Consider the following 70,506-nt stretch of genomic DNA (forward strand, 5'->3'; position numbering starts at 1 on the left):
TCTTACAATGCTCCACAGTAGGCTTCCTTAGATTCCTCAAGGAGGAGGTAAAGTATTCGTATCATATTATTCATATCATGAGACTTGGTTACCAATAGCTAGCATGTACATAGCCCTTTAAGGTTTGCCGAGTGCCTTACATATGCATCTCAACCCTGTGTGGTTGGTGCTGTTATTATTCCCATTTAACAGATGAGGAAACTGAGGCAGAAAAAGGTTAAGTGATTTGCCCAGGGTCATACAGTTAAAATGTCTGAGGCAGGATTTGAACTCAGCTCTTCCTGAATCCAAGACCAGCACTCTGTCTACTATACCACCTAGGGTTTGTTTTGTTTTTTTTTCCTATTTTAAAAAAATTATTTATTACAGAGGATGGCTCCCTAGGTATAGGATGGATTGGGGGAGAGGAGGGAAGCAATGTCTTTGGAAATTAAGGTTATAAAAACTGAAAGGAAAAATGTAACACTACATTTATTACCTTAGACAATCAGTACTTAGGGACTCCACTGAAATTCTAAGACATGGTAGATTAATATCTCTTATTAAGTTCAGATTTTTGGTATAATCATTTCTAGGGATAGCTTCAGAAAGTATTTATGGGTGCTATATAGCCTAGCAGGAGTGAGTGAGAGGAGGGATGCCCCCTTTTAAAAACGTGGGGCTTGGAGGAAGTTGAGGCAATTAAGTGAATAAGTTCATGTTTGGTTTTTCAACAATTTAAAAAGAATAATTTTTAAAAATAACATGGGAAAATCTGAAAATAGATTTGTTAAGGCAAGTTTGTACTAGGTTAAAAATGTCTATGTTGATGCTACTTTGTAAATTTTTTTTAATAATTTTTAAATCAGAGGGACAAATGATGTACTTAAAAGAATTAGGGGAAAAGCCATATAACACACAGTATCATTTTACTAGTTAACAAAAATTAACTAATGTAGAATACACGCATGCTTATGCATACTGAATTGTAGAGGCAGATGAGTTAGAAGTGGCCAGGACTGCAGCAGCAGTGTCTGGCTGCTTTCTTTAAGTGAATCACAACACTTTAAGGAAGGGAGGAGGCACATAACAAATTTCTTGATGGTTTGATTTAGTCTGATTGACATACACTGGACATAATGTGTGAGGAAAGGAAGATTTTTATAAAAGTTCACATTTAAAATTATGTGATTTCTGTTGCCCACACTGGACATGCCAATTTTCATCATTTTCTTGATAACTGAAAAAAAAATGACAGGAAAGGAAACCCATAGTGAAGGGAAAGATACATTGGTCTCTTAGTTTGGGGTTGTCCATAAATGCCAATGCACTACCTTTCTCTGTATAACCTAATAAAAGGCACCCAGAACTGATACATTCTGATTGAACCTGAATTTTCTCTTCCTTGTGATTGAATTAAATCTTATTTTAGGTGAACAAAGACCCATTCTTGATTGTTATCCTAACTTATGCATTGCTTCTACTGAGCATAGTTTTCCTTGCCCAGGTTCCTAGGTGATTTGAAATTTTCTGCATAATAATATTGCAAAACAAGGCAACATGGCTGGTGGATTTCTGCCTGTTTATTCCTCCATTCTTTCCCCCTTTTACCACTGTTGCCCACCATGGCAAACGCCTTTCTTACAGCTCTTTCATTCTGCTGCAGTCTGTAATGAGATTGACAGCAGCTCCACTGGCTGTTGTAACAAATAGCTTGTGATAAGTCATCTGGTTACAATTTGCTACACTTGGTGAGGTACAGATGATAGAGCATGGCAGCAGAAATGCTGGTCTCTGCAGATGTGGAGACCATGATATCAGCAACTCAGAGACAATCAGTAGGCACCGTGGGGAGCCACCCCCTAATTTCACATCCCCCTCCATACACATATTTAATTAAAATAATTAGAGCAGCCATCAGTGAATGGTTACAGAGAAGGCTTCTGATCGAAATTAACATGCCCTTGATTCCATGGCATCTCCTGAAATATTGCAGTGCATCTCCCGACATGATCCTGTGTGCCATTTGAATACCAGTTCTGCTTTGGATCTGGTCATGCTCAGCCAATCTGCCAGCCTCACCCCGAGTTTCTAGCAGGGCTTTTTGTCTGGGGGGGAAAATGGTGGTGGTGGTTGTCAGATCAAGTACAGCACCAAAATACAGAACCCTGTCCATGGTATAGACAAATTATGTTGAAGAAAGATCTTATTTAAATGGTTTGTTAATGACAAATCTATTTCCCCTCTTTGCTATTCACTCCAAACCGATTTTTTTTCTCTATCTTATTTCACTTATGCACAGGAGCCTCAATTGAAGACCTTTCTCAGTAGACATTTTGTGGACCCACTGTAAGGGCCATCACCTTTATAGTGTCTTGTATTTTTAGCTTGAATCCAGGGCATACCTTCCACTTATCATCTGATTGCATATTACATAATGTCATTAATCAGGTTCACAGGTGAAACTATGTTATGGGGCAGTTATTTTCAAAGCAATATTGTTAGAATTATTTTAGGATGGTCCCAGACCTATGATCTCATTGGTGTAGGGAACTACACCACGAGGAAATTCCATCTAGTGCAGATTGGAGGTTATTCTGAAATTTGCCTAGAGCACTGACAGCTTAAGTGATTTGCTCAGCAGTGTGCTGTATCAAGGGGAGAATTTTCATTCAAGACTCCCTGTCTCTGAAGCTGGTTTTCTGTTTACTACTGCACACTGCACTATACTACTGTGTAGCCAACAATTAAAATTCAGAATTGGTCTTTATGGATACTTAAGGCCATAAAAGGATTCTAAAGACTAGCTCCCATACATAAATGAGACCTCCAGACAGCATCTGCAGTGACTGAGCGAGCTTAAGAATCCAGAGATATCCTGGAAGTAGGGAGGGGAAAATGGTTAATTTTTCTCCACAAGAATCCTCTAATATAAAGCTTGAGTGAAGTTCTCTGAGATGTTTGGCCACTGTTCTGCTCCCCTTCTTTCTCCTAACTATCCCCCCTCCCTCTCCATTACAATGAGTCTATTATTAGGAATACTCTTTCCACCAACATTTAACAAAACTCTCCCATACTTTAGTAGGTGGTTTCTTAAGTTGCAGCGGCTAAAATAGTGATTATTTTGTGGCCAACTTTTTGGTGGTGAGCCTAAATTCGGTGTGGTCCCTGTACAACAGGCTGACATGGGGCCTTGTGCTTAAAACCTCTCCATCTTGATATAAGTTCTCACCAAGCTTATGCTCTGCAGAATAACCTTTCTCCCAGTAGGCTTAATTTGAATATAGGTATATGGGAGGATAAAATAATATTCGTCCATAGTATGTGCATTTTGTTGTAGTAAAATTTTATTTTATTTAATCCTAATTCATAATATCCACAATATATATTGATGTATTTATTGTTGTCATGAATTTCAAAATGTATAGCTTTCTTGTACAAATTTCCCCAAGTACATAGTGTCACAGTGACTTTCTTAGGTGCCTCACCCATAAATCCATGTTACCAGAAGAGTATTTTTTTTGTAGTTACAGATATGTTGATGCTTGAAGATTTAAAACTGGGGACGGGGATGGGGGGGGCAGAATTGACTCCTTTCCCCAAAAAAACGCTGATTTAGTAAACAACTTGTTTTGTCTCTACCCCAACCATGCAGGCAGACGGCGTAAATCCTCTCCCAAGCCCCTGGTTCTGAGTGAAGCTAGAAAGCAGTTAATGATCTACAGACTACCTCAGGTCCTCCGGCTGCACCTTAAACGATTCAGGTGAGCATCTCGTAGGAGTCACAGGTGTCGATAAGCTGTAGGAATCCCTGCTTTGGGAGGCTTTAGTTAAGCCAAAGTCCTTTTAGGGTTTGAAGAGGGAAAGTGGCCCCTTTGAGATCCTTGGACTCCCTGTGAAGTCCCTGTGAACATCTTATCCATAGTAAGTCTGTGTTGATGCACAGCAGGGGACTTACATATCTGCTCCCTTGGCTCTGTTTAATTGGACTTCCTGCTTTTGGTTTGTCTGCTCAAAGGTTCTCTTATGAGACAGGAACTTTATAGTAGATGACTGAAAAGGCCGGGGTTGGGGGGTGGGGGAGGCGCAGTGCAGGGCAAGGAGAGTGGGGGGGGGATAGAGAGAGGAGGGGACAGGGCACAAAAGAATAACTAAATGAATTGTTTAGGGATTTCTGTCTTCAAAGCATATTCTGAAAAATGATTAGTCTACCCTCAAGATGGGTGTGTTTGAGAAAGAATTTTATAGATGAGGATACATGGGGAAGAAAAGCTAAATGTTCTTCTACAGTATACCTTTGTCTAGAGTTATGCCCATTTCCACTAGTGAAAAGAATTTTGTAGAATACTGATTATACAGGAGCAATGAAAACACTAAACACTGGGCCACATTCCAAGCCATCTCCACCACCACCCCACCACACACATGCACACATACATACACACCATTTTTTTGTAAATATTTATGTCCTTTGCTTCTGATGGAGCCATATGTGTATATATACATCCCTGTTTTAGGTGGTCTGGACGTAATCACCGTGAGAAGATTGGGGTCCATGTCGTCTTTGACCAGGTATTAACCATGGAACCTTACTGCTGCAGGGACACTCTCTCCTCTCTTGACAAAGAGACCTTTGCCTATGACCTCTCTGCAGTGGTGATGCATCACGGGAAAGGGTTTGGCTCAGGACACTACACAGCATATTGCTACAACACAGAGGGAGGTGCGTGTACCTTTTTCCAGGGTGTGGACACCATAATTGTCAGTGTGTTCATAATGTGTGTGCTTTCTTTGCCATTCAGTACTATATAGTAGACCTAATAATGCAAATCTCTAACTCTCTGTAAGAAGAAGGTCAAATCCATTAAAATCTAATGGATAAAGTCAGAAGGTTTCAGTTTCAGCTCTAGTTCTGTCTACTATTTACCTAAGGACCTTTCAGTCTTTCCATCAAAAATGGGGAAATGAAAGTATCATAAGATAGGAATGATAGGCTCATAGAATATCAGAACTAGAAGAGATTAAAGAGATCATCTAGTCCAACCCTCTCATTTTGTAGAACAGGAAACTGAGACACAGAAAGATTAAGTGACTAGCCCAACCAAACTCACATAGGTAGCAAGCAAAGTGTAGAGCCCAGGGTTTGATCACACACCTTCTTAACCTAAGCCTGGTATTCTTTCCACTTTGACATTCTGCTTTGATCTCCCTTTTCATGGTATATACTGTTTCTGAAGGTATTACTAAGTGTATGCTACCTATTAGCTACATAGAGAAAAAGATGAGGAATAATATGTGTTTTTTCTGACTTTTGGCCTTTTACAAGAATGGTCTGGAGAATTATAGAAGCGAAAGTAAAAAGAAAAAAAGTAAATGTTATTTTTCACATAAAACTATTTTAAGTCACCAAATCTGTCAGCCATTTGAATATAAAAACAAATGATTAGGAACCCCAACTCACAAAATTGAATCTCAGCAAATTCTAGTTTTCAGTATTCAACTTAATTCTTGATGAATCTAGCCTATGGATTGTCCAGGACCGTTTGCAAGCTCTTTTTTCTTTCAACCCCTCCTCTCCTGTGATTGACTATTTCACCACCTATAACCTTCTTCAGAGCAGGAAGAGGGATGATGGAAATTAGTCCATTTGGCCCCTTGTGAGCAGCATTGCTATTATTAATTTTGATGGGGGGAAGAAGGTTGACGTTAATGTTTAAAACTTAAATTTTCAAAGTCTCTACTGGTTTTATTCATCTATCCTCAGTAGAAAGATTCAAGAGTTGGCTATCTTCAGAATTCTGCTCCTTCCTTTTATCTTGTGGTCTCAGCTGCTGCTCTGAAAGCAGGAAGATTGGGTAATAATTCTTTTTCTTTCCCTTTGGTTTCCTAGGTTTTTGGGTCCACTGTAACGACTCCAAGCTGAATGTATGTAGTGTCGAGGAAGTGTGCAAAACCCAGGCCTACATCCTTTTTTACACTCAAAGAACAGTGCAGGGCAATGCAGGAATCTCTGAAACCCAACTCCAAGCTCAGGTGCAGTCCAGCAACAGTGATGAGGACAGAAGACTGACATTCCCCTGAAGGGATCACGGGTCACCCAATGACCTCTGGCTTGTTTTTGAAACCATCGGTGTTCATACATCCTTCCTCTTTGTAGGAATTAAGGCTGACTGAAGGAACAGATTTGCCACTCTGGGGTCAAGAGTAGGAGTTGTCAGGCTATTCAGTCCTGTCATGAAAATTTGTAATAACTTTCTTTTCCATGTATTTGGATATTCCCCACTTTCCATAAAATAGAACAAAAGGAACAGCTTCATCAGTCATCATCCTTTATCAACTTCTCCATTACAAAAGGGATCCTGGTATAGGGAGATAGGTGTAAAATGATGGTGTCCAACAAGGAGAGGCTTGTTGTCATCTCCATTATGCCTTTTTCTCCCTCCTAATCAGTGCGAACCAGTACCATAAGCAGGTACAGTCCCAGCTAGTGGGTTATTCCCAGGTGAGGAGTCCTGGACTTGAGCCAACTGCCTTATCAGGCCAGTTACCCAGGGCTTAGGCTAGATAACACATGTCTCAATCCTGGGTAGTTGGGTAGTTTGCAGTGTAAGGATTTGGCTCAGACAGCAGGGGATTTGGATAGATGGGTGCTAGGCATGTGTCAATCCAGAATGAACACTTAGCTGGGGAATAACTTCAATTATTCACTAAAAGGGAAAAAAGAAACCACATGAACAGTGCCCATGGAACACTTTTTTTTTTAATCTTAAAAAAAAAAATGTCATCGTCAACTCTTGAAAAACAAACTGAGATTTTCGTAAGCTATTTTGGGTGGGTAGAGTATAAACCATGATCCCTACATGAAGCAAAGGCAGTAGTCACTTTATAGATGCAAGCAGACTTTCGAAGTGTCCAACCCATTGTGCATTTATGCACCACCTCTGGGCTGCCTATTGCTCCACTTAGCAGCAGAAAGGGCAGTTCCCATAGTAGTGCAACAAAGATCAGTAAAGGCCATCCATTGCACTCCATTCCTTACCTCATTGCTGGGCTAAGTCTTAGAGCTGTAGATCTAAATCATGGACCTAAGATGTGTAAGTCTGTTCTTGGGTCAGCCCTGTATTCCTAGGCTTCCCCAGAAGTCAGATCATTGGGAATAGGGAAGCCCTTCAGTCTGTTGTTTAACTTGAATGGTTTTCACCATGTTCCACAGCCCAGCTCATTGACAGTATAGACATCACAAAGAGCATGGGCCTCCATCATACACTTGAAGATTTTCTATCATCTTGAGGAGTGGCAGTTGCTCAGCAACCTGTTCCCACTATGCAGCTTGCTGCTTCTGGGCCTGGTCAGATCCCTCCCAGACTTCTTGGAATTTCAGGATCACGCAGAACTATACTACCTGTCAGAGAATTAAAAGCTGATGTGACCCAGGTGCTGGTGAAATGTACCTTACTCTTTAAATTGGATCTGTAGCAAAAATTGTAATGAAATTTCACAGGTTGACCTTAAATGCGAATGTACCCTACTTACTAGCCAGCCACCACCGAGCTTACCTTCTGCTTTGGCTGTGGCAACCCTATTGAAAGTCAATTGCAAACCATAACAGCATTGTAGCTGTTGCTGCAGTGAATGAAGCCTCAGCTTATCACTATGAATGCTCATCTTTTGACTGAGTATATCACGTTAATATTTGAATTCAGGTAGAGGTACAGCTGTCATTTGAATGAAGGGAGTTTGGGACGGAGGAAGGTTGGAGGGGAGGGGAAGGGAAGAGGCTGAAGAGAGAGGGTAGATTTAGCCATGCTGATGAATCAGATTTCCCAAGCAGATCTGTAGCATTTGCTATTGACCTTTTTTAAGATGGCCTCTCCCAAATGACCTACCGAACAGCACTGAGACATGGAGACATTACAGACAAAGGATGGCTTACCCTGATAGGGAAGGGAGTAACTATACTTTGAATTAAACTTGCTTTTTCCAACACTGTGAGGTTTCTGTAATATTTAGCTTTTATTTGGAAGCGATAGCGTATAGCATTTTTTATGCTGTTTGGTTTATATTGTCTCCTGCAGGCTTCTTTATATAAGCTTTGCCCAGGGCTCGCTCTCTGCTGTACACTGTTTTAAAGTGTCATAGCTGCCAGGGCCACCAGAGGAGGTTCTGATGTGGAGTTAAGCTCTCGAGGCCCAAACTGTTAATCAACACAATTGGGAACAATGTTTTTCGTGGTGACGGCAAAACCCATTTACCCCAAGAGCTAAGGATAGTAAACCTGTTAAAAGGAAAATAAGAATCGTGCCTCATCTTTCACTGAATCCTATATTTATTATTCTAGAATGGTAGAAATTAAAAGATAGAAAGGACTAATAGAGTACCTACTCCATTCCCCTGGCCAGTCCAGGGGGAAATTGTTTTTAAAAGATAAAAAGCAACACAATGTGATAGGTTAATACAAATACTCAAATTTAATTTTTAAAAAAATAGTTTTATACCAAATAATTATAAGGATTATTAAGCTGATTAAAGAATGTGTAAAGTAAATGCTTAACTTGGCCAAGTACCAATAGATAAAATGATTTAAAAAAAAAAAACCTTTTGAAAAATTAGATGATATAGAAATGTGAGAACTACCACCTTAAGTACCCTGTTTCAGGGCAGGGCAGAGGTTTTAAGAGGCCAAGTCAACACTGGAAGCTAAATGAGAGTAGAATTTGAGCTGAAATTTTGAAAACTAGGGCTTCCTCTCCACTGGGGGAATCAGCCCAAATTTCAAAGCTCAAATGAAAGATGTTAAGAGACGCCCTTTTTAAATTTATGTAAATCTTGGACATAGACAAGTCTTAGTTGCATCTTGCTTTCTAACATGAGAAAAGAAGGTTAAGAACCAAGTAAGACTTGTAAGTAAAGGCCACAAAATCTAATCCAAGTTCTACCAACTGAAATCTGATGGACCCACTTTGCTCCAAAGAGCAAGTGATTCATTAAAATCTCATTCCCCGAACACTTGCCACTTGGCCAGCACATTTACTTTCCACTATGATCTGCTTTCTCAGATGAAGGCATCCTGGCCCCAAAAGGTGTTTTACCTCAAACTAGTCTGACCTTGATATTTTCATTCACCCTGAGGCAAGAACGTGTGCTAACGTATTGTTAATCAACAAATAACCCTTGGGCAGCCAAGAACTGAAGCCCTTAGAGAATAGGAAAGGCCCTTGCCAGCTTAGATTCAGCCCCTCTCTCAGGGTAGGAGACAGTGCCACACTGTAAATTTCCAGATGTCTCTCAAAGTGTCAAAAATAAAATTGGAAACTGTAGAAGTGTTAATGTGTCCTATGGACTCAATAGCAGAATTTATTTTTGTTTTGAATGGCAAGGCTTCTAGAGTCAATGATTGTAAAAAGTTCCCTACTCTGCCTATGCTTAGGTCCAGCCAAGTGCAAGAAAAGACCATGCGATCTGGGGTTGGCTGGCACAACGGGTGCTCTTTGCCCCAACTGGGCTCCCATGTAAGCTGAGGCAGAGGTTTGACAATTGTCACAGAATGAGAACTTTTTTGGGGGGTGGGTGGGAGGAAGGCCAGAGTAGGGGGTTAGGGAGGGGGGAAGGGGAATTCGCTTTATTGATAAAGCTTTGTGAACTAATTTTATACAATTCATGAAATTTGGTGCCTTGTACCCAGTTATGGTATGCATGGGACACGAGATTTAAGGAAAGGATCCCCTTATTTGTCAAGTGACAAGAGAGTTTGTGTGGTTTTTCAAAGACTTTTAGTATTACTTTTTTTTTTTTTAACATTTCATATCTGTGTGGATGCAAGTTGTTCTTACCAGCAGTTCTCAACTTTTGGTGTATTTTATTGTATGTGTCCAAAATCTTTGTATTTGTGATTATTCAAAGGCAGATTCTTCCCCTCCCTTCCTCCTTCACCCAACTTGTCTGTTGCAAATGGTAACTCAGGCCTTTTCCAATCAGGTTGTTAGGACTCACCCCTCCCCAGACACAGCCTATTTTTCTTAGGAGACTTATGTTCATTCTAGTGTGGGAGGATGTGCAGAGCACAAATTTTTAGAAAGGGCCTTTTAGTTTCTAACAATGACAAAGGTGCTGTTAAAAGTTGAGCAGTTAAGAGCAACACAAAATTGGTTCTCCTGAAATGGAGGAAGTGTGGACTGAAGTTCTTTGCACAGAATTCCAAACAGTAGTATAATAAACTCAACAATCCCCCAACATGTGAATGTTACAGTTATCATTTAGGCCCAGCTGTATTATTTAATAGGACAGCTCAACATTCCCTTCCCATTCACCCCCTTCCATCCCCCTATCCCCTCAATCCCTTGGAGAAAAAATCACAAGCAGACCTAGTGTGCTCAGTAAACCCAGCTGGGAGGAAGGTGAAAGAGCCTGATAACCTTCCATTAGGCAGCTTCTGGTCTGTTCATTTAATCCTGACCAGTAGTGGTAACATCGGATATATGAGAGGCATTCCACAAGATCATTTTTAAATACCTCACCATATAAACTCATTTGACAATTTGTATATTGTCAGTTTTGTGAAGGTAATGTCTTAGACAAAACTTCCATAGCAGTTTTCCTGCAAGGGAAGCATCCACACACCCATACAGTGGATGACTTTTGAGGTATTTAAAGTGTTTTTTAAAAGTTTCTAAATACAATCATAGATTTATATCTTAAATGCAGAATTTGCCCTTTAACACAGGCCTTTTGATTTAAACCACCTTGTATAAAGTTATATGAATCACACTTAAAGCTTTACATGCACTATATCTACAACTTAAAGGGTGATATTTTTTTTTTTGCTGCCTCTTATTCTGCTTCCTGTATATTGGATCTAAGAAAACATTTTCCAATTTAATATCCAAGGGGCCACTTTAAAGACAGCATTTTTTAAATAGCATGAATCACAGCCTCTGTAAGACTGAAGGGATTATATTAACATGAGTTATCTGACTTGGGGAAAATATGAGGTATATAGACACCAAATGACAACAGAATCTTAAGTTGACAATTGGGTAGGAAATAGAAACCAGCATTTCCCACAACTGATGGTCGGTTACCAGAAAAGTTCCCTTTTGGAATTTACTGGTTCATTAGTTGTACTGGCACCAAATTCCTAACTTTTTGCAGGCCAAGTTTTATATAAAAACTTTCCCACCTGCTTTGTTGAAAATAAGCCCAAATTCCCCCCAAAAAGTTTCTTAAAGTGTTAATATTAAGGTGCCATTAAGATTAAATTTTAATTCATCTGAATGGAATTGCTTTTATTTTGCAGTGTCTTAAGAACTTTTACTGAATTTTGATTAATACCTCAAACCTAAATTATTCATAGCTATGAATAGATCTGATGTTTTAAATAGGCATTGGTTTTTGTGGGCTATAAATTTTCTTTTATGTGTTGATTGATATTCCTTTAAGACTGGGCCATACTATTGCCTAAAATGCCTACTGTGACTTAAAATATTATCTGTCTTTACCACCGATAGCAGTAGCATCAAACCTGATCTTTGGTCTCATCTGTGTAAGGCTTACTCATTTTAACAATGCTCTGTGGATCTGAGGTCAAAGCATCACTGTCCCCCCAAACTAATCCAGAGAGCCTAATCTTTGTGGTTTGAACTTCTTGCTTAAACTATATCCCTAGATTATCTACTAGACTCATGGTTTCCTATAATTAGATTTTCTGCTGCAAGAGACTTTAGAGATCACATAATCTGACACATTCATTTAACAGGTGAGAAAAATGAGGCCCAGAAAGGAGTTTGCCCAGTATCACAAAAGTAGTAGTAGCAGCAGCAGAGTCTCCTGTTCACAGAAAAGTACTATTCTTTTGGATATTCCTTTGGGGATATGCCTTGCTGGGACCTAGGAAGAAACTTGTATTTATCATCTGTTAGATAACTGGCAGGATTAGGATTCTGACAGTGAAAGAAGGAAAAACTATATTCTACCATCTTGAGGCAAAAATTAAGTTGCTCGAGGGCAGCTTCTAGAACATATCTCACACCACACAACAGATGCTTCATAAAAGTTTGAGCTGAAAGCATCCCCACTTATCCAGCCCATCAGGAGATTCAGTTCTACAAACATTAAACAGCTACTGTTTTCAAAACATTGTGTTAATGTGTTAAATAAAAAGGAAAAAACTTGCCAAAGTGGGTACTAAGAATGTAGCTAGAGCTAAATGCCAATTTCTGCACTAAAGACTCAAACATGTTGGAGCTTCCAAATATGATCTATAACTGGCTAGGTCAGATCTTTAATTGGCTAAGCCTAGCCTCTTCGACCAATCCCTTTTCTCCTCTACAGGGGTCTTTGTAGGGCCTGTATTCTTTTTTGGTAACAACTTAGTCTTTAGTGACCTCACTTGCCCCAGAAACTGAAATTTCTGAAGACAGCAGCTGAGATGGCATCTACACTTTCCATTTTTAAGCAGTGGAAGATTCGCCCTCATTCCCAGGTCTATAAATCAACTCCTTGCATATTGCGTTCATAAAGAACCTTGAGCTCTTCTGTTCTATATACTTCCATATGAGGTTTGGCAGTGTCTTTCTCAAGTGGAATCATTCTCATGCACCTTATTTGGATTACAATAGAGTGACCTTGTTTTCCCGCTGGTCTCTTATGTATAGAACACATGCACTTCTCTGCCCTCACTGTCTCCAGACTTGAACCTGCATTCCAGCAAGTGTCCTGGTGGCAACTCTAAAACTTGCCTAAAGCACTAAAATGCTATGCAACACCAAACTGGCATCCCACCCCCTTGAAATCCTGCTCAAAATGTATGTTCCTCTTAAGCGAGTTTTACCCCACAATTACCAACATCAATTTCTGGTGGTTGCAGTTTGCCTGGTCAGGATTTTTTAAGTTTTGTTTTCCCTTTAAATAAGCAGCTGACAAGTCCCCTTTTACAACCCATGATGGGGGCCTGTTCTGTTCTCTTTTGGATGTGAAAATATGAATCATGTTTTTATGATTTTTGTAAATCTTTACTCTTTTTACACCTTGTTTTTGTAAGCTGAAGTTTCTTATTAAAAGAATAAAATCCCAGGGTCTTTGTTAACTGTCTTTATTTCAAACATTTTAGGAGAAAAAAAAAGTCTTTGTATAACTGAAGAGAACAGCAAATGCCACTTGGAACACACTCCCTGCCTGCTACCTGCCCAACCTGCAAGGATTTGCAAGATATGTACAATATATGGAGCAAAGGCAGTAAACCTCACGCCATGCCTAAGTAGAGACTGAAGCTATGGCTAATCATAAGACTGACCAAGGAAGAAAGATATCTAGCATACAGAAGGGAATGTAGCAAGTCTGAATCAGATTTGTGGTAGCCAGTCAAAGCAGATCTTCTGGTGGTCATGTCATGGTCATAGCTGCAAGTTGGATAGAGCTTCCAAGAAATGCATTCAGATCACGGAAGGCAGTATTAGAAATGAAGTCACTAGTGACATCTGTGGAAAAAATACATTGGACTTGAGTTTTAACTTCCCTGCTTTTCACTTCCCTACACTCAATGGATAGGGAATGTGCATTAAGATGTACAGATATGATAACTCAAGGACTTCCATGTGTCCTGTGCATGCTCCTAATAGCTTGGGTACTTACCAGCTGTGCTACAGGCCTGGCTGGGGTGCCATCAAGTCAATGTCGCTCAGGTTCCTAGCCAGCCAGACACCAGCAGCAAAGAGCCCCAAATTAACAATCAAATTCCTGGAAAGCAAAGAAGCCTTTTAAAATCCTGGCATTGGTAATCTTATTTTTTATGAAGATAAACTCAGGGAAAAGGGCCTAATTCCCCTATTAACACCCAGAGAAAACTTAGTTTCTAGGCAAAGCAATAAAAGTCAGAGGACATTTAAAACTAACCCTTTCCTCCAACTGGCATTTAAGGTGCCAATCAAAAGCACCCTAAAATTCATGGAGAGTGTTATCAAGACATAAGTAAAATGACAACTTTTAAGAACTACTTACTTGCCTCAAAGAACAGGCACTGCCTACCTCCTAAAAAAAACGGGAGGCAGGAAAACAACTCAAAAGCCATTACAGATTCCCAAGTTTTGAATGGGGTTCCCAGAAAAGCTGGGGAGACTGGGCCACTAAAGAGAGGGGGAGGGTGTTAGGGCATACTAGGGTGTTAGGGCATACTAAGAAGTCAGGAAACAGGTTAAAATAAGTGACTAGGGGTTTCGACCTTTATGAACCTCCTCGCCTGCAAGATGTAATAAATAATGCTTTAACCTACGGAACAGGTTTCCCTACAAGTCCTGTGGGAAAAGCCTCATGTAAATGTTAAAGCGTTTATTTGTGTGTGGGCTATTATAATGGCAGTTCCCATTTAAAGAAATTCTCTTGGCCTGCGTGATGTTGGAAACATGGCATTACAGACCTCAAAAGGCCTTCCCAGTTCATCTAGTCCAACTCCCCCTTTATTTTACAGACGAGGAAAACAGGAAAAGCCATAAAAATAGTCGCTTCCTCACGCAGGGGAGGTGACTGGCCCAAGGTGACACCGCGTGTCGGTGGCAGAGCCAGGGCTGCAGCCCGTATCCCCGCGAGTGCCTCTTCCCCGCCCCCCCCCCCCGCACTGCCCACGCCCACGCCGGGGTCGGGCTGGGCTTTGGGGATCTCTCCTGCGGCCACAGGGGAGGGAAGGGGGAGCCACCCTGGCCCCAGCCGAGGAGGCGAGGGCGGCGTCCTCCCGGGGAGAGGGACCCAGTTACCTCCGGAAGTCGTTCCTGTCGGTGGCAAAGCGATAGGCGCCCCGCAGCCATTCCCCGACGCCCTCGGGGGCTCCGGTCCCTCCACCGGAGGCCCCTGCAGGCGACACCGCCTGAGTCGGCACCGAGGACCCGCTCGCAGCCATGGCAATTAGCCCCAACGACTCAGCTCCACATGGGCACGACTCTCCAGCAAGGCTGCTCGGCGCCCCTTGTTTACGTCACCTCCGGCAGGACCGTTTTCCCCTCCCCTCCCCTTCCCCATCAGCTGCAGCCGAGCAGCTCAAGGCCGACAGGGGGCGAGCGTGCACTATGGGCAGGAAACGTGGTTGGGAGAGCTGGGCTCTTCGAGGCTCAGAGCAGGATTGGTCACCCTGCCCAGCTAGTCACATGCAGGGTACCTGGGTCGGACGGCCAGGGTGGAAAGGGGACCCAAGATAGGAATTATCTAGTCCGACGCAAATTTGAGGAGAATAACCACGAAAGAGGCACATGGCCAGTTTTATTTACACCACTGTGTCAGTACACCAGTCAGTCAGTCAACAAGTACTTATTAAGTGCCTACTTTGTGCCTGGCACGGTGCCCTCATTCAAGGTTAATAAATACTTGTCAACTGACTCCCAGGTTTCAGAACTATCCGAGCCTTCACTGAAGATGTGTTTGGCCTGAGTGCAAGCCTAGTATTTGTAGCTCTAGCTGACCTGGCAAACACGGAGCTGGGATAGTCCCAAAAGGCTGGACCTATTGGAAGATGCAGAAAAGCATATACTAGTCAGGAAGATGGGTGTCTTCACCGCACAGCAGCGTCCTACTCCCTCCCTCCCACCCCCAGGACTGGGACCTGAACTGCTGAAATGTCAATGTCCTTGGTGGTTTCCAACCTGCTTCACTGAGGACTCCAGGCTCCATTTTCTAGAGGGGAAAGTCTTCTGTCCAGGACAGAGGCTCAGGTTCACATTTCCTCATCTGCATCTGAGACAGTAGTAAGGGTGAGGTGAGGAGGGCAGAATTCTAGCAGACCCTACACTGTCTTCCTGGGGCTCTGCCCCCAGCATGCAGGAGACTGTCAGGATCAGCAGGGCTCCCGACCCGGGGCTGGGGTAGTGGCTGTCCAAGAAAAAAGCCATCAGGCTCAGAGTCCGAAGAGGAAGAGCAAGTGGGGCAGGGCGCATCCTCCCTTGGATCTGGGGTCCTCAAAGAGCTACTCAGTCTTCTCCCTGTGGGGTTCTTCTCAAGGATCCCAGCATTGTTTAGGAAGCTCTGGGGACTCTCATCTTTCTCAGGACTGTCTCTAAGCTGCTCCATCCTGCTTTCATAGTGGGAACTGGAGGAAACAGCAGTAGGATCATTGCTCTGGGAGGCTGTGAGAGAGGAAACAACAGAAGTCAACTTATCAATTAACAAGCATTTATTAAGCATCACTCTGACCATCCTCAGTCTTTTTGCTGGATCATTGTCCTGCTGCCTTAACAGGAAGCATACAAGGCTACCCCTTTTCAGTTTCCTTTTACATGTTGTCTTTCCTCATCAGAATTTAAGCTCCCCGAGGGCAAGGATTGTCTGTATTTGTATCTGGCATATTTTAAGTGATTAATAAACAATAAACAAATCTGGACTTGACTTACCTATAATCTCTGTTTGGCATTTAAAGCTCTTCAAAAACCTACCTCTCCATTCTTATGTATTCCTCTTAACACAATCTATGGTCCAGACAAACTGGCTTTACTTTTTCTCACCAAGCATAATACTTCATATCCCTGGTCTGTACCTTTGCACCCTGGCTATCCCCACCAAATCTGCAATGCACTCCCTTCTTTTGTCCCTCTCAACAAGCAAGCACCTACTCTGTGCCAGGCACTGTGCTAAGCACTAAGAATACAAAGAACAGCAAAAAAGTTCTTTCCAGGCTCAGCTCAGATGCCACCTTTTATAAAAACCCTTTCCTGATCTCCCAGAGGCTAATGTCTTCTTGCAAAATTATCTTGTATTTATTTTTTATATACTTCTCTCTACAAATATAGTCCTAGATACAATGTAAGTTCCTTAAAATAAGAGACTGTTTCATTTTTTGTTATTGTATCCCTAGTACCCACCACTTCAAAAATGCTGGAGGACTGATGGTTTGGTATTCTGTGTCAAGAGCTAGAGATGGAAAGACGTAGGATCTAGAAACAAAGTCATGGGCTTGGAGTGTGGAAGACCTGAGCTCAAATCCCGTGAACTCTCTCATCTTGCAAGAAAAAAAAAAAACTGAGACCATGAGAGGTTAAGTGACTTGCCATATAAGTAGTAAGTGGATTCTACAAGAAAGGGTCCCCTTTGAGTCCCCCTATTAAGAACCAGTCCCCAACTCATCAAACTCTGAGTCTTGTTCAAGTATCAAATTCCTTCAGTGCTCCTGCCATCCAGCTTCAAGACAGAGGGTGGAAGAGGACAGTCCCTCTTCAGATTACTGAAGGAAAAGACTCTGGGAAGACATGAAAACTGGCAGTCTCCATCATGTCCCTATATCCAGCTTACTACTCTAGAGACTTCAAGTTTTCCCTTAGGTGAGATCTAGGACTCTCTCTCTTGGCTGAGCTGAATTAACTTGCTCCCAATGAGAGAATGCCTTCACTCTGTGTTGTTTGGAATCTATCCTCCTATGTAGACTTGATTTCTGATTTCTGTTATGCTATTATTTCTATAAACGGGTTTCTTTGCTATTTGCTGCATGTTTATCATGAAACTGGGAAAGCCTGGGATACACAATTGGGTATATCCCTTCCCACAAAATAACAAAGCAATCAGAAGTTACATGGAACCTGATCATATCCCCTAGATTATAATATCTAAGAGAACAGATAGATATACTTCTAGCCTGATACTCCTCACTGAGGAAAGCAAAGTGGTAACCTATAGCCCCAACTTCCTGCTTCCCCTCTCTGTAGGAATAAAATGTCCCTTGGAGAAGGGTAAAAGGAGAAGAGGCTGGAGATCTCTCTTTTGCCTCACTTTGAGCCACACAAAGACAGCCCTCTCTACGCATGTGGGACCCATTATTCTCCTTGTTACATGAGGGGGCTCTGTCCATAGGAATATAATTTTTGGTCACATTTTTACAAAATATTGTTGGGTTTGGGAATTGCTTGTCTTCTCAATGGCGGTAAGGTGGGGAGGGAGGAAGGGAGAGAATATGGAACTCAAAGTTTTAATAACAAATATTAAAAATTGTTTTTACATGTAACTGGGGAAAAATAAAATATTAAATAAAAACTTTAAAAAAATTTTAAATAATAAAAATATTATTGGGTTTGGGGGCTAGGTTTTCCCTTTAGAAACTGGGACAAATTATTTTCTGTCCTGTGCTTCAAATGCCAAACAGAGGAATTTACACTGGTCTTTAACATCAAGATTTGAACTAAATTGGGAACCCAGCCAGCATAGTTCACTCCTCTTTCCCCAACACATCCCCCCTTTTTTTGACCCAGTCTGCACCTTCAATGACAATCTCAGACTAATTTGATGACTCTTCTTACTGACCCAGAATAAAACTCTAACAGAGATAGCAGTTAGGACCCCTTAGCAGGTGCTGCCCCTCACCCTACTTTCTTCCTCACTGCCCCCACTTCTGTGGCTACAGGCAGCCCTGTGAGAGTAGAGGGGAGGATGCTTTTCTATTCTGTGTTGAAATGTCCTCCCCTTCTCTCCCCCACAAGGGTCTAGGGAGTGAATGAATATGCAAGTTTTGGGGCAGCATGATGGAAGCTGGGGAAAGAAAAAGGCATAGCTAAGTTTTGGGGGGCCATGACCAAGGATCTCTAACTCCCAGGTCTATAGTTACATTAATTCATGACACTGCTTAGTGTCTCCTTCAATTCTAGGAATGTCTGTCTCCCTCATATGGAAAGAAAGAGAAACTGCTGACTGCACAGTTGAGAGGTGTCTCAGATTCTAACTCTTACACCAGAGGGTAGCGGAATCAAATTAGAATGCTAATGGGAAATACTTAACAAACTAAATAAAAATACAATAGAAGATAATGTTAATATGTGGTTTTCTAAATTGATATTTTTCTGGCAGGGATCCTTATTTATGGTGTAGTGGCCCCCATTTCTATTTGTTTGACACCACTGTGTTAGACCACTAACTTGCCCAAGGTCACGCAGCTAGACATTTTAGTCTCTCTGAGCCCCAACTTCCTCCTCCTTAAACTGAGGAAAACGACAACATGCACTCCCTACCTCCCAAGGTTGCAGAGGGAAAAGAACTTTGTAACACTAACTGGCCTCAGAGGCAGAAAGACCAGTTCAAGACCTTGATAACATACTGACTGTGTGATCCTGGACAAGGCTCTAAGACCAGAAGTGGAGGAGTAGGTGTCAAGCTGAATTGGTCAAGGGAGTTCCCAGCACCCCAGAAATCACTGTTGGGATGGGGATAGCAGAGAAGACTTCTACGTAAGTATGGCTATTATTGTTAGCCTTCCAAAACACATGTGCTGCTCTGCTTGGTCTCAATTCTTCCTAACAAGATGCCCCTCCCAGATTAAGGCCATCACCTCTAAATTAGGGTAGTCAGGTGGGCAGTGGATAGAGCACTGGCCTTGAAATCAGGAAGACTCATCTTTATGAGTTCAAATCTAGCCTCAGACATTTACTAGCTGGGTGACCCTTGGCAACTCACTTAGCCCTGTTTGCTTCAGTTTCTTCATATGTAAAATGAGTTGGAGAAGGATACGGCAAACCACTCCAGTATCTTTTGCCAAGAAAACTCCAAATAGGATCATGATGAGTCACATACACCAAAAATGACAACAGCAAAACCTCTAGATTACCATGCTATTAACTCAAGCCTTGAATGATACCACCTCCCTCAGCGGCCTCCCTCTTCTGATAACAAACCCCTCTCAATGTCTTCCTTCATAGAGGAACAAACTGGACTTTTTGCCTCACCTCACTCAGCATCTACTGCTCTGGTCTCAACTCCACAGAACAAGATGCAAGATGCCCTTCTGTGCTGGGTACTCCCTGCTGTCCCTCCCCTGCTCCCCATTACCACTTCCCTTTCCTGCCCCCTTTTATGTGTGGTCTCCCCCCATTACATTGTAAGCTCCGTGAGGGTGTAGGCTGTCTGTCTTTTTTATTAACTGTATCCCCAGCATTTAGCACAGTACCTGGCATATAGCAGGTGCTTAATAAATGTTTATTAGATTATACTGGATTGAATTGAACTCAGGTCCCAGTCTAGGCTTTTCTAGCTGTCTGCCCCATACCCTTCCCTTTAAGTTGGTTCTCCTCTCTTACCAAGGGTCTCTCCTCCAGGCTGGCTGGGGTCAGGATCAGAGTGAAGGCGACTTTCAAAGCATTTGGAGCAGCAGGGACCACTGCCAGGCAGAGCATACTGCCCAGAGCTAAGAGGTCTTGTACAATCTAAGCAGCAGAAATGATCTTCATGCCAGCGTCTCCCTGCAGCCTCTGTGCACCTGCCAGAGAAGATGAGCTACAGAAGAAGAACAGAAAGATAGATGTGGAGGGGCCTGCTTGAGACTGAGGAAGGTGAGAGGCTTGCAGATTGTAAAAAGTGAAGGCTAGGTTAGGAAGAGGCAGGTGAGGCCCTGGATCAAACACTGGACTGGAAGCTAGGAGACCTGGATACTCAGAAGTGCTCTGCCACTAACCAGCTACTAATCCGACCAAGTCCCTGGGCTTCAATTTCCCAATCTATAAAGTGAAGGTATGGGGCTGCAATGGTTCTAAGGCTTGGCCCTCAGGAGGTCCCCACCTCACCCTGCCCCAACCACCTTCCTTCTGTTCTTCCTCCCCTCCCAAGGGAACCATACTTACTTGGTCACAGGCAGGACAGCGAGGTCTGAGCAACTCCGCATGGTGCCTGCCACAGTACAGGTGCCCCTTGTGGTAGAAATAGATCAGGTCTAGGAGAGCCTGGCTACAGGCCTGACAGGTGAAGCAGCCAGGATGCCAGCAGCAACTCTCCCCTGCTCTAGCTGCAAACACCCCAGGCTCACCTGGTTTCAGATTTGCACCACACTGTAGGATAAGGAACAGTGTCAGGAAAGAACCAAGAGAAATTTCCCATCCTCTCACCTTCCAGCCTCCTGTATGTAGCTTCTAGAACAAATTTTATACCTTTCACTTTAGCCTCCAAAAGGTCATCTCCAAGCCTTCTATTCCTTCCCCTGCCCCTCGGCCTCTGCCATTTCCCTCCAAAGAATGTTTACCTGTTCACACATATGCAAGCACACACACAAACATACATAGGTATACACACTCTAGCCTCTATCATATTCTTTTCTCAAATCCAGCTTCTATCATAACCTTCTTCCACTTTTCTATTCCTCCATGAAGTTTTCTCCCAATTCTATTTCTGGAATGTTCTTGCCCATCCTCCTCCTTACAGCTTCTTTTTAAAAAAAATTTATTCGTTTTGAACTTAAACGCATAAAGACAAAAAAAAATGAACATTTCCATGTATACTGTACAACATAAAAAAGGATTCATATAAAACTAGGAATTTCTATGTTGTACTATTTTTTAACCTATGTAATAAGTACTATACATTTCTTCTTATAATTTTTTTAAGGACCTGATAGCTCATCAATATAGGATACCCTAGATAAGGAACTTTTTCTCCCAAACCGGATCAGAACCTTCACTACAATTTACAGTCTTAGAGCATTGCCTAGGTAGTGACTTGCTCAGGGTCATACAGATGTGGGACAGCTCTTCTTGACTCTGTGGTCAGCTCTCTATCCTCTCTATCCATTCTGACTCTATGAACCCCTCTACACCTCTATAATGCAAAACCAGCCCTTCCATTTGAACCCTGGAGTTGAAGCAGAGATCCACAATGTTAGGAAGTAAGGGTAGATAATAGTGGAGGGTATATAATAGATGGCTGATAATAGTGGCTAAGGTTATAATGATGCCAAGAGAGGTGGGGTTCTGGAGCAGCTCACCTTTTCACACATATGCCCTTCAAACCCAGGAGGCACCAATCGGATGACCCCCTGACCCAGGGCCTGCTGTCTCCGATGGGCACTGAACAGCCGAAGCTGGAATCTCTCTTCTTCCCCAAGCATTGAACAATACCGTTCCTGTCAAAATTCATAATGATTCGTACTGCAGCCGTGTTTGGGGGAGGAGTAAACTTAGACCAAAGAAAAAATGATTGATTGCTAGGAAGGAGGGAGAAAGGTTATAGCGCCTTCTTGCTTGGAAAGGAAAACTGGGAAGAGAAGGCTGGTAGGTGGTCTAATGGGAGAGAGGGAAAGAAAGCAGAGTGCAAGCCTATCTCAATCATACTTCTTCCAGGAAGCTTTCCTTGGTAATTCTCAATAGCACTGATCTCATAGCATCACAGAATGAGAAGTTGAGGTCCCAGTCCACTGATTCACTGGAAGAAGTGAGATGATTTTGTCTAAACTATTTTTCTTTACAATAATTTTTATTATTGCCCCCTCCCCCCCTTGTTTTACCCATTCATTCTGATTTCCCAATTAGCACTGTAAAAACGTCAAGTTCTAGACACACAATGAATACAGGATGAATTGAGATGAACTGCTCCGGAAGAGAGGATAACAAAGAGAGAGAGAGAAAGGAGAAGGGGAGCTAAGCAGTTGGAGCTCACATCACTGTCTTGTGGAGGCAGCTGCTGCAGCAGGGTCCGAATTCGAAGCCAGTCAGGAGAATTGCCAGGATCCACATGGGAGGACTCTAGGTCATGGTGTACAGGCACCTGAAGAGACAAGGAAGACACCTGAAGCAGCTGATGGGAGTTAGAATGCAGCTGGGCTTCTTTCATCACCTCTTCCACTCCATGGGTACCTTTCACTTTTCTCCCCTACAGATTCCTTCTGCATGGAGGAATTCTTTCTATGTTCCTGACTCCCCTTCATCAAAACCCACTTGACTTGACTGATGCCGTAATCATGGGGACATTTGAGGAATACTCTCCATATCCTAAAACATCTGCTCCATTAGGGCCTCAAACTTCACCATTAGAAATTCACTCATTTGTGCTAAATATTGCCCTTTCCATAATCCTCTTTAAAAATGTGACTATTTAGGATTCATGAAATCCCTGATACTATTAGTGGGAATGCTCTAGTAGGCAGTGGTAGGATTCAGCCATGCAGAACCGGTACCTAATTTTAGGTTGAGTTCAGTAAACTGGTTGTTAGTCAGCTGGGTTCCGAGGAGAACCGGAGTTAATTTCTTTGAATCCCACCACAACTAGTAGGTCTGATTTTCTTCCAGAGAGAAGGCTGCATGGGGGAGGTGGGGAGACTTGTATGAGATAGTTTTGACTGAAATTGACTCAACTGGAAATGTCAATTCCCCAAATAGATAGAAGACTTCGCTTGTCTAGGAGTCAGAAGAGGAAAGAAGAGCTCTTATTACCTGAGAAGGTAGGGGATCAATTCCTCCCTCCTCCAGGGTGCAGTAGAATCCTCTGTCCAACAAGCAGGCTGATGTCTCCTGATCCCTGGAAGTGGATTTATCTTGGTGGGAGCAGATTCCAGTGAGCTCAGACAGCACAGAGGTATCTACTCAAGGAAAGGGGTCTGTTACAATTAATCATCATAATAATGATAACTAGCATTTATATAGTGCTTTAAAGTTTGCAAAGCACTTTGCAAATATTATCTCATTCTATCCTCACAACAGCCATGGCAGGTAGGTGCTATTATTATCTCCACTTTACAGATGAGGAAATTGAGGCAGCCAAATGTTAAGTGTCTGAGGCCAGATTTGAAACATGTATTCCTGCCTCCACATTTAGCACTCTATCCACTGTGCCACTTAGCTGTCTGTGTAAGGAAGAAAGAGCCACGGACTGGGAATCAAGAGTACTGGGCAAATCACCTAACCTGTCTCTCTATGGTTCAGTTTCCTCATAGTGAAATAAAGAGTTTGGAATCCATGATTTCTAAGATTACTTTGCCACTATAATTCTGTGTTCTGCTCTTCATTAAGCAGACAAAGTCAGATCTCCTCACTATTTTCAATGCATGCTATGCTATAGTCCAAGATTTGGACTCGAAAGACCTGGGTTTGAATCTCACCTTTGCCACTGTCTAGTTATGTTACCTTAGATAAGTTACTTCACCCCTCTAAGGCTTTAGTATTCTCATTTGTGAAATGAGGGGGCTGAATTCGATGAGCTCTCTTCTAGCTCTGTGAATATGATTCTATGATTCTGTCATCTTCCCCTAATTTCAACCTCCAAATCTCTTCTCTTTTCTTCCTTCTACCCTCCATGCTCTCCCAGATGTCCATCTAAAACCCATTCACCTTTCTAGGCTCAGACTCCTGCAATCTTCCCTGACCATGGGAATCCCCATTGATCTTTTCCTTCTCTGAAATCCTATGACACAGATTGTCCCTTGCATTTAATTTTTTATCATTGTTTTCCATTTTTATTTTATTGTTCTTCCTAACTAGACTCTAGTATCATTGAGTGACGGGCAGCTGGGTGGTAAAGTGGATACAGCATTGGGCCTGTAGTCAAGAAAACCTGAGTTAAAATCTGACCTTACTAGGTGGGTGATTCCGGGCAAGTCACTTAACCCTGTTTGCCTCAGTTTCCTCATCTATAAAATGAGCTGGAGGAAAGGTCAAACCACTCCAGTATCTTTGCCAAGGAAACCCCAAAGAATTGGACAGAACTGAACCACAACAAAAATCAGTGAATGAAGACTGATGCTTATGTGTCTCTGGTATGGAATCTCCCCCCACCAACCCCCACCATTCCTTCAACCTAGCATAGTGCTTGAAACAAAATGATCAGTAAATATGTTGATTGATGATTGAGTTTTGGTCTTGGTTCCCTCATCTCTAAAATGGGAATAATGATTCTTGCATCACCTCACAGGGTTGCTATAAGGATTTGGCTTTTATAAACCACCAATCCTTAGGTGAATAGGAATTATTCTTATTTTAAAATCCCAGCACTGGGGTTGATGGAGAAAGTCTAGACCAGGGTTGGAGAACACATGTGACCTTCTAGGTCCTTGAATGTTGCCTTTTGACTAAGTTCAAGTTTTACAGAACAAATCCTTTCATTAAAGGGAATTATTCTGTGATGTTTGGATTCAGTCAAAAGGCCGAACTTGAGGACCTAGAGGGCCACATGTGGCCTTGAGGCCACAGGTTCCCCACCCCTGGGAGACTATTAAAACAATAAAGTGGCCCTGCTCCAACAACCCTCCCTCTGTCATCAGATTTCTTTATGGGTGTCCTCTTTCCTGCTCTATCCCACCTCTTCCACACTCCATTTCCTTCCTCCTACCTTCCCTAGGGTTCTCTGCTAGGTTTCCTCTAGGGAGGAGACCAGACCTGAGGACCATGGGAATCCCCGCTGATCTTTTCCTTCTCTGAGGGTTGTATGTATGAGGGGTTTACCCTCATACATCTCCCCCTATTCAGTCAGCCATTTTCTCACAGGATGCTGAGCTCCTGAAGAAAAGAATCTTTAAATCAGAGCATCTCAGATTTGGAAGAAGCCCTAGAAGTCGTGTCCAAACTGTATCTGAACATCCCTGGCAAGTGGTTATCTAGCCTCTGCCTGAAAATTTCTTATAAGGGGCAAATCACTAGCTCCTCAGGGGAGGGAGGGAGAAAAGTTGGAACTCAAAATCTTATAAAGATGAATGTCACAAACTAAAATAAATAAATAAAAAATTTTTTTAAAGTCACTAGCTCCTTCTCTGCAATCCCTTCCACTTTAGGACACCTCTAACTGTCAGAAAATTTTGCCTCCCCTTGTAACTTCCACCAGACATTGTTACTAGTTCTGCCCTCTGGGGCCAGGCAGAACTTGACTACTCCAGAGTGCAAAGAATTTAGTTGTGCATAGCTGGTTCAGTGGGAAAAGTATTGAGTCTGGTGGCAGAAGACCTGGGTTTCAGTCTTAGCTTTGCTTCTAAATAGCTATGTCACTTAACCTTTCTCTGTTTCACTTCCCTGTTCTATGAAATGAGGGGAGGTTGAACCAACTGGCCTCTGAGATCCTCTTCAGTTCTAAATCTAAGATCCTATAAAAAATTATTTTTACTTCATTTGAAAACTGTGTCCCCCTGGGTGTTACTGTCTCTCATAGGCTTTTGGGTCTTCATCCTAAGATAGATGTATGTATATATACACATGTGTATATATACATACACACATATACATATACACACATACATATATATACATGCACATATACATACACACACACACATAGACTTGCCAGAAAAGAAATAGCTCATGGAGAATAATATTTTCTAGCAGCAAATATAAATTCTTTTATTTTGCGCGCTCTCTACCTTGACTCTCCTCCCTAGGCAGCTGCCTGCCTTGCCTGCCCTTAGTTTCAGCCCTGGTCTAACCCTTTTCAGAAAAACAGCTCTTTCAGTATAGGAAGATAGCAATCCTATGTCCTTAGGTGGCGGAGGGAAGTCGAGTATGGATGGAGTTAGATTCCAGAAGGGAGCTCCCTAAATGATATTGACTTGGACAAAGGGAGTTCCTATTCCCTTAAAACTACACTGCACTTCCACCTCCAGTACCTCCCAGGCTCCCTTGGTCCCAATCCCTAGGCCCTCCCCATTCACTTGCCTGTAGCTTTTTCTCCTCCTGAACCTAAGGTTCGCTTAAGAAGTCCTCGAGGGGCCAGGTGCTGCGGAATTCCCAGGGAGTGGAGGGTGGCGAAGACACGGTTTGTTCGGTCCCGGGATAGGGGTACTCAGCATGGAGCCAAGCATGAATTCTCCCCCTCTCCTCACCAGCTCAATGATTAACCAGCCGCCCGCCCCGCCGGGGGCAGTGCCCTCTGGGGCCCCAGCGCAGGCCGGATGGGTGGGGAGGAGAGGAGAGGGAAGGGAAGGGAAAGAGGCCGGATTCTGGCGTGGGATCCGCCTCCAGAGAATTATCCTAGCAGCCAAACCGGTGGGGAGGTAGCAGGAAGGAAGCAGATCTACTGCCCTGTTCAAGACACCTTTTTCTTCTCCCTCCCCTCGAGTCCCCAAAGCTGTGTTAGGTCAGGGAACTTCGCGCTATCACCTGTCTCCCGGCCACCGCATGTGCCCTGAGCCGCCCTTCATTCCCGCCCTCTCTCTTCCCCAGCCCCTCTCCTTCCAATTTCGCTGTTAACCAGACGGCTGCGGGAAGACAGAAGTGGGAAGCACGATCCTGGAAAGTAAAAGGAGTGTGTGGGGTGCGGGGAAAGAGGGCAGGCGGGAAGAGCGTTCCCTTGTATCCTGGTACAGAGCAGTGACACGGAGCCTTACCTTCCAGGACAAAATACAAACACAACAAAATATGGGAACTTGCACAGGTTTGCCTACATTTCTCTATCTTTCATTTAACGTAAAATGATGATACACCCTTCTCTCTCCCTCCCCGGAAAGTGTCCCGAGTCCTCGCTCCTCCCCTTAATGCCGCCCAATCTTCTCAGGTGTTTAGCCCTTTCCACTCCCTCCCTACTAGTGTCTCCTAGCTCCTCCCTGTCCTCACCCACAGTGTCTCCCAACCTCTTCTCAGCTCCGGAGTCTCTGAAGTAGCAAGGCACCTGAAGGAGAGACAGGGCTCGGCTCCTTCAGGCAGTACCGCCAGCATCTCAGACCACCAGCACCTCTCCACCCTGACGGGGACAGCCCAGGACCTTGAACCCAACAGTCTTGTGAATAGTAGTGCTCCTTAGACCAGCAGCCCTGCTCACCACCCGACTCAGGCATCACTGAGGGCAGCAACCAATATAGAGAAGAGACCCATCTTCCTTGCCACCACCAACACCAACTGCTAACCAACTGCCACATACGGGCAGGTGAGGGGTGCCAGCATTGACCAGCCCTTGAAGCCATTATCGAGGGGAAACTAACCTCTGTGGACATGTGGCTGCTTCTGAGGCATATGCGGCCACAGCTACTCAAGACCTAGAAAATAAAGTTCTTGGCACAGTCACAAGTTTAACATCAGAAACCAATGATACTTTATCAGTAGAAATGAAATTTAAAAATATGTTTTAGCATCGGCTTTGCTGCTGCACCATAACGATGCTTTTTGGGTGGGGACTTTTTTTTTATATGATCTGCGTCTGAAATCTCCTAAATGTGTTGTCTCTCATTAAAATGTGAGATCTTTGAGAGCAGGGACTGTATTACTTTTTTTTTTTGTCATGAGAACTTAGCCTGGTGTTTTGCACATAGAGCTTATTTAATGCTTTTTTATTCATTCATTTATTCGTTCTCTATCCCTCCTTTTTCTCACCAGTGTCCCTCAGTTTCCTTTCCCTCCTCCAGGTCTCCTTCCCTTTCCTGCTGTGACCCCTAGCCCTCTCTTGTCTAGTGTCTCACAGCCTCTCTCTCTTCTCCTGCAGTGTCCTCCCATTCAATTCAATCCATCAAACATCTATTAATGTGTGTTGGACACAAAAACAAACAACCCTTCTTCCCCCAAACCCTCAACCAAACTAGAAATGGCCTCTGCCCTCAGTGAACTAACATGATAATAGGGGAACACAATATGTACCCACATACCAATACAAGATGTATGCACAATAAACAAAAGGTGTCTTTTTAGGGGGAGCACTAAGCACTGGAGGAGCCAGGAAAAGCTTTTTATAGGAACTAACACCAAGCTGAGCCTTGAAGAGCTATGGGTTTTGAGAAGCAGAAGTAAGGAGAATGCAGAGTATTAATCCATCCCTCCATCCATTCATTCATGCCTTAGGATACAAAGGAAGAAGATAGAATGTTGAAAATCAGGAAAGAAAGAAACAACCATTTACTAAGTGCCTACTGTGTTCCAGGAACTGTATTAAGTGCTTTACAAAAACATCCTATTTGATCTTCACAACCACCTTGGGTTGTATCCCCATTTTACAGTTGAGAAAACCAAGGCAGACAAAAATGAAGTGACTAGGCAGCTAGGTGGTGCAGTGAATAGAGCACCAGACCTGGATTCAGGAGAACCTGAGCTCAAATCTGGCCTTAGACACTTGACACCTACTAGCTGTGTGACCTTGGGCAAGTCACTTAACCCCAATTGCTTGCCTTCCCCCCTCCAAAAAAAGAAAAAGAAAAAATGAAGTGACTTACCTAGCATTAGACAAAGAGTATCTGAGGCTGGATTTGTACTGAGGTCTTCTTGGCTCTAGGCCTAGCATTCTATTCACTTCACCATCTACCTGCCTCTGAAATATAAGTACTTGTAAAAGGATATCAGATATATTTATAGAATAATATATATAAGCCAGTTTGGCTGGAATGTAGAGTGCCTTAGGGGGAGAGATCGATAATATACCTGGAAAAATAGGTTGGGGCTGATGGGGTATTTGTGCTTGGACCCTAATTCTAACATTTCTCCTTAGCCTCTGCTTGGGTGCCTGTGCCTGGACCCCCGTTCTAAAATCACATCTCTCCCTAGCTTCAAAGCATTGGCCGTAGCAGTTTCTCTCCAGTTCAAGGGCAGCATTCCTTACCAAAACACTTATCTTTCCTCCTGATACTGTGACTGGCTGCTCAGATAGAATTTATTGGTCCAACTCCCTGTGTATTGCTAATTGGCTGTGCACTGGGACATAACAATATTTACTACTTACTGACCTTACTGATATGTATCCTAGACATAGTCAAATGTGTAATCCCTTACATTCATCCAGTCTAACAAGACATTTGATGGAAGCAACCTGGATATCTCCAGCCAGCCCTGACCTTTGCTGACTTACTGATGTTTCACAGTCAAAACCACACCCTCAGGTAGCCCTGCCTTGGGCTATTTCCTAGTGAACTCTGGGTAAGATACCAGTGCAGTAGATACAAAAAGTGCATGTTCCTTTAAGAACTGACCATCCCTTAACCATTCCCTAATCCTACCCCAAAACACCTAATTGACAGGTTTCACCCCCAAATCTCATATTTAAACTTTCCCTGTAGCCCTGTAAGGTTGCAGGGTCCCTAAGAACTCTTGCCCACTGTAAAGTGTAATAAATCTTTGCCACCTTGACTTAAAGAATGTTTGAGATCGTGAATTCATTCTAGACAGCCCTGACCCTCTCCAGTACTCAGGTCTTTGAAGGGTACTCCCTCTCAGTGACCCCATCTGGTAACTCCAGTCTTGGGGTTCCTGGACCTCATCTCCCTCATCCCTCAACAGGGCCTGATGGAGAGGAGCTTGCAAAAAAAACGCTAAACCTAGGAGTTTGCTTGTTTGTTTTACCTTAGAGACAAAAGGGAACCATGGAAACTTCTTTTTTTCACATTTATTTATTTTATTTTTAATTTATGGAATAAAACAAGCATTTTCATAATATGGTATAATAAAAAAGATGATTCCACATGAAACTACAAAAGTATTATGTACAACTTGGTATTCCTTTTAAATATATAATAAAGTTATCATGTAAATTTCTTTTTTTCTTCACAAGGTGTTTTATACATTATCAAATATTCCTTTTAGTTAATGGCTTGAAGTAGCTAGCTACTCAGCCTTTTTCTAACACTAAAAATCTATGATACTATGATAGCCAGGATTTATGATAATATTCAGACACACAGTGTCCCTTTGGTTTATAATGTGGTAATCATGCTGCATGTTGTTCTCCTGATTCTGCTTACTTCACTATGTATCAGTTGATATAAATCCTCCCAGATTTCTTTTAAATCTGCCTGATCTGTGATTTCAGTGCATTGGGAAATTCCAGTGAGGAAACTCCCTTCATGGATGGAGATTTGTACTAGCTCTGCAAAATAGTGTTAACGAGTTGCCTGAGGCACTGAGGAGTTAAGTGATTTGGGTCAGTCAGTAAAGCACCTGAACCCAAAATTCCTGATTCAGACACCAGATCTCTATCTACTATATCACAGCTGAATCTGCATCATTTATTACTGTGTAATAATATTCTATTATACTCATATAGCATAGTTCATTCACTTCTCAATCAATGGACATCCACTTTCTTTTTTTGTGGAATATAAAATTTTTTAAAATTTATTTTTATTTTTAGTTTACACCACTCAGTTCCACAAGTTTTTGAGTTCCAAATTTTCTCTCCCTCTCTCTCCTCCCCCCTCCCAAGCCATGGAAACTCCTAGAGCAAAGAGTAACATGATCTGACCTATACTTTAGGACAGGGACAGGGATAGGCTGTCTTCAACACAACTACCCCAACTTCTTCAACATTTTCCCCACTTAGGCCCCTCCTACCATTAGCCTCCAGTGTGGCCACCTCAGGCAAGAGACCCTTCAGCCAGGTTATATAACCTGACCCCATCCAGGCACAGCTGCACAGAAATATATCCTTCCTGCCCCAGTGAACCCTTACCTAGCTCATCACCATTCCTCTCCTCCCTTTTATCATCATAGAGGCAGGATCTACACTCTAGAGCAGTGACCACTGAATAGTCTTCCTGAACACATTTTTCATGTTTCAGCAGGATGGGTGAGTAGGACAGGGTGAACAGTCATGGATAGGTTGCCATTACAGCATCTTTACTTCTGGGAAGAAAATTCTGTGCGCTTCATTTTTAGCCCACTCCTACTAAAAACAATTTATTTAATATAGACTAAACTAATTATAAACATCTTCTACAGAGAAAGAAATAGAGAGATCTAAAAACCAGCAGTTTCCCTGTGGCTTTCAAAATCTCTAATACAAGCCACTTTAGAATTACATTTTATATTATTATCAAACAATAAATAAGATTCTTAAAAATTATTGAGGACCCTCCAAGGAGCTTTTGTTTATGTGGTCCATATCTATCAATATTTGCCATATTATTAATTAAAATCTCTTAGTACTCATGCCTGATTTCCACCCTCCCCTGGGACGAATGGTACCCTCCACTCAGAGATGCACATTCTCACACCTGGTCATACCCTACACATCCAAATGATTCTGAACTTTTGTAGGTCACCATTCACCATTCCCCACCATCTTATTTATTATTATTCCCATTTCCCTCACCCTCCCACTCTAAAGTCCCAACCAAACACCACCCACCACTTCTACTGTGCTCTCTAAAATGCCAGTTCCATAGGCAATAAACTTATTTTCATTCTAAATATTTTCCTCTCCCATTCCTTCCACTGGTCCCTCTCTGGTGACATAGCACCCAGTACTGGCTATACTCATTTCCCTTGGTTTATTGGTAGAGGCAGAGGGAATTAGAATGCTCCTTGCTCTCCGCTGCTGCTTCCAGGTTCTCCCCGCTACCTCCATGACTCAGTAACTTCTCCTCTTTGGAGGTTCATGCAATTCATATCTACCATCCTGTCAAAATCCTGCTAGCTATTGTCTACAGACCTCCAAGTCACCTGCCTTCCTTTCTCAAGTAGTTCAGTACCTGGCTCACAAATTTTCTCTCCTCCCCAACTCCTGGCCTCATACTAGGGAACTTCAACATACATATTGACTCTCCTTTAAACACCCTAATCTCTCATTTCCTCAACCTACTCACTTCCTATGACTTTTAATCCACTTCAGCCATACACAGAGATGACCATACACTTGATCTTGCCATCAGCCACAAGTGCACCATTTACATGCTCAACAATTCTGAAATCCTCTTGTCTGACCACAGTCCACTGGCTTTCTACCTGTCTTTCTTCCTTCTCTTAGCAAATCCTACTTTTTGTCCCCATCATGACCTCCAAATCCCCTGACCCTTTACTTCTCTCCTAGGCCATCACTCCTGCTCGAGCTGCTACTTTTCCTGGTCTTGACCTCTAGGTGAACTAGTTAAACTCTACATTGTCCACTTCTCTCAATTCCCTATCTGCCTTATCATTTGGATTGCCGATTGTACCCTTGCCTTATCCTTGGATGACTCCTACCAGTAACCTCCTTTGCTCCTACACATGGACTGCTGAACAAAGGTGGAAAAAAACCTATAACTGTTCTGACGTCATGCACTACAAAAACTTTGTTATACAATTTTAACTGGGCTCTCTTTACTTCTCTGAGCAATCCTTCTAAAGGTCCCTTATCAAGTCACTAGCCTACTCTCCACAGTGGCTCTTCCAAACCTGTTTATCCCTCCTCAAACTTCCCATGGCTCCCCCTCCCTCCAACCTCTCAGCAGAGAACCTTGCCTCAAATTTTTCAGAAAAAAATGAAGTCATTCACTGTGACTTCTCTCTTCTTCCCTCCTTCTTATCTCATATTACTCAGATGCCTTCTGCCACTATGTCCTTTTCATTCATCTCATAGGAAGAGGTAGCCTTACTCCTTAACAAGACTAACCTTTCTACTGACACAAGTGATCTCATTCCATCTCATTTTCCCCAACAGATCATTCCCCTCTGTCATCTCCATTCTCTGACTTATCCTCAATCTCTCCCTGTCTGCTGGTTCCTTCCTTACTACTTACAAACATGCCCATATCTCCTCCATCCTCAAAAAACCCTCCCTTGGTCCTTCCTTCTCTGCTATTATCCTATATCTCTCTTGCCCCTTTTTGCTAAACTCCTTGAGAAGGCCATTTATAATGTATGCTTCCATTTTCTCTCCTCTTGCTCTTTTAACTTCTTACAATCTGGCTTCTGATCTCATAATCCTCCTGAGTCTGCTTTCTCCAAAGTTAACAATAGTCTCTTAATTGCCAAATACAAAGACTTTCCCCTCAATCCTCATTCTTCTTGACTTCTCTGAAGTCTTTGACATTTTTGATCATGTTTCTCTCTCTCTCTCTCTCTCTCTCTCTCTCTCTCTCTCTCTCTCTGTCCTGGTTCTCCTCCTACCTATCAGACTGCTCCTACTAAGTCTCCTTTGCTGTATCCTCATTCAGGTCACTTTCTCAAACTGACAGGGTTCTGTCCTGGGCTTTTTTCCCTTATCCCTCTATATTGCTTCACTTGATGATCTCATGAGCTCCCACGGATTCAGTTAACCATCTCTATTCTGATGATTCTCAAATCTACCTAAACTTTTCTAAGCTTTATGTTGACCGACAACCTCACATCTCCAATTGCCTTTCAGATACCTCTAATTGAAAATGCAATAACATCTTAAACTCAAAATGTCCCAAACCAGGGGCAGCTAGGTGGTGCAGTGAGTAGAGCCCTAGCCCTGGAGTCAGGGTTCAAATCTGGCCTCACACACTTGACACATTTACTAGCTGTGTGACCTTGGGCAAGTCACTTAACCCCAATTGCCTTGCCTTCCCCTCTCTAAAAAAAATTAAAATATCCCAAACCAAACTAATTATCTTTCTCTCTAAGTCCTCCCCTCCCCCCAAATTTCCTATTACTATCAAGGGGACCACCATCCTCCCAGTCCCTCAGGCTTGAAACCTAGGTGTCATCTTTGACTTCTCACTATCTCCCATCCTCCCCCCCACCCCCATATCCAATCTGTTGCTAAGGCCTATTGATTTTACTTTTGCAACATCTCTCCAGTATTCCCTTTCTCTTCTCTGATATTGTCGCTACCCTGGCACACACCCTCATCATCGCACACTTGTGCTATTGCAAGAACTTGCTGATGGGTCTGCCTGCTTCATGTCTTTCCAATCCATTCTCCATTCAGCTGTCAAAGTGATTTTACTAAAGCATAGGTCCAACTATGTCATCTTCCTACTCAAACTCCAATGATGAATACAAAATCCTCTGTCATTCAAAGTCCCTCCCCCCTTTCCAGTTTCCCTACATCTTATAATTTCCCATGTTCTCTCTTTTTTCTTACTTTAATTTTTTGTTGTGGTCCCATTTTAAGTTCCAAGCTATCTCCCTCCCTTCCTACCCTGCACTAGAGAAGGTCACCATTTAACACATATATACATAAACACCTACAGATGCACAGAGACATACATAGATATGTATATATATATATGCATGTATATATATGTACACACACACCATACTATGCATACTTCTGTTCATCAGTTTTTTCAATGGAGGTGCAGAGCATTTTCCTTCCTAAATCATTTGTAGTTGATTTGACTATTTATAATACTCAGAATAACTGAGTCATTCACGGTTACTTTTTGAACAATGTTGCTGTATATGCAAGATTCTCTTGGTTCTGCTCATTTTACTCTTCTTTGTTTCATGCAAGTCTTTCCATGTTTTTCTAAAATCACCCTGCTCATCTTTTCTTACAGTATACTAGTATTCCATTACAATCATATACCACAACTCTTTTAGCCATTCCCTAAATGATGGGCATCTCCTCAATTTCCAGTTCTTTGCCACCACAAAGAGTGCTGCTAGAAATATTTTAGAACATATAGGTTCTTTTCCCTTTTCCCTGATTACCTTGGGAAATAGACCTTAGAGTGGTTTTACTGGGTCAAAGGGTATTTACAGTTTCATAACTCTTTGGGCATAATTCCAGACTGCTCTCCAGAATGGTAGGATCAGTTCAGAGTTCCACCAATAATATATTAGTGTCCCAATTTTTCTACATCCCTCCAACATTTGTCATTTTTCCTTTCTATCATTTTAGCCAATCTGATAGGTATGAGATGATATCTCAAAGTTGTTTTAATTTGCATTTAATGATTTAGAGTATTTTTTCATATGTCTATATTTAACTTTGATTTCTTCATCCAAAAACTGCCTGTTCATATTCTTTGACCATTTATCAACTGGGAAATGACTCATATTCTTATAAGTTTGCCAAAGCTCTCTATATATTTGAGATATGAGACCTTTATCCAAGAGACAGTCTATAAACTTTCCAATTTTTTGCTTTCCTTCTAATCTTGGCTACATTTGTTTTATTTGTGCAAAACTTTTAAAATTTAATGTAATCAACATTATCTGTTTTACATCTCACAATTCTCTCTGTCTCTCGTTTATTCACAAATACTTCTCTTATCCACAAGTCTGATTGGTAATATGTTCCATGTTCTTCTAATTTACTTATGATGTCTCCCTTTATATCTAGGTCAGGTGTCCATTTTTACCCTATCTTGGTAAATGGTGTAAGATATTGGTCTATACCCAATTCCTGCCATATTGCTTTCTAGATCTCCCAACAATTTTTTACCAAATAGTGAATTATCTCAAAAGCGTAAATCTTTACCTTTGTCAAACACAAGATTACTGTAATCATTTACTACTGTGTATCGTATGTCTACTTTGTTCCACTGATCTACCTTTCTATTCCTTAGTACCAGATAGTTTTGATAATTACTGTTTATAATATAATTTAAATCTGATACTGCTAAACCTTCCAATACATTTTTTTTCATTAATTCTTTTGATATTCTTGACCTTTTGTTCTTCCAAATGAATTTTGTGACTATTTTTTCTAGCTCAATAAAATACTTTTTGGGTAAGTTAATTGGGATGGCATTAAATAAGTGGATTAGTTTAGGTAGAATTATCATTTTGTTATATTGGCTCTGCCCACTAATGAACAATTTTCTCCAATTAATTAAATCTGACTTTATTTGTATTAAAAAAGATGATTTACAATTATTTCCACATAGTTCCTGGGTTTGTCTTGGTAGCTATACTCCCAGCTATTTTATGCTTTATACTCTCTATGGTTATTTTAAATGGGGTATCTTTTACTATCTCTTCTTTCAGGGCTTTGTTGATGATATATAGAAATGCTGATGATTTATGTGGGCTTATGTCATATGCTGCTGCTTGCTAAAATTAATTGTTTTACTTAACTTCTTAGATGAATCTCTAGGATTTTCCAAGCACTTATGTTCTCTTCAATTCAGTGACACTGGCCTTGCTGTCCCATGATAAGATACTTCAACTCTGAAGTCGGGGCATGTTCTCTGGTTGTGTCCCATACCTGGAAAAATCTCCTCATCCTCCATTCCTGGATTCCCTGGCTTTCTTTAAGTCCCAATTAAAATCTCATCTTCTAAAGGAAGCCTTTTTTATTATTTTGTTTTTACTTTTTGTACTTAATATTATTTAATTTTTTTCCCAATTATATGTAATTTTCAACATTCATTTTCGTAAGATTTTGGGTTCCAAATTTTTCTTCCTCCCTCCCCCCTTCCCAAGATAGCACGTAATCTGATATAGGTTAGATATGTACAATCATGTCAAACATACTTTCACATCAGTCATGTTGTGAAAGAAGAATTAGAACAGCAGGAGGAAACCATGAGAAAGAAAAAGAAAAGAAAACAACAAGAAAGCAAAAATAATGTGCTTCAATCTGCATTCGGACTCCATAGTTCTTTCTCTGGATGTGGAATTCTCTTCTACCATTGTACTGCTGAGAAGAACTAAGTCTATCATAGTTGATCATCCTACAATGTTGCTGTTACTGTGTGCAGTGTTCTCTTGGTTCTGCTCACTTCACTCAGCATCAGTTCATGTGAATCTTCTAGGTTTTTCTGATATCTGCCTGCTCATCATTTCTTATAGAACAATAGTATTCCATTACGTTCATATACGACAACTGTTTAGGCATTCCCCAGTTGATGAGCATCCCTCCCTTCAATTTACAGGAGATTTTCTAAAGAGACTTTTAATTATTTCCCACTTATTTAGTGTATAGTTTGATTGAACATATTTGTTTACTTGTTTTCTCCCCCAATTAGAATATGAGCTCCTAGAAAGCAGGGACTGTCTTTTGTCTTTTTTTTTTAATGTCTCCAGCAATTAGCATAGCACCTGGTACAAAGTAGGCACTTAAATGCTTGAGCAGCTAAGTGGTGCCATAGTGCATGGATCGCTGGGACTAAAGTGAGGAAGACTCATGTTCTTGAGTTCAAATCTGTCCTCAGACACTTAGTAGCAGTGTGACCCTGGGCAAGTCACTTAACCCTGTTTGCCTCAGTTTCCTCATCTGCAAAATGGCAAAACACTTCAGCATCTCTGCCAAGAAAACCCCAAATGGGGTCACAAAGAGTTGAACATGACTGAAACAACAACAACAATAAATGCTTACTGACTGACTACTATTACAAAAATAATTTTGATCCCATGGACCCTTTGAAAAGGTCTTGGGGACTTATGTATCAGTAATTAAGGTGGGACTTTCTTTTACTGTTTTCTCTTTTAGAACTTATTTAATCAAGTGCCCTTGAAGAGTCTGGCCTTTGTTTCCTTGATTGGATCAGGAGTCTTTGATGACCTCCTTGCCTCAAAGGAAAGCCTGGTTTGCATAGGTTTCAGTCATAGGTTTGTTACACCAGAGGCTTTTAGGCCATGTGGGTTTGAGTGGCATGTTGTGATGCCCTTTGACCCTGAACAGAATATATAAACTCAGCGTTTTCCCTGGGGGCTCTCACTCACTGGAAGAGTGTTGGGTTGGAGGCTCTGGGTAGCCATTAAGGAGCCCCCCAGCTTTGAAGAAACCCAGATGTTTGGTTTGGGGGCTCTCACTCACTGGAAGAGTGGCAGGACTCTGGGCAAGCCGTTGTAACTACCCCCCCCCCCCCCCCCCGGCTTTGCTAACCCAGATGTTGGTTTGTATTTGGTCTGTTTATAATGTATGTTTGTAATTTGTTTGTATTTGCTTTGAAGTTCAGGTTGCTGGCTTTTCCTCCTGAACTAAGTGAATGATGTTTGTATATTTAATTAAAGTCAGATTGTTAACCCCTTCAAGATACTTTCCTTAGTAAAACAGATCAAAAGAACCTGTACTGGCAGCTCTTATTGCTGGTCTTGTCAGGTCTTACATCCAACAACAGCTGCTAGCCAAATTGTTGTTACAGCTTCCTGGGGTTCTCCACCACCTTTTGAGAACTGTGAGCCTAGACAGTCATTTTTCTATAACCATTCAATCTCTCTTGAACCACTCCCTCCAAGAATTCTCCTTTCTGCTTGGTGAGTCCAAGATTCACCATGGACTGAAGTAATAAAAGACTTTATCTTTCCCTTAGTTGGATCATAACCCTAATCACTTAACCACTTCCTAGATGACTCCTTTTTAGGCTGATGGGAAGACCGGGACCTGTGGTTAGGTTAGAAATTAGTTAGACCTTTGATAAGAATGAGCAGAAAAGATTTTGGTGCCAGACATTGTTTTGGATTGGCAGGAAAATACTGATAAGCATTTCTCATTCAGATCAGTTCAAAGGCTTCAGACAAGATACTCAGAAAACTGCTTTCTTAATAGTTTTAAAATGGTGGGGATGGGGGGGACTTTGCTTCCACATTCTTAAATCCACCCCTTTCAAATTTCCCCATTTTCATCAAGGACCCTAGAATCTCTTGAGTCTCTCAGGCTCTAATTCTTCTCCCTACCCTCGACTTCACTCAAGTAAAAATTGTTTTCTTCAAAGTTACAAATGACTTCTTAATTGACACATTTGACTTCCTTTTTTTCATCTTTATCTCTTGACCTCTCTGCAATGTTTGACACCAATGACCAGCTGCTTCTTTTAGATACTTTCTCATCCCACATATCTAATCTGTTGTAAAGCTCTGTAATTTCCACCTTCGCTACACCTCTTCTATATGTCCCCTTCTCTTTGTTCACACAGGTGTCACCTCACTTTGGGCACTCACTGCCCCATGTCTCTCCCCACTCCAATCCATCCTCTCCTTAGCTGCCGATGTTTTCCTAAAATGGAGGTCTGTCCCAACTCAATTTATTCTAGTACCTCTTTATTGATGTTCATCCTTCATTTTTGAAGAGGTCCAATGGCATCATGGGATGATGTCTTAACTTGGATCTAAGTGAGGCAGAATTGCACAAAGCTGTCCGTCTCATTCTCTCTCTTGCAGAGTAATCAAAGTCCAGTGCCAAGACAAAAGCCAGGAAAATTGGTGATGGCCTGGGATGCAGTGAATGACCTTGGAGTCTTCAACGTCTGACCAGGCTCTGAGCGTCCCACAAGTGCCTGCTTCAGCTGCTTATGGCCATTGGAAAAAATTGTTCCCATCCTCTCATTCTGCCTTGGGAAGTCTACTCATACTTGATGTCGATATCCTTCTAATTCACCAATGGCTTTGAAGACAATCAGTTACTCTCAACCTGGTTTAGCCTGTCTACCCAGATGATTTTACTGGAGGTGTGGCCACTGGGTATGTATGGTACAGCTTCTTGGAGTCACAGGTAGAGTTGGGAGACAGGTGAACACCAAAGGTGCTTGAGCAGTCTTGAAAGAGACTTGGCAAATCCTCACACTAGAGGTGCCACTCCTCCCTGAACACCCCACGCATCCCTATTATTATATATTATTATATGCTCTCTATTACCTCCAGTAGCAAATGTAAAATCCTGCCTCGGGCATTTAAAGCTCTTCACAACCTGCCCTCTGACACCTTTACAATCTTCTTACTTTTTTTATTCCCCTCCAGAATCCAGCAATGCTGGTGTACTTTAAGGTTCTCATACTACACTCCATCCCTAAATCTTGTCATTGATCGCCCCCCATGTCTGGGATGCTTCCCTCTGCCTCCTGACTTCCTTTAAGACTCAGATTAAATCCCAGCAGGGGGCCTTTCCCAGCTATTTCACACCCCCTCCCCCAACCCTCAGTGCCTCCCCAGCTATGTGACCCTTTGACTGCCTCATTTTTTTTCTTTGCAAAATGGAGATATAATAGCGCCTCTAACCCGGGGTTGTTGTGAATATGGTGTGAGGCCCCTTCTGACAGCCCCTGCTCTGCTGTGAATATAAAGCTGTATTTTCAAAGCGCTTCGCCAGCCCTAAGGCACTACAAATGCAACTATTATGCCTTTTGTTAATGGTGGTTGGCTCAGCCTCGAGCGCCCTCCGGCGGCCTTTTGCTCTCCTAGCTCCTTGCAGCTGCAGTCGTGTCCTCTAGGGGGAGACCTCCCAGGCTACGCTCTGCTCTCTGCGCCGTGGGCCTGCTGCTCCCGTCTCGTTGGTACGGTCGGGGTGACCTCTGACCCCGGCGGCTGCGGCAGCGGCGGCGGCGGCGGTGGTAGCGGCGGCAGCAGCTGCAGCTGCACAGGGAGGGGCGGGGCGGGGCGGGGCTGGGAGGCCTCCGCTCTGGGGCCGGCGCTGGAAGCGGACCCGACCCGACCCGACCCAGGGAGCCGGGAGCGGGGCCCCTGGCTCCGCCTGGACTGCGGGGCGATGTGAGTCCGGGGCGCGCCGGGCCCGGGCCGCCCCCTCCTCCTCCTCCTCTCCGCCCTCGGGGAGCTGCCCTTGGCCTTGAATTGTGGAAGGAGCCGGGCCTGGGCTGTGAGACCGCGGAGGGAGGAAGGACCCGCCCCCGTCCTCCCCGTCCTTGCGGGCATCCCCGAGGGCATCTCTGAGGGCCGGGGCTCGGTCAGGGCACCCCGCCCCCCACCCCACACGGAGGACTCCCCCACCCTCCCCGGGATCTCCCAGCCCGGCCTGGCCGGAGCAGGGTGGGCTCAAGGGCAGACGTCCAGCCGGCAGGCCTCCTCCATTCCTCAGGTTTCGGAGCTGAATCTCTTCCCTGCCGGGGAAGGGGCCGGGAGGCTTGGAGGCAGCAGGGACCTCCGGGCGAGACTGAGAATGGAGCTGAGCAGGGGCTGTCAGGGCTGGAGGGGCCTTAGAACATAGAATGTTAGAACAGACTAGAGGAACGGCAGAGCTGGGAGGGACTGGAGAGCCTAGAATGGTAGAACAAATATAGAATGGCAGAGCTGGAGGAGTCCTGAGAAGCTAGAATGTTAGGACAGACCTAGAATGGCAGAGCTGGGAGGAACCTGAGAACCTAGGATGTTAGGACAAATATAGAATGGCAGAGGAGGAGGGACCTGAGAACCTAGGATGTTAGGACAAATATAGAATGGCAGAGGAGGAGGGACCTGAAAACCTGGGATGTTAGGACAAATATAGAATGGTGTGGAGGAAGAGGAACCTGAGAACCTAGAATGTTAGAACAAATGTAAAATGGCAGAGGAGGAGGGACCTGAGAACCTAGAATGTTAGAACAAATATAGAATGACAGAGGAGGAAGGGACTTGACAACCCACCAGATACAGATAGAATGGCAGAGCTGGAAAGGCCCTGAGAACCTAGAATATTAGAGCAGACATAGATAGAATAGCACAACATAGAATGTTAGACCATAAGACTATAGAATGCCAGGACTGGAATGTACCTTAGAACAGTAGTGTCAAACTCAGATAGAAAGGGGGCCACTGAACCTTTCATAAGGGTCCCTGTGGGCTACATATTGACTAAGTTTTAAAATATAATCATGTCTGTGTTTTTTTGTATTTTTTATTTGTTTTGCTAAATGTTTCTTATTTGCATTTTAATTGGTTCTGGCCACTGGCATGATTGACACCTTGGCCAAAGAACGTTGGAGCTCAAACTGTAAGACTGTCAGGAGTACATAGAATGTTAGAACACGGAGTTTGGAATGTCGGAGATGGAAAGAGGGCTGAAATGGACCATAGGACAAGGAATGCCAGAAGACAACATAAAATGATAGGGCTGGAACTTTAGAACCTAAAATGTTAGAATGTAAAACATTGAATGTTAGAGTTGGAAGGCACTTCAGCTCATCTCAACAAAGGGAGAAACTGAGGCCTAGGGAAGAAAAGTAACTTGCCTAAAGTCTATGCAGCTAGTCAGGGCAAGAACTCAAACCCCAGGCTCCTGTTTTCCTGACCTGTGCTCTTTCTGTTACCATGTTATCACCCAAAAAGACCTTTAATAATCTTGCCTGGCAAATTTCACTTAGTTAACAGTCCTGCTCTCTCTCTCTCTCTTTCTGCAGGGCAAAAGGGTTCATGGAGGTATCAGGTAGGTTGCCCAGAAATTTTGGGAGACAGACAGTTGGGCATAGGCAAGGTCTGTTTCAGAACAGAAATAGTCTAAAAGCATATTGGTTACTGTTACGAATTGGATTGATTTAGAATACAAAGTATTTCCTGTGATGTTTGTTGTTGAATGTAATGGAAGGTTTGGAGTAGAGATCTGAAGTCAAATCCCAGCTCTGTTACTGTCATTGTGCGAGCTAGAGGAAGTTATCTGCTGATTTGGAACAGTATTACAAATCCCAATTTTCCCATTCAGAACAGTGTTACAAATTATATCTAGCTTGAGCTGGATGATCTTTAATATATCTTATAGCTCTGTTTTATGAGAAACTGATAAAACAAGAGGATGCAGTTTCAGCCGACTGAAAGTTTGGGGTTTATTTTCTTTCCCTTCCATTCAGATGCCTTCTTCCTGGGAGTCAAGAAGACCTGAGTTCAAATTTGGTCTCAGAAACTAGCTATATTACCTTGGGCAAGTAACTTTGCCTGTTTGCCTCAGTTTCCTCAATTGTAAAATAGGGATAGTAATAAGTTTTTAGAAAGCACAGTGCCTGGCACATAATACGTTCTATATAAATACTTATTCCCTCTCCGCCATTATAGATGTCTAGGGCTTGCACATTCTGGGATTCAGATACTATTGGTCTTGTGGCCAGAGGACCCAGGCACTATAAGATCTTAAATAAGGAACTACCTTAATAGGGCTCTAGAGAATGGAATTGGAAGGAAAACTTGGCTTTCCATAAGAAGCAAATAGTGATTCCTGCCTTACTTGTCTTGCAAAAGTTTTTTGAAAAGTTGAATGTGTTACATAGATAAAAGATGGTGTTCCTAGCAGTCAGATTTGGAGCAAGGTGTTTTCCTTGACAGTCATAACCTCTGGGCCAGGGATGAAAAGTCTCCAGCTGAACCTGCTGTCCCATTGTCTCCTTTTCCAGGTGAACTCCGGGTCTGTCCCAGATGGAGCCTGGGTGACTTCTCTGTAAGATGGCTACCATGATGCCCCACTAAGGATTGTGGGGATAAAGTGGGAGTCCTTTCCCATCCCCTTCCCATGGTCAGCTCCCCAATGGCCTGGGTGAGGTAAGAACTCCATGCTGGGGTGTGAGAGGGAATTGGGGGCGGGGAACACCTTACTTAGGACTTGATGCTCAAAGCTTCTCCAGTTAAAATAGAACTTTGGGGTGGAATCAGGGGAATGTTAGTCATACAGATACTAATTATCTGCCAGTGACCTCTCAACTTTGAATTCACATTCCTTATTTGTCTGTTCTCTTGGTTCAACCCATTATAGCTTAGTTCCAGGCTTGGGTTTACATCATAGTTCAATCCATTAAAGATTTATTGAGCACTGTGTGTGTGTGTGTGTGTGTGTGTGTGTGTGTATGTATGTAGGGCATTGTGCTAGATCCTGGAAATCCTAAGATCTTTCAGACATAGAAGTATATGTGTGGACCTTCCCATCTAATGGAAGGGGAAGGGGAATATGTGCAAATGACTGGGATACGAGGAAATAGGTTATTAGTGCAGAGAAGAAGTCCAGGCAAAATGATAAGAGGAATTTGAGGACTGATCTCGGTTTTAGCTGAGGATTTCAGGGAAGATTTTATGGAAGAAGTGGTCCTGGCATTTGTAGTCCCCTCTCATTCGTTCCTTTCCCTTGTTCATGAGGTCTAATATTTGCTACACTTAACGTGGATCCTCCCATGCTGGAAACCGAGGAAGAAATGAGAAGCTGGGTCTTCTCAGTGAGGGTTTCTGCAGCCCATAGCTGGGTTTTGTAGGGCAGGAAGGAGCAGGACAGGCTAGTGCACGAGTCTCATAGGGCCGAAAGAGACGAACAAAAACAAAGCAGACATGTATGAGCAAAGAAGAACAGGATCTAGGCTTTCAAAAATTTATTTGCCACTCGGTGGAATCTCTCCATTGGACAGAGAGCCAGTCTTGGAGGCCAGTAGGCCTGGGTTCAAGCTCGCCTCTGACATGTTCTGGCTGTGTGATTGTTGGCAAGTCACCGAACCTCCCAGAGCCCTCTGGAAGCTGCAGAGGAGGTAATGATCTGTGTTGGTAGTTGGAGTTTCCTCATTGGGAATTCTTTATGCTGATAAAAATCATAAACCTGTTTTAAAAAACAAACATAATGTCTGTGAGGTCAGGACCTGTTTCTTATTTTGCCTTTGTATCCATAGCACGTAGCACAGTGCTTGGCACAATAGATGCTTGCTGAATTGGACCAGAGGGGCAGAGGTGCAAGGGGTGGAAAACCCAGTTTGTTTGGGATTCCATACCCACAAGCTGAGTATATTCTGGAACTCTGCCTCATGATCGGCTTATTGCCTCCATCCTGCATTTTCCTCCTAGGGCTGACCAGCTGTTCTGACATCATGGGAAGCTGCCTTGGCTGCCTCTACAGAGACAGTGTACCAAACAACCATCCTACTAAATTCAAGGTACCTGCCCTCCTCACCGCCCTTCCTCTCCCTACCTCCACTTACCTCTTCCCATTCCTTGGAGAAACTCTTGGGCTAGCATCAGAGGTGCTCCAGAATCAAGGCACGGTCAGGAAGAGTCACTTCAGCCCCACAAGAGGAAGTGACTATTATTGGCTTGTATATGAACCAAGGAACTCACTTCAACCTGTAGGAGGAGCCTTCTTCTCATTTCTAGTGGCCATTGAAGTTAGGACTTGCTTTACTAGCCATCTGAAGAGGGAGCCCTTGTCTCAGAGGAGTGCAGCTTTGGGGAAGAGAAGGGAGGAGAGAGTCAGTACCTCTTTCTGCTTTTGTCTTCACTTCCTTCTTGACCCTCTTCTCCCTCTCAATTGGTACTCAGGGCATGTGAAGAAGACTGAGGTTCAGGATCCTAGAATCACAAAATATTATCATTGGAAAAGACTTTAGAAATAATCTCATTCAGCCTCTTAATGTTAGAGAGGAGGAAACGGGGGCCCAAAAAGTTGTGTTTGGTCCAGAGTTCCACAGATAATTGGTGAAAGAGCTAAGATTTGAACCCAACCCCTCTAGTTCCAAATCCACTGTACCATGATTCCATGCTAAAACCGTAGATGGTCAGAGCTGGATAAGAGCTTAAAGATCATTAATTTAGTCCAAGACTCTTCATTTTAAGTGGAAACTGAGGCTGAAGAGGGGAAGTGATTTTCCCAGAGCCACATAGTGAGTGAGTCTTAGCTGGAACTAGAACTCAGTTCTGTAGACAGATAGCAGTGCAGTAGGATGACCACTAGATCTGGAGTCAGAACACATGGGCTTTAGTCTTGCTCTCCTGTTTGTTAGCTGTGTGACTGTGGGTAAGTTACCTCACATCCCTGAACCTCGACCTTAGTTTCCTCATCTGTAAAGTGAGAGTGTTGGACTTGATGGCCTCCGAGGTTTCCCCAGCTCTGAGTTTCTGTTCCAGTAATGTTTAAGATCCCGTCCAGCCGCAACGCTCCAGTGCTGGGATATGCTAAGGTCTCTTTCGATTCTGAATCCCAAGACTGGGCCGTAGAATCTCTCCGCTAGACCATGATGGCTTCTTCCTTTGCTCCAGTGACTACTTCCATTCTCTCCCCACTTGATCTTTTCCCCAACACCCAGGTAATAAACGTGGATGATGAGGGGATGGAGCTGGGCTCTGGGGTGATGGAGCTGACCCAGAGGGAGCTGGTGCTGCACCTCCACAGGCGTGATGCTGTGCGGTGGCCCTACCTCTGCCTGCGGCGATACGGCTTCGACTCCAACCTCTTCTCCTTTGAGAGCGGCCGACGCTGCCAGACAGGACAGGGTGAGCACCAGCCTCTCTTCTCGTGGCCGTATGGGCACGTTTCTGTTCTCGGCCTGCTTCTCCTAGACCTGGGACCTGGGGACCCTAGCTGTGAGGTAGGCCGCAACCTTTGGGGGTGTGGGGATACAGAGCAGCACTGACAATGGGCCACTTTCGTGTGGCTCAGTGAAAGGTCCTAGCTCATGTCGGCATGTTAAAGGCAGAGGGAATGTTAGAGGCTAGTGGTGAGGTACAGTGGGAAAAGCCCTGGCTTTGAAGTCACAGAGCCTGGGTTCATATCCTGGCTCTGAGTGAAAGGAAATGGTGGGCTCAGGGAGGGAGTTAGGTCTGCTGATGAGTGGGTGTGACTAAAAACACAAACAAAAATAGTAAGAATAAAGACAGTTTTTTTTAAAAAAAAAAAAAGTATGCTTCACTCTGCACTCAAGAGTTCATCAGTTTTCTCTCTGGAGGTGGATCTCTTCATGGGTCCTTTGGAATGGTCTTGGATTCTTGTCTTGATCAGAGTGGCTAAGTCTCTCACTGTTGATCATTGTTACAATTTTATTGTTCCTGTGTATAATGTTCTCCTGGTTTTGCTCACTGTACTTTGCATCAGTTCACATAAGTCTTCTCAGGTTTTCCTATCAAAATATTTAAAAGCAAAACAAGTTCCTGGGCTTCTGCTTAATGCAATTGGGGGAGGCTTTCTTCTCTCCTGGCAGACCAGCTTTTGAGTATCTCATGCCCATCTCCCTTTTGCAGGGGTGCTGATATAGTTAGAACGTAGGTCTGGGGTTTGATGCTTCTTTTAAAAATATTTTTAGGGCACCCAAAGATGTTATTCCTCAGCCATGTTTGGTAGTGCACTGAAGCTTTGGGGTTCGTGGAGAATGCTGAACTAGCTTGTTTGCACCCTTGGGTCATTTCCATGGCTTTGCCTGGCTCACTCTCTGAGGTGGCTTGACCCAATCCCAGGCTGTGATCATGTAGGCATTCCATAGTTCCCCCTTGAGAAAAACAGCCACATTCCAAGCTGCCTGCACACCTCAAGGGAAGGGAGAGTGCTGCATCTGTGGGCGAGGGAGATCTAAGCTCCCTTGCTATGTGTGTCAGGAATTGCATTTAGACAAGGGAGGAGATCACTCTAGGCTAGAGAGCTTTTCCCAGAGGAGGTAGTGGGCTTTGAGTAGCATTGGAAAATGGGGGAGGATTTGCCAGGCAGCAAGGTGTGATGGAAAGAACTCTGGAGCTGGAGTTGGAGAGCCTAGGCCTGAATCCCAGCTCTGTTGCTCACTGTGCGTATGATCTTGGGAATTCTTTCTCTTGTCCTCTGTTTCTTCATTTATAAGATGAGTGACTCTAAGTGGCCAAAAAAAAAAAAAGGGGGAAGTCTGGATGGGAAGAGGAAGTAGGGGTTGGATGGAGTCCCCATAGCCATCCCATGGAGAAGAGGCCAAACTTACTCCAGCCCAAGGGCTCAAGGGCAGCAAACAACAACAACAAAAAAAAAGCAGTGGTAGGGGAGGCAACGCCAGGCTTTTACAAACTCCAAAGACCTCAGTTTTTTTGGTGCTCTGTAACTTTAATAAACTAATGTCTCCAGTACAGAATAAAATAAAATGAGGGAGTCTGGCTTGATGGCTTCTACAGCTCTTTCCAGCTCTCAAGCCTGTGTTGTGGATGGAGTGGAACAGGGAGGGAGCACATATTCTCCCACTGGATAAAGTGGTCAGTTAAGGAGGTACCAGCTGCTGAGTCTAGCCCACCCTGGTCACGGGGTGCTGTCCTTCCTGTTCCCCCTTCCATTTTGTCCTCTGGCCATGGTGCTCCCCAGAGCTGATAGACAGTTGGTGTAATGCAGACAGAGTGTTGTGTGGGGCCCACTGAGTGCTTATTGATGGATCGATTGATCAGGCCCAGGGGGTGCCTCAGGCACCTCTCTGAGATTGTAAGTTAGAGCTGAGGTGCTACCTGCATCGGTGGAGAGATTTCCCAACCCAGCAGAATCCCAGGGGCTTGACATTGATATATGAAGGTACAGTAGGTGCTTCCCTTATAAGAACACCTTGAGGCAGCACATATATTGTTCCCATAAGTTCCCAATAAGAAACTGAGGTTCAGGGAAATGATGTGATATATCCAGAGTCATGCAGCCACAAGTCACGTGCACTCTTTCCCTCCTTGGATAGGCATCTTTGCATTCAAGTGCTCTCGGGCTGAGGAGCTCTTCAACCTCCTGCAGGATCTCATGCAGTGCAACAGCATCAGCGTGATGGAAGAGCCGGTCATTGTCACCCGAAGCAGCCACTCGGCCGAGATGGGCCTGCCCCAGACCCCCCATGCTGCCAATGGTGAGGCCCTCCTCAACCCCTCACACAAGGACGAACATGGGGAGCCCAGGAACAATGGTACCTGGTCCTTAAGGATGGGTAGGGCACAAGGCCTAGCTCAGCAGAGTGCTGTGAAATACCGTGTCCTAATCAATGGTTGGGGATCCAGGAAGGAGACCATGGGTTTCCATGGTACTAGCATCCTAGAACTCTTCTTCCTCCTTTCTTTCTGTCTGAAACTGGGTCTCAGTCAGCTATACCTTTCTTAGCTGCCATCTCTCCCAGGGAGGGGTTTCTGGAGAGAGGGGACACCCGATCTTTATTCACCCCTCATTCAACAAGCACCTGCTTGGTGTTTAGTGGAAAGAGCAAAGGATTTGGAGCCAAGAGACCTGGGTTCAAATTCTACCTCTAACACCTCCATTGTGGCCTTGGCAAATCACTTATGAGTCTCCGTCCCTGCATCTGTGAAATGTGAATAATAAACCTTCTTCTGCTTCCCTTTTGGAAGGCATTAGAAAACCAAAGGCTCACCAAAGCCTAAAGTGTGTCATAAACCACAAGGCATCATCGAGGTGTGGACTGTGGTCATCACTTACTGAGCACCTCCTCTGTGCTCTACATTGTCGTGGCCTGGGGAAGCCAGGTGGAATGTGAAATGTGCCTACCATCCCCTCAATCCATTAATCAATTAACATTTATTTAGTGCTGCTATGTGCCAGGCACTGTGCTAAGCTCATATGACAAACTCACTAAAAGACCAGGGGTGTGTGAGAAAGAGAGTGTGTATACATACAGACAGACACACAGACACACACCAGGTACAGAGGGAAGTGCCCTGTAAATGTCAATGTGGCTGTTCATTTTGTCCATTAATAAACGTTTCTTAAGTGAGATGGCCTGATGCAGACTGGACGGAGGGCCAGCCCTGGAGTTAGGAATACCTGAGTCCCACCTCAGGTATTGGGGGGATGCCTCCGGGCTGTGTGACCTCTGTGTAACCTCTCAGTGTCCCAGGCAGTTGTTCTATAACTGGAAGTTGCAGAACTGTGACAGACCAATACTGGTATAGAGTTTTCTCCCTGAAGTTTTTCTATGTTAATAGAGAATAGTCATAGATCCTGACCCACCCCAAAGTGCCCAGAGTGTTCAGGATGTATCACTCTTGTTTTGGAAGTGAAGAGGAGAGAGATCATTGTGAGCTGGGCTAGTTGGAGAAGGCTTTGTTTTGGAGGTGGGCTTGGAGTGAGCTTTAAAAAGTGGGGAGTTTGACGGGTAAATTTGGGTAGAAAGACATAGTAGGTAGAAGGAGAAGCACGAGCAAAGGTGTGGGAGTGGGAAAATTCAAGGTATATTCTGGAGTGTGATTGGACCAAAGACTTTGGAAGGAAGTAATAAGCAGCAAAGCCCAGGTTGTCTAGTGCCACCAGATCGTGGAGGGCTTCGAATACCAAGCCGATGATTTGGAACTTTACTTAGTAGGTCATGGGAGCTGCTGAAAACTTTTAAACCACTGGTCAGAACCCTGCATGAGGAAGATCAGCGTCTGGCAGGGTATGATGGTTCTCTCCTTTTGGAGGGACGTTTGTATAGGAAATGGTTCACGGTTGCCTTTAGCTCTGACCTTGTCGTGACCTCCTCCTCCTTCCAGCTCTAGGCTACACTGTGTCTGGCTTCTCCAATGGCTTCCCCAGCTTCCCTGGGGAGGGCCCGCCATATTCCACCCCTCGCCCTGCCTCTGTGAGCAGCTTGCGACACTCTTCCCTTGGAGAGGAGTCCACCCACGCCCTTATTGCCCCTGAGGAGCAGGTGAGTGTGATCGGCTGCTAAACTCTGGCTTTGGGTTCATTGGCAGGAGCGGGGTTAGGAAGCACCAAGGGAGCTTTGGCTGTTCCCTCCATTGGACCTTGTGAGAGAAGAAGAGAGGGGAGGGGAGGGGGCTTTATGGCAGGATTTGGAATTAGAGAAGATGCCAGCTTTCTCCTTCTGACCCCAGTCCATCCCTCTACCCCCTGGCTTTTGGCATGTCTTCTTTTCTTCTTTATCCCCCCTCATCTTTTTTATTCAGTTCTTTTTGGAGGCATCATGATGTAGTAGATAGAGAGCCTGCCTAGAAACCAGGAAGACCTGGGTTTGAGTCCCACCTCCAACACATACTGTTGTGTGAAGCTAGTCAAGTCACTTAAACTCTCAGTATTCTAGGAAGTTCTCTAAGACTTTGGATTTTCAGAGAGGTGAGGCTTGCAACCTATATTTGTGGAGGGCACTCTTCACCTGTGAGTTCCTTATGATCCAGTCTTTGTCTCTTTCTCTTCGGAGGAGTTCTTTTCACCCTTTGACCCTCTCAGCTCTCCCCTGGTTTCATGCATATGCTTTTTTTTACAGTGCCATACCTACGTCAACACACCTGGAAATGAGGAAGACAGAAGGGGCCGGCGCTGCCTACAGCCTTTGCCTGAGGGTCGGGTAGGCTTCCCTTCAAGGGCTCGAAGCTGTGTCCTAGACAGCCGAGACCCCAAGGTGTTCCTGCAGCCAGGTCAGGTGAAGTTTGTCCTGGACCCAAGCTCCACTCTGCGTCATGTGGTGAAGTGTCAGGGTTACTGTGGCAGCCCTGGGCCAGAATGTGGGGGTCCCCTCTGCCCTGGCCAGCAGGGTGGACCAGTCCACAACAACAACAATGAGTGCCCAGCTGAGTGTCTAGCCCAGCCCAAGTGTACGTATGAGAACCTCACTGGTGGGGGGCTGCCTCGTGGCGGGAACTGGAGACTGAGCCAGGAGGAACTGAGCTGGAATGGCTTCTCGCAGCGACGGGCAGCTCTGTTGCACTATGAGAACCTGCCCTCACTGCCACCTGTGTGGGAGAGCCAGGCTCAGCAGCCAGGAGATGAGGATGATGGGGACTCCAGGGATGGGCTGACCCCTTCCTCAAATGGCTACCCTGATGGTGGTGATGAGGATGAGACACCACTCCAGAACTACATAAACGCTCGGGCTGCCCCCCGAAGTCACATCAACTTCCCTGTGCCACTCTCCCGCCGCCGGGGGTCTCCCCGAGTATTCAACTTTGACTTCCGCCGGCCAGGCCCAGAACCACCACGACAGCTGAACTACATTCAGGTGGAACTGAAAGGCTGGACTGGGGACCACCCCAAGGAGCACCAGAGCCCTCCAACTCCTCGTCCTCCAGTGCCCTCTGCCCACCCTACCCGCCGGTCAGATTCCTATGCTGTGATTGACCTTAAAAAGACCGCAGCAATGTCCAGTCTGCAAAGGGCACTGCCCCGAGATGATGGCACTTCCCGGAAAACCCGCCACAACAGTACTGACCTGCCGCTGTAGGGAGAGGCCCACTTGTCGTGGCCCAGCGTGTGCCTTCCTGTGGTCCTTCTCTTCCTCTTCAGTCTCCATTCAAGGAGCCATCAGTTCCCACTCCCAGTTGTTTGATCCATTTTCCTTAACTCTCCCATCTAGAGGGTTCGCTGCTGCTTTGCTGGAGGGTACTGGGGCAGGAAGCACCATGCCTTAGTGCATGCTGGGGTTCACCCAGATACTGACCACTGGGCTCGGGGTCTCCTGGAGCCAGCCTTCTGGGAGGAGGGCACTTGGGAGAGGAGGGAGCAAAGCTGTGAACTGTGAAAAGAGATCGTTTGTGATCATATCGGAAGCTACTCAGTTAGATGTCTGTCTGTCTGTCCGTCCGTCTGTTTTTTTTTTCTGTTGCAGTTTGGAAGAGTTTTGTACTTTGATTTATTTATCAGTTTATTTTTCTATTTATTGTTTTAAATGTTATTTAACATATTTATTAATTATTATTATTATTATTTTTAAACCCTGGCTCTGTGGATGATGTCACCCTTGTGTTGGAGTTCCTTTCTGGGGAAGGGATGGAATCAGGAAAGTCTCCTCTGGTCAGGCCTGGAGGACTAGGCGATGCTCGGAAGCCCAGGCAGCTCTGGGTTATGTCTTAAGGGCTATGACTATTTCTTATCCTCTTCTTGAGGGATCCTGGCCCAGAGGTTGCCCAGATGCTGTGTCCCGTTAAAGTCTGGCTAACAGGACAACAGCTGGGACCCTGGATAGAGAAAGGGAACCTCCATATGACCTTGTATGTCGTTCACTAGAACAAGCATTTATTAAGTGCCTACTGTGTGCCAGGCATTGTACTCGGTGCTGGGGATACAAAGACAGAATGGAAAGAAATCCCTTCTCTTAGGGGAGAGTGGCGGGGAGGGGGCAACAACATGTATAAAAGTAAGTCAATATAAAATGTATATAAATTTAATATGGAGTAACTTGTGGAGAGCATTAACAACTTGGGTTGGGTGCTAGGGCTTGAAGAGGGCTGTGGGTGAGGCCATAGTAAGGTGGGGATAGTGCTGTGGGCATGGGAGATGTCCTCTGTTTTCCTGACAGCTCCAGTCCTTCCCCTGACCTTCCATTTCTCTTATGCAGCCATTCCTATTTAACCAGGGTTAAAGTAGCAGCAGCAGCAGGGGGTGGGCTTGGACTCGGGACCTGGGTTCAAATACAGACTCTGCTACTGCCTGTATGACTTGAGTCAATTCCCATCTCTAGGCCTCAATTCCTCGTCTGTGAGGGGAGGGGGGTGAGGAAGGAAGGGTCCCATCTAGCTCTAATCCTATTAAATCTCATTTCCAGTCCAAGCAGCTGAAGGCTTGGGTGGGAAAATCAGGACAGCACAGCCATCTCCTGTCCCTCTTTGTGCCTCAGTTTCCCCACCGTGTCCAACCCCCAATAATGACAGAGTTCTTATTTCTAGAAGGCTTTAGGCATCACAAAGTGCTCTCCTCATTACAGCCTTGTGAAGGTGGCAGAGCCAACACTACCAGTGCCATCGTACAGTCGAGGCAACGAAGGCCTAGAGAGGTGAAGCGGCCTTCACACAGCCAGGATAGGAACTCGGGTCTCCCAACTCTGAGCCCAGTGAAGTCTCCACTAAACCACACTGCCTCGCCAACTGAGCTGAAGAGAAGCCCGAGCCCTCCTTGCTGACGGAGAGGAGATGGAAGGTAGAAGAACCCCAGATACAACCAACGAGAATGGAGAGAGGGTCCGTCCCATCCCAGCCTGGCCTTGGTCCCCACAACCACGACTGCCGATCTTCCCATCTGAAAAAGGGTGGTAGATTCCCAAGGGTTGGAGCGCAGGCTCTTCCAAGAGGCATCTCGATGTCACGGAAAGAGCCGGATGACCTGTGTTTGAATGTTGCTTCCTGCTCGGCGTATGGGAGGAGCGCCGGCTTTGCTGTCAGGGGCCCCGGGTTTCAATCCTGTCTTTGGCATTTATGGCCTGAGAGACCCTGATGAAGTCGCTAGACCTGTTTCTTCATATGTAAAATAGGGACAGTATTTGCACCGTTACCTCAGTGTTGTGAGGCCAGTGCTTTGTTAACTGTTCCAAGTGCCATATAAACGTGAACGTGAACCATCATCACTTGGGTGATTTTGGGCATCCTAGAGGCAGCCAGGTGACTCAGTGGATAGAGCGCTGGACTTGGAGTCAGGAAGACCCAAGTTCAAATCCTACCTCAGACACTTACTAGTTGGACAACTTACCCTGGGCAACTCACTTCACTTCTCAGCCTCAGTTTCCTTGTCTGTGAAATAAGGGAATTGGACTTAATGGCATTAAATGTCCCTAATTCTGTGGTCCATAATTCTGTAAGTTCCATCACATCTCTGAGCCTCAGTTTCTTTATCTGTAAAATGAAGGAGTTGGACTAGATTTCTAAGCTCCTTTGAGCCTTAAATCCTATAAATTTGTAAGCTGCGTGCCTCTGGACATGTTGTTTTACCTCTGAGCTTCAGTTTCCTGATCTGTAAAATGTGGATAACAATACCTGTGCTCTGGAACCCCTGTGTGGTTGTAAGGAAAGGGATCTGCAAGCCGTAAAGGCCTACAGGAATAGGAGGGTGGTGGTGATACCATGGCGAATTCCCCAGAGCTCCCCTTCACCTGGCTGGGGATGGTCCACCCCAACCAGCTTCCTAGTGACCTTGGGCCTTGTCTGTGGCTGTCAGTGAGATGCTTAATGAGGGATGGACGCATAACAGGATGTGTGAGGCCCATTATCTGGGGGCCTAGCATGGTTCCTGGAATCACATCCATCTCCCTCCTCTTCCCCTCTCAGTCTATGGCCTGCCCCAGGGTGGCCATTCTGGGTGTGATTTTATTTTTACAGGGTGGGTCATATATGGAAGGATGGATGGATTTCATTTCCTGACATAACAGTAGCAGTGAATTAGGTTCCCTTCCTTTGGGTCATTTCTGGGCCACCTCATCTCCGCCCCAGCTCCTTTTCTCCTGGGAGGGGCAGGAATGGTGGTGGCCTCTCGCCTCAGACTGGACCAAGAGAGATGTGACAGGGAAGAGCCCTCAATATGTGTCTATCAAAGGGAGGGAATAAACCTTGGACTGGTTGGCAGGCAATCAACCAGCATTTACTAAGCACCTGTGAGGTGGCAGACACTGGGGGTACAGGAGTCCTCGAGGAGCTGACATTCTGTTAGGGGAAACATCTTGCATACATAATAAGTAAATACAAAATAAATACAAGTTTATTTATAATCCCTGGTTTCCTCACATGGTTGTGTGAGGTTGTTGTGAAGATTAAATGGGAAAAAGGTTGTGAAATTGCTTTGTACAATGCAAAGCTCTGTGTAAATGTGTGTTGGGTTTTTTTTTAACCAACTGAATACTCGGGCTTCAGATCTTTGCTCCCCCATCTCTGGAGAAGTGAAACAAGCCTGGATTACCCCCAAAGGCTCTTGGGTAAATCTTTCTTCAGGGTTCCTCTGAATTTTCCCTTCAGATGGGGGGGTAGGGTAGGGAGGAGGGTCTGTGACACACTCCCCAATAGCATTAATGAGCGTATCCCCTAAGAGGTACTTAGAAATGTAAGGAAAAGCCCTTCTGCCCACACCTCACCTACCCACAGCAACTGTTCCTCTTAACAGAACTGATCCATCCTCGAGAAAGGTAGTTTCTTGCAAAGTGTCTGGGTCTCAAATTTTCCTTCTTGGGGAGGAGAGGAGGAGCAGGGGACAGTGCCAGGCCTTCCTGGCCCTGGGAAGGCATAGGATTGAATAATACCCATCGGGGTGCTTATTGCTCATTAGTTTAGCTATCTGGCTCCAACCACCAGGAGGTCCTGCAGATAAGCTAGGGTGTGGTTTCACGATGGTAGTAATTTTTCCTACATCACTACTACAACTACCACCACCATCACCATCCTCATCAGTCAGTGTTTGCCTACAGCTCAGTTTTCTCTTTTAGAAACAGGATGGTTGGCTGCCCTTCCCAGCCCCTGGGGCATGCCCCAAGAGAGGAAAGGATGCTGCTTCCTGTTCAGGTCTGACCTTTCTTGTTGGGCCAGGAGGGGCCCTGGTGCAGCAAGCCCACTCCTTACCAACAATAACATCTAACCTTTCTATAAACACTTTTAACTTTTCAAAGCCCTCTTTCTTATCTCATTTGATATAACAAGCCTGTAAGGTAGGGAAGGTAGATTTTATCCGCACTTGACAGATGAGAAAACGGGCTAGAGACATTAAATGTCTTGGTCATGGTACATTATAGGCTACATAACTGGGCTTGAACTCCTGGACCTTTCATCTTTGTGGTAATATACAGATCACTGGACATAGTCGAAATCTAAATTCAGGTTCCGGCAGTGCCAATGTCTAGCAGTATGGGCCTGTTTTCTCATCTGTGAAGTAAGAACACTCTATGTACTCTCTACAAAGATGTTGCAAAGAAAGCACTTGTTTGTTCATCCTTTGTTCTTGAAGAGGACCGATGACATCAGGACTTGCGAGTGAATTGGATGTCAGTGAGGAGCTGTGCAAAGTCACCAGCCTTACTCTCTTCCCCAGTCATTGGAGCCCCGTGGCAAGACATAGATCAGGATGAGCGGTGATGGCCCAGGAAGCAGTGGGAGATCTTGTACTTTTTAAGCTAAGGTCTTTCCCAGGTCTCCCTTTACTTGAGGCAACACCTATTCAGTAGTTAAAGGCTAGGTAAGAACTGAGGTGAAAAATGGGCTAGTTTACCTTCACAAAAGAATCAGTCGGGGTGAGGAAGACCCTCAGAGTTTCTGGCCAGAACAGAAAAAATTGCTGTTTACACTCCCTTACCTTGTACCCCTCTGAGGATTGTATAGTTGGGAACTAATGGGATTACAAGTTACAGATCCGAAATTTGCAACTGAAGGTGGTTCAAGGCAGTTTCAAGATGGCTCGGGAGCATAAAGACATCATTGTGTGTATGTGTGTGTATGTGTGTGTCTGTATGTGTGTGTGCGTGTGTGTGTGTGTGTGTTTGTGTGTGTGGGCTGTGTGTGGGAGGTAGATCCTCCCTGAGGCCTTGATTCTGGTGTTCCCTTGTGAATTCCAGGATCCTGGAGCATCAGGATGACAGCCTTGGTCGTGTTAATTATATGTTGAACCAGTATAATTAAACCAGCGTCGGCAAGAGGAGACAGGCAGGTAGCTTGCATACTTACCCTTCCCTCCTCCTCCCCTGAATTATGCTTCAAACCTTACACTGACAGTCTCCTATAGTTTTGCATGTTGCAGGCCCTCTGGAATGCCTTCTCTTCTTTAGGTAGGGGGGCATGAGGTCCAAAGTGTTGAGTGCATGACCTTGAAGGCAGTGAAACCCAGTGGAAGGAGCTCAGGTTTGGAGTCAGGGGGACCTAGGTTCAGATTCTGACTTAACTGTTAACCTCTTCCTGATTCTTTGTAATATTTGTGCCTTCCCAGGAGACTATCTCCAATTTATCTGGCCTCTGTCTTTTTTTTCTTGTACATAGCTGTTTGCATGTTATGTCCCACATCAGACTGTAAGCCCCATGGGGGCAGACTTGTTTTTGTCTTTCTTTGTATTCCTTGCACTTAGCACTCGTGCCTGGAGCAAAGTAAGTGCTTAATAAATGCTTATTGGGCAAGTTTCTTTCCCTTTCTGGGCCTCACTTTCTTCACTGTGGGTGGAACCCTTAGGCTCATCAGTTTAGGACAGAAAGGGACCTAATGCTATCCTGTATCCCACCCCCTTCCTTTTATGTATGAGGAATATGAGACTCAGGTAAGTTAAGTGACTTTCCCAAGGTCTTGCAGGGAATAGGGTCAGATTGGTGATTGGAATGAGGTCATAGGTACTAGGACCTTAAAAATAAATTTTGGAGGGATAAAATATCCTGGATTAAGAGCTGGAAGGAACCTGTAAAACCATCTAGTCTAACCTCATTTTGTGGTTGAGAGAAATGAGGCTTGAAAAGGATCCTTGGAGAAAAGATTTAGAGATGCAAGAGACTTCAGAGGTCATGGAGTTCCACCCTCTTATTTTACAGATGAGGAAACTGAGGCTCAGAGAGGTTAAGTGACTCACCACAAGGCTAGTAAATGTCCAAAGTAGGATTTAAATCCTGGCCTTCCAGGCTCCAAGTCCAAGGTTCTATTCACTATAAGTCTAAGGTCACACAGATAATCTAGGGTCAATGCCAGTGTGCACACCTAGGTCCTCCAAATAGAAATTCAGTGTTCTTTATTACTTCCACACTATCTCCTGTTTACAAAGAGGGTTGCAGAATGGATCTACGAAGCTTGATTTGGGAATGGGGTAGGAAGGGTCTCGTATCTCAGGCTATTCATTATTAGATTGACCTAGCTTAATAATAATACTACTTATTTGCCTCATACTTTTTTTTTCAATTTTAAATATTTTGTTGATAGCATTTGTTTTTATCAACTTTATTTGTGAATATATTACTCCTTTACCTTTCCTCAGACAGTCATTACTTGTAACAAAGAATTCAAAAAGGGGAGAAAAAAAGCAATCCACCAAACTAACCAATCTGTCAACCAAGCCCTATTTTCTACAAAGAGTGAAGGCAGATGCCTTTTCTCATATCTTTTGGGGGGGCACACTTTATTATAATTCTACATTATTCAATTTCCCTTCCCCCCATCCTTCCTTCCTTCCTCCCTCCCATCCATCCTTCCTTCCTTCCTTCCTCCCTCCCATTCATCCTTCCTTCCTTCCTCCCCCCATCCATCCTTCCTTCTTTCTTTTCCTCCTTCCTTCCTTCCTTCCTTCCTTCCTTCCTTCCTTCCTTCCTTCCTTCCTTCCTCCCTTCCTCCCTCCCTCCTTCCCTTTCTCTCCTCTGTCTCCCCCCACAATTTTGAAGTATATATTATTTTTCTGGTTCTACTTCACTTTGCATCAGTACATGTTTTTCCATATGAATTCTTCATATTCATTACTTCTCATGAAATGGTAATATTCCATCACATTCATGTACCCCACTTTGTTTAAACATTTCCTGAATCTATGGTGCCTTATGTTTTCCAAAGGGCTTTCATGTGATTACCTCAGTTGACCCTCATAATAGTATTGTATGTTGGACCAAAAGCCCTTTAAAGATCTTTTCTGGTTCTGTGCTTCTAGAATTCTAGGTGAGCAGGACAGGGAAACTCAATTTACACATGGAGGAACTAAGGCTCAGGGATGTGAAGGGATTTACCCAAGGTTGCAGAGCCAGTGAGAGACAGAGCTGGGATAAGACCTGAAGTCTCCTCAATAAGCTAGGTAAGAAGTTTATTGCTTTTGGCTCAAGGCCTATTGGGAGACTTTGAGAACAAAGAATTCTAGATATGATGTGATCTTTAAAATAAATTGTAAATAGAATGTTTCACAAGAGAACAAAGAAGGGCATTCTTAGGGTAGGATAATAACAACTGGTTTTTTTTAAAGAATGTTATGGTTTGCAAGGCACTTTCTTCTCAATAAACTATGAAAGGAGCACTGGGCTTGGAATCAGAGGATCTGGGTTCAAATCCTACCTCTATCCAGTTCACCTGTGGGACCTTAGGCAAGTCACTTATTTTTTCTGGGCCTCAGTTTCTTCATCTATAAAAGATGGAGGTTGGACTTAATGACCTCCATCTCTCTCTAGATCTATGATCCAAAGAAGTCCAAGAGGCAGTCTGGGGGAAGATGACTTCATCCAAAGGTATGGAGGTGAAGATATCTACTCTCTCTCTCCCTCCCAAACTGGACTGGCAATTGTTTAACAACTGGCTACGGGGAGGGGGGGGGTGGTGGGGTAGGGGCAGGGGGAGAATGTACATATGACATACTTTTATATTTAAACTGCATTATTAATGTTTTCTCCATCACTACCTAAAATCTAAAATCAACAGAATAATAAATGAAGCACTGAGTAATACCATTTGCTGATTTGAGGTATAAATGCTTGGATTTAAAATTTAACAAGTGTTTTTTTTCTAGCCTGTCCCACCTGGCTCTCTCTCAAATTAGGAAAGTGGCACAGAGAAAGGAAATGACTTCACCACACAAATAGAGGCAGATCTGGGACTCAAATCAAGTCCAATGCTCTTTCCGAAACACCATGACTAATGATATTTACCAGTTAATTTAAATAAAAGAGTTGTTTGTCTGATACTTTACCAAAATAGCAGATATGAGTGGGAAAACTTCCCTCCGAGTAGGAAAGTCCCCTTCCTCAGTCTTGATCTGCCCTTTACCTTCTGAGATCATCATGTAAACTTTGTTAGGAGTGTTAAGTGGCAGTGCTTAGGTGAAGGAACCCCAGCAGAGATAGAGGGGAGGCAAATTGAGGCTCAAGGGGGGAAGGGGGTGGGAACCCCAAATGAATACATTGATGTCCTTTAGTGGGTGAAGGGCGCAGATAGAGGTGCCCACTACTGTCCTCTTTTCAATTCAATTCAACAAACATATATTAAACGCTTTCTGTGTACAAGACCCTTAGGGAGTTCAAGGGTGAAAACCAATGTTTAGTCTTCAAGGAGCTTTCAATTGAATATATACAGGGTGTCCCAAAACTCAGAGTGCAGTTTTAAACTATTAAAGCTATTTTAGCTTAAAACTAAAATTTTGAACTATTTAGCTTAAGTTATTAAAGCTTAAAATCACACTAAGACTTTTAAACACCCTATGTACACTCATATTAAGCACCTATGTGTCAGGCTCTGTGCTAAACACTTTACAAATATCTTGTTTGATCCTCACCTCGTCCAACCCTGGAAAGGGGTGGTGGTGGAACAGGTGTTATTATTATCATCATTTTACAGTTAAGGAAACTGAGGCAGACAGCATTTAAGTTGACTTGCTCAGGGTCACACTGCTACTAAGTGTCTGAGGCTTTATTTGAACTCAGGTCTTCCTGAGCCTAGCACTCTCTCCACAGTGCCATCCAGCTGCCTTATAACTATGACAACACATTTATTTGCTGTTGTTTTGGTATAGGGGACTCCCAGTGAGGAAAGGCCCTTTATCAAGGCACAGCAGCACCAGGTCTGCAATTTGTAATCATAGAGAGTTGCCAGGAATACTGAGAAATTAGGGACTGGCCAGGGTCAAAGAGCCATTATGTGTCTGAGGAGGAATTAGAACCTTGGTGTATCAGTAAAGCAAGTCTCACAATATTGAAGGTGACCATGAATATGCCTGTATAGTTCTGTATCACAGAATATAAGAGACTATCCATGTAGAAGGCAGAAGAAATAAAACATTTATTCAAACCCCAGAGGATCAAATCCCAAAACCAGTAACTCCAATTCAACATAGCAGCAATTATATCCCCAAACCAGCAAGTCCACTTCATTATAACAGCAAAGAATTTAAAACACAATTTCATACCAGGGAGCCAAGCCATCCCATAACCTTCCCCTCTGCTGGGACCTTCTGTAACACTCACAAATCCTAGCTGTCCCCTCCCGCAGTTCTGAGAGAGAGCTTAATGGCTTCCCTCAGAATATATATGCCCTTTTTAGAGCCCTAGGGCTTCACAACCCTTGTGACCTAATGAGCAAAAGAGTGTGTGCAAACAAACAAGCCTCCCCTAATCAAGCTTCCCTTAACTAGCTCTACCTGAGACCTATTAATGGGATTAATGGGCAGGGAAGATCTTTAATCACATTAATACCACATTTGGTCTTCTTGACTCTAAGGCCAGCTCTCCCTCCATGCTATTTCTTTTAATAATACACATTAGGTGGGGATTAAGTGTTCTGAGAGATTTGAGGAGGGAGGATTACTTCTAGGCGAGGGGATCAGAAAAGTATGGAGGAAGCACTAATTAAGTGGGATTTCAAAGAGGGGAAACAATCAAGGCAGTAAGGCAAAGAATACTGTATTTGAAGTCAGAGAACCTGGGTTCAGATCTCAGCTTTGCCTCTTACTGAATATGTGACATTGGGGAAATTACTTAACCACTTGCGGCCTCAGTTTCCTCATCTATAAAGTGAGGCAGTTGCCTCTGAGGTAACTTTAAGTTATAAATCCAAATTTCTAACTAGTCATAGACTTTTTGCTCCTTCTGTCCTCCATCACTGAAACCTTCTCCTCTACCCTTCCACCAATATATGGCCAGCCATAGGCCCTTGGAGACAACCTGTCTTAACATGATTCAGTACTGACAGCTTCCTCCTCCCCACCAACAGAGTGATCACAGAAGCTTATATGCTGCTATGGAAAGATCACTAAATTTGGAATCAAGACCTGGGTTCAAATCTCAGCTCTGTGTGACCTCAGACAAGTTCTTCCTATGGCTCGTCTTCAGTTTCCCCATCTGTTAAATGATGGGGTTGGCCATTAATAAGTCTACTTACAACTCTAAATCTTAGGAACCTGTGAGTCAGGGACAATGAAGGATTCCTGGTGCAATGGGGGAGATGGTGGCCTTTGCCTTGGATGTATACTAGTCTTGGGGTCATGGGGGAATGAGGTTTGGGGAAAGAAACCAGTCATTGGTTGTCTTGAGTCAGTGTCCTTTCTGATCCCCTATTCTAGACACTTTTCACTAAATTCAATCAATCCATGAATTTTCTAGCCCTACAAGTACCTCAGGTGGCCCATGGCTCTCCTTCTCTCCCATTGTTTCTGCTTTGGCAAACAGTGACCTTGACCTTGGACATAACTGTTGTTTGTGTGCCCAACTATAGCATGAGCCAGAGGTGGGAGAAAGGCAGCTTCATGTGGTAGATAAAAAAACCTAGCCTCAGGGTCAGAAAGACCTGATTTTAAGTCATATCTCTGACAAGTACTGGCTACTCTAACCTTCCAGAAGTGCTGTAGGCAGCTCTATAAGACTATGATTTGCAGAACACTTGTTGGTGTAAACAGGTTGAAGTGGTTTCCTCACCGTACTTGGAATTCTCTACTCCAGTGAAATAAACCATAGGTCCAGAATTTAAAAAAAAATCATGCTGATTCACATTGAGATTGTAGGCCATTAAAACCATACAGGGTTATCTTGTATTTGTAATGCTAAGTTTTTGAACCCATGTATAAGACTTTACATCTATCTGTGTAATGAGTACTGGCCCTCTACCCAACCCCTTACATCTCTATTTGCTTTCTTCTTATTACAATCAGCTATCAGATGTACCTTTTGGGTTCTGTATTAACTATCTCTGCCATCTTTGAGTCATCTGCAAGTTTGTGACTATGCATGACAAGGAAAGAAAAGAACAAAAGGAACAAGGGATGTGTGGAAGCAGGGGTGTGCTGGTAAATGTTTAACAACTAGCTCTCTGGGGAAAAAATGTGCCGCACGACAGGCTTTTAAGTTTAATCGGCAACATTAACATTTTCTTCATCCCTTTCTAGAGATAACACAGCTAGGAACCAAGCCCTGACTTGGAGAGTTTGCTGATGTCTGAGGTGTAAATTCTCGGAAAATAGAACAATCAGCAGGGGTGTATTGGGTGAGTGGTAGAGAGACAAGTTTGGGTGGGCACTACTGGGGCCAGATTCAAGGGGGACTTGAAAGCCAGGGAGTGGAGTTTGAATTTAATGTGCTAAGAAAAAGAGAGAGCCATCAGATGTTCTTGACAAGGTCAGAGCTATGCTCTGGGAAGCTTAATCTGGCAGAGGTGTGTAGGGTTGGGCTGGAGGGAGGCAGATCTTGCTGTAGCAGGCTGTCTATAAGGTGAGGAGGGCCTGGACTAGGCTGGTGGTGATGAGAATGGAGAAGAAAGCAAGGATTTGAGAAACATTTCGAGTGAAGGTGGAAAGAGGCCTAAAACTGCCAGATGGAAGGAGGGTCTTGGAGAGTTGGAGTTTCATGAGTGTCATGAAGCTGTACTGGTTGTGCGCCTAGGCTTAGCATACTTAACCCTCATGGATCCTGAACTGCAACCTACAACCTGGCAACAATCCACTCACCCCACTGCAGCTGGTCTCTTTCTGAAACTTCAACTTCTTATTCTTGCTTGAGGGCCCCTCAGGCCTTTCATCCCTGCTGGTTCTGCAGATAAAACCCCAGAACCCTTGTCTCATCGTATCCTGGTTTTTCTACCCTATGGTCTATAGCATGGGCCTCAAGGTTGCATGTGGCCCTCTAGGTCCTCAAGTGTGGCCCTTTGACTGAATTGAAGCTTCACAGAACAAATCCCCTTAATAAAATATCTCTCCCTTCCATGGCTAAACAACTTGAGAAAAGTGCCTACAGTCTATACCTGCACTTCCTTTCCTCTTATTTTCTGAACTCTCTGCAGTCCAATTCTGTTAATAATTAGCTGTGTGACTTTGGGCAAGTCATTCCCCTTCCTGTGGGCTTCAGTTTCTTTCTTTGTAAAATGAGGTTGTTAAACTAAGTTCCCTTCTACCTCTAAATTGATTGTTTAAAGTTAGGTTCTGTGAACTTGTTTATTTTATTTTGAGAACTATATTTCAACAGAATTTATTTCCTTTTAAAATCCTGTGTATTTTATTTTATTTTATTTTATTTTGTAGAGGCAATTGGGCTTAAGTGACTTGCCCAGGGTCACGCAGCTAGTATCAGGTGTCTGAGGCTGGAATTGAACTCAGGTCCTGACTCCAGGTCCGGTGCTCTATCCACTGTGCCATGAAGCTGCTCCCATGTATTTTATTTTATGCATTTAAAACATTATTCTGAGAAGGACTCCATAGGTTTCAGTAGACTACAAAAGGGATCCAAGTCACAAGAAAAGGGGAAGAATCCCACTTCTGAAATATCCAAATGGGTTCTTCTATCCAGAGAATGTCTGAGATTTCTTTTTCCTTGGTTTTTCTTCTGTGAATGATTCTCTCACCTCTCAACCAGAGTGAGAAGAGGTGCAGGGTGGGGCCTCTCCGATTTCCCCCCACCCAGCGCCTCCCCCACCTAGAAAGATAAGTCATTTCTGTGGACCTCAGTTTCCCTTTCTTAGACCCTCTCTCAACATCAGGAGTTCTAATAAAGTCACTGCCAGCCTTCTATAGGTAGAGCTGCCTTGTTCCCCCATCCCTAAGCCCAGCATGAGGGGCCAGGGGCCACTCTGAGAACAACTGAGCTGTGGATATGGCCTCCCTCTTCCAGGCTCCCATGTGGCCCCTCCTCCTCTGTACCTGCCATCGAACCTGCCAGTCTTGAGCTCTGGAGCTAGATTTTGTTGTTCTCAGGAGCTGAGGGTACAAGAGGGGCAGTACAGTTGGCTGAGTGTTGTCCCACAATCCTGTAGATAACCACATCCTGCTGAGAGCCCAATCAAAAGCCTCGTGCTTGGGGGAGGTGAGGAGGGGTGAAGGGTGAGCACTCAGAACTCATTATCAGTATTTAGTTTGGGGCTTTTGAATGAATCCCTGTTCCCTGTTCTTACTCCCTTATCCAGAGGTCACCTGATTAGGTTTCTTGCCCCTACCCCTGTGCCTGCCACAGCCCTCCAGAGATGGATCCTGGGCTTTGCTGGGGACACAGCTGTACTTGGCGTTCATGTACATGAGCCTCTAGCAGGATTTTTTTTAGTGCCCCTCTTTTTCTCCCTGATACTCAGCCTTTCTAGGGAGGCTTTAATTGTGGCAAGGTGAGACCTTCCATTCCCTCTGTATGTTCCCATTGAGCCTCTGGCTAAAACAACTCCACTCTATGTCATGCCTCTTCCTTCTCACACTGTCTTTGTTCCCTTGCCCACTGAGTGGCCTATGGATCTCTAGCCCTGCCCTTACAGGGATAGAAATGTAGGAATAAGTACAAATAAATGCAAGGTAATTAGATACCCCTCCTGCATCACTGCCTTGTTGTGGCAAAGGGGCTTGCATAAGAGCTCAAGGAAACTCTAAACTATGCCATGCAGGGTTACCCAAGATAGACAGGTCATAGTAGAGAATTCTGAAAAAAAGTGATCCACTGGAGAAGGAAATGGCAAACCACTCCAGTATCTTTGCCAAGAAAAGCCCAGGGACAGTATTAAAATGCTAAAAGATATGACATTGGAAGATGAGTCCCTCAAGTTGGAAAGGGCCCAGGTGCTATGGTCCAGGGGTTGCCAAGAGTTGGACACGACTGAAAAATAACAGCAGCAAAGTTAGATACCAGGTAGTTATGGAGAGAGGGCTTTAGCAGCTGGGGGAATTAGGAAAAGCTTCATGTAGCAGAAGATGGTGCTTATGCTGCATCTTGATGGAAAAGCAAGATTTGACAAGATAGAGGTGATGGGAGAAAGCATGTCAGGCATGAAGCATGAAAACAGGAGATGGAGGGCCCTGTGTAAGGAACAGAGAGACCAGTTTGACTGGATTGCCTTAAGTGGGAGGGAGAGTAATATACAATGAGATTTGAGAGATTCATTAAATTGCGAAGGACTCTAAAAGCCAAATAAAAGAGTTTGTATTTTGTCCTAGAGATAATAAGAAAACACTGCAGTTTTTTTAAAAAGGATTGTACTGGGAGAAAACTGGAGTTTATTAAATGGTACAGTGACATAGTCATATTAGAACCTAAAGGAAAATGACTTTAGTAGCTGGGGAGGATGGATTATAGAGGTGAAAAGAAGTGAGGCAGAGGGACCGATCAAGAAATGGGTGCAATACTCTAAGCAAGAGATGATGAGACTAAGGTGGTGACTGTGTGAGCAGAGACAAGGGACCCGATTTCAGTGATTCTGTGAAAGGAGAAATGTCAAGATTTGTCCCCTGATTGGCTATGTGAGAGTGAGGAGTGAAGGATAAAGCTGAGGGAGAACCTCTGAGATTTGGAAGAATGATGGTGACCGTGACCAAAACAGGGAAGTTAGGAAGAGGGTGAGTTTGGGAGGAAAGATAATGAGTTCTGTGTGAGTCATATGGAATATGAGATGTTTTGGGGCCATCCAGTTAGCAATGTGCAATAGGGAGTTAGTGATGTGGGACTGAAACTCAGGAGCAAGTTTAGGCCTGGATATACAGATCTGGGAATCATCTGCATAGAGTTGATCATTAAATGCTTGGGAGCTGATAAAATCCCAGGAGAGGAGAGAAAAAGTAGAAGGTCTAATTTAGCATAGCAGGGGTAACTTCTTAGAAGAGGGTAATCCAGGTATCTTTAGTGCAGATAAGGTACAAGTTCTCCACCTTTGCCCTCAAAACAGATGTACGAGTACTATAGATTACCCTTCCTAATTCTATTTTGAATGTTGTTATTGTTTCAACAATCTGGCTAGCAGCTGTTGTTGGGGTGAAAGACCAACACAAGCTCAACAGCAAGCACGTTACCAGCATGCTGCCAAAGCACAGGTTCTTTTGATCTGCTTAACTAAGGAAAGCAACGTTAAGGGGTTAACAAGTTTACTTTAATTCAGCACCCTGAACTTTGGAACAAATACAAACAAATTACAAACATTGACAGACCAAATACAATTCATAGTTACCAACATCTAGGTTCAGCCCGGGAGCTCATAACATGGCTGTGGGTAAGAGCTCAGAAAAAAGAGAAAGCCAACCTCTGGTTTTATATCTTTTTCAGGGTCAAGGGTGAGTCACACATGCAACTCACCCATGTGACCTAAAATCATCACAAAGAGGTGACTTAAACCCACGAGATCTAAAAGCCTCTGATGTCTCAAACGTTACTCAAACTCATGTGTAAACTAGGTCCTCCCTTAGTTAGTCCCACCTGGGGCCCCACCTTGGTTACCAATTCACACCCACATAGGTTTAGCACCTAACTGGGGTTTGGGCCTGGGCTTAGCACCTAGTAAGACTCAAAGACACTTAATTAATCATTTTAAAACAGTAAGAAAGTCCCAACTCAATTGATATTACAGTTATTAAAAAGCATGTATATAAAAACATCCACTAAAGTTTCCTTCCCAGTATATCATCATCAAGTGGAGATGATGGATTTCTCAAAGGCTTTGAAAGGGAAGTCCAAGTTCTGGCATGATCCTATCAATCTAGAAAGTCCGGGCCCTGGTTATGGACATTGGTCTCATTGTTACAGAACCAGCCCTAGTGAAGAGCAGAACCCATCACCAGAATATTGGCCATTGGGTGATGAGGTTTTTTGGCCATAGTAACTTATTTATGGAATCTATGCAGTGGTAAATATTTGTACTGATATGGGGGCTACCCCAAGCCATTGACATCACCGATATATGTTGATGCCCTCAACCCCAACCCCAGAAGAATGTAAACTTGCCTGCAGATGCTGCTTGATTTTTTTCTTTATATCTCTAACCCCTAGCAAAGTGCTTGACACAAGAGATACTTTAGAAATTCTTGTTGAATTTAACTGAATGATAGTGAAAGCAATGGGGAATTGTAGATGAACTCATGAAGAATGAGAATGCAGAGAGAGAAGAGGGTGGAGAGCAGACGAAATTTAACCCCTCAGGTTCTCCATTTCCTCCTTTAGCAAAGGAAGGGTAGGACAAAATGCATTCTCTAAATAAATTCTAAGATTCCTTCCCTCATGGTCCCTCCCCTCATGGAGCTTACAGTCACTGTCCCTTTCCAATTCAATGACACTACAATAGAATCAGTCTTCCTCAAGTTCTGTCTCCTGGACTCTAGCCCATTGACCTTAGTGCCTGAAATATGGGAGAAGGACAGAGACTCCCCAGCCCCAGCTTGGATCCTGAGGGCCTCCCATCAATCCCTCAACCTATGAGTAAGTGGGTCTCTCCCCTAGCCAAGAATGACTTTTCCTTACAGAAAGAGTGACTACAGGGCCTCAAGGACTCTTTCTTCCAAAAGATTGTCTTTCCATCTTCCTTTCTCTAGGAAAGTCCTTCCTAACCTTTTCTCTGCACAGTCCTTCCCTGTAAGCTAGAGAGCAATAACATCCCTGCTTCACTCCATCCTTTTCCCCCCTCCCAAGCTAGGGGTGATGGCCTTGGATATGAGGAGAAGGGTCCCACGTCTAATTTGTACTTGGTTTTCATGTTAGCATTGGCTCTGTTTGTTTGGGACCAAGAGGCTCTGGGTACTTAATTGCAGATTAAGCAGCCAGGCTCTGGATAAGAAGCTCAGACCCCTTTGGCTCCTGACCTGCCACTTATGCCAACTGATTATTCTGTTTACTGAGGCTGGCAGTGGGAAGTGGGGAGGAGGGGAGATGCCCCAGTCTGGGTGTATATATAGGAGAGGCCCCAGTGGTTCTCTTCAGCTCAGCTCAGACCTCAGGAGGTGATATCTGTAGGAGGTGCTTGAAGAAGAAAGCAATCATGATGAAGTTGCTGCTTATTGCCCTTGTCTGCCTCCATTTTTCAGAGGCAGACAAGGTTATCAAGTAAGTCCTGAGTGTGGTAGGGGAGGTGGTTGGAGGAAACTGATGGCAGGGAACAGGGCACAGGAGAGAGAAGGGAGAAGGAAGCACAGCTTCCTGGGAAGGGCCCTGAACTGGGAGTCAGAATGGCTGGGCTGGAATCCTGGCTCTGCTGCTTATTACCTATAGGAGAATGTGCAAGTCAATTAAGCTCCATGGGCCTCCATTTCCTGATATTAATAATGGTTAGCATTTGTATAGTGTCCGATGGTTCACAAAATGCTTATAATATTTGTAAAATGTAAAAGAGCACATAGTACGCACCATATAAATGCTTATTCCTATCCTCCCCTCCTCCCACTTCCCTTTTAGGTAGGTTAACTCATTTGATCCTTATACCAACCCTGGGAAGTGGTTTTTAACATTATCCCCATTTTATAGATTAGGAAAACTGAGGCACAGAGACATTAAGTGATTTACCCAGGGTCCCATAGCTAGTAAGCATCACAGGTAACATTTGAATTCAGATATTCCTGACTACCTGTTCTTCCTCTCTATCCACTGAGTCATCTATCTGCTCCCTTAGCTATACAATGAATTACATGAGACTCAAGACATTTTGGGAAAGGTATAAAAGCCTTGACTTTGCAGTCAGAGCACCTGGATTCAGATTCTGGATCTCTCACTTACAAACCAGGTGACTTTGGGAAAGTCCCTTAAGCTCCCTGTATTTTAGTTTCCTGATGTGCAAAATCAGAGGGTTGAGCTAGAGGACCTCTGAATTCCCTAGGACCTTCAGGTCTATGAGATTATGGTCTTAGGAAAGGGGGAGGAGGACCAGGAAAATAAGTCATTGTGCAGTCATCAAGGAATTCTGTAGCACCAAGACTTCTGAAAGGCAAAGAAGGATCCCAAAGAAATTGGGCTATGGGGGAAATGACCATAGGTCGAGGATTGACTCAATGCCTCTAGGCTCATCCTTGCCACCCCTACCCTCCAACCCAGAATTTATAATGTCCATGACAATTCAATTAAAATCAACAAGCATTTATTAAGTACTTACTGTGTATAAGATAGGCACAGGAATTTTTTAAAAAGTGAAATTGTTCCTGAAGAAACGTACATTCTATGGGGAGGGAGGGATGTGATAGTAGAAGGAAACAAGCATTAATTAAGCACCTACTCTGTGCAAGGCACTGTTGTGATCTAGGAGTCTTGGAAACCAAGAATTTGACCACTTAAACCTTCTTGCAGTCCTAGTAGTTTATTAAAACACTGGTTGGGGTGGGAGAGATTCCTAGTGAGTCTGTGCATTTGGTAGGGACAAGACTGACTTTTTTTAATAGAGAAAAAGATTGTGGAAAGATTTGGATGGCATCAAGGAGTGGCAAGTAGCTCCAGAGGTAATGGAGAAGGGGTCTGAATGGAATTAAAGGGTGGGAAGTAGCCTGTGGTGGTCCAAAGGTAACAGACAATGAAGGGCTGGGCTGGGTCAGAGGTAACAGAGAATGGAGGGTTGGACTGGGTCAGGACCACA

At 44.0% G+C, this 70,506-nt stretch overlaps 4 protein-coding genes and 1 pseudogene across 7 annotated transcripts in view; 3 read left to right on the forward strand and 2 right to left on the reverse strand.

Annotated features, from left to right (window-relative positions):
• The window catches only part of USP49 (ubiquitin specific peptidase 49), a 15,306-nt gene extending 5,836 nt beyond the window's left edge, over positions 1-9,470 (forward strand). Inside the window, exons 4-6 of one of the 2 annotated variants that reach the window (XM_036766587.1) lie at positions 3,635-3,743; positions 4,497-4,702; positions 5,870-9,470. In XM_036766587.1, coding sequence (XP_036622482.1) covers positions 3,635-3,743; positions 4,497-4,702; positions 5,870-6,060 — 506 coding nt within the window. In that variant the 3' untranslated portion in view covers positions 6,061-9,470. The remainder of the gene's footprint in view (positions 1-3,634; positions 3,744-4,496; positions 4,703-5,869) is intronic. The other variant, XM_036766588.1, reaches the window with a different exon arrangement.
• Positions 9,471-13,050: 3,580 nt separating this feature from the next.
• On the reverse strand, positions 13,051-14,946 carry TOMM6 (translocase of outer mitochondrial membrane 6). Its single transcript, XM_036766590.1, has 3 exons — positions 14,721-14,946; positions 13,606-13,710; positions 13,051-13,451 (listed from the first exon to the last, which is right to left on the reverse strand). Exons 1-2 carry the CDS (start codon positions 14,861-14,863, stop codon positions 13,614-13,616), a joined length of 240 nt encoding a protein of 79 aa, XP_036622485.1. The 5' UTR covers positions 14,864-14,946; the 3' UTR covers positions 13,051-13,451; positions 13,606-13,613.
• A 617-nt stretch (positions 14,947-15,563) lies between these two features.
• Positions 15,564-26,448, reverse strand: PRICKLE4 (prickle planar cell polarity protein 4; the record flags this gene model as incomplete). The annotated part of the gene is made up of 7 exons (XM_036768586.1): positions 15,564-16,079; positions 20,004-20,199; positions 20,544-20,747; positions 21,677-21,814; positions 22,348-22,455; positions 23,121-23,266; positions 26,322-26,448. Coding segments are annotated over 7 exons (1,269 nt in total), but the record flags the coding sequence as incomplete, so codon positions are not given.
• A 14,181-nt stretch (positions 26,449-40,629) lies between these two features.
• On the forward strand, positions 40,630-52,191 carry FRS3 (fibroblast growth factor receptor substrate 3). 3 transcript variants are annotated; one of them, XM_036767756.1, is made up of 8 exons: positions 40,630-40,679; positions 42,302-42,327; positions 43,283-43,427; positions 44,706-44,794; positions 45,941-46,127; positions 48,299-48,460; positions 50,091-50,248; positions 50,825-52,191. In XM_036767756.1, the coding sequence occupies exons 4-8, from the start codon at positions 44,729-44,731 to the stop codon at positions 51,776-51,778; spliced, it is 1,527 nt and encodes a 508-aa protein (XP_036623651.1). In that variant the 5' UTR covers positions 40,630-40,679; positions 42,302-42,327; positions 43,283-43,427; positions 44,706-44,728; the 3' UTR covers positions 51,779-52,191. The 3 variants fall into 3 exon arrangements, with proteins under 3 accessions (XP_036623651.1, XP_036623649.1, XP_036623652.1); XM_036767754.1 differs by lacking the exons at positions 40,630-40,679; positions 42,302-42,327; positions 43,283-43,427 and adding an exon at positions 44,318-44,395; XM_036767757.1 differs by lacking the exons at positions 40,630-40,679; positions 42,302-42,327; positions 43,283-43,427; positions 48,299-48,460 and adding an exon at positions 44,318-44,395.
• A 16,740-nt stretch (positions 52,192-68,931) lies between these two features.
• The window catches only part of LOC118858044, an 11,047-nt pseudogene continuing 9,472 nt past the window's right edge, over positions 68,932-70,506 (forward strand).

This window comes from Trichosurus vulpecula, chromosome 7, assembly GCF_011100635.1.
Source record: "Trichosurus vulpecula isolate mTriVul1 chromosome 7, mTriVul1.pri, whole genome shotgun sequence".
In the NCBI taxonomy this organism is placed as follows: Eukaryota; Metazoa; Chordata; class Mammalia; order Diprotodontia; family Phalangeridae; genus Trichosurus; species Trichosurus vulpecula.

Coding starts and splice junctions, on each gene's coding strand:
- TOMM6 (XM_036766590.1), bottom strand. CDS start 14,863: ATGGCTGCGAGCGGGTCCTCGGTGCCGACTCAGGCGGTGTCGCCTGCA. Junction 13,711..14,720: donor GACAGGAACGACTTCCGGAG/GTAACTGGGTCC, acceptor TTTGCTTTCCAG/GAATTTGATTGTTAATTTGG.
- FRS3 (XM_036767756.1), top strand. CDS start 44,729: ATGGGAAGCTGCCTTGGCTGCCTCTACAGAGACAGTGTACCAAACAAC. Junction 46,128..48,298: donor ACGCTGCCAGACAGGACAGG/GTGAGCACCAGC, acceptor CTCCTTGGATAG/GCATCTTTGCATTCAAGTGC. Junction 50,249..50,824: donor TTATTGCCCCTGAGGAGCAG/GTGAGTGTGATC, acceptor TTTTTTTTACAG/TGCCATACCTACGTCAACAC.